Source organism: Castor canadensis, chromosome 17 (assembly GCF_047511655.1).
Source record: "Castor canadensis chromosome 17, mCasCan1.hap1v2, whole genome shotgun sequence".
NCBI lineage: Eukaryota > Metazoa > Chordata > Mammalia > Rodentia > Castoridae > Castor > Castor canadensis.
Window position 1 is genome coordinate 69,429,048 of NC_133402.1, and position 67,985 is coordinate 69,497,032.

Here is a 67,985-nt window from a genome sequence, read left to right on the forward strand (position 1 = left end):
GGTTAAACCCTGATCGTCAGAACTTCTGGGAGCAGGACACAAGTATGTGTTTGTTTTTTACAGTTATTTATGTATAAATGGTGGCAAGGTGTACATAAAATTTACCACCTCGGTCATTCTAAGTGCATTTGTGTCCTCAGTCAGCAGCATTAACACATTAATGTGCTCAGGGACCCCTCGTCTTACCAAACTGAATGCCTATGGCTCCCCCTCATCCCTGGTGACCTCTCCTCTACCTTCTGCCACTGTGACTTAGACAATGTCAGAGTCCTCATGTGAGAGGAATCGCAACCTCTGTCTAAGTGATTGGCTCATTTATTTCATTTAGTGCACTGTCCTCAAGATGTAAGAATTCCTTTCCTTTTTAGGGCTTTATAATATCCCATGGCATGGGTATGCCTCATCATTTATACCTTCATCCATTGGTTGATGCTAGGTTGCTTCTGTCTTTCGGTTTTTGGGAATGACATTCCTGGGTGTGTAAAGTGTCTTGTCAGGACCTTGGACTCAGTTCCTTTGGGTCCACATCCAGAAGGGGACCTTTGGATCTAGTTTTTTGAGGAGGCTCTGTGGTTCCCACAGAACATCTGTGTTGTTTCTTAAGCTTCCCACTGATTCCTTTGGGCAGCCAAGGCCAGTGACCCTGCAATAGGCCGATCTCCTTCAGGACAAGACAGTGTGTCCATGGCTCTCATTACCACAGCCATAGCCACACCAGGCCGAGAGGGACCCTTCCATGTGGTCTTCATTTTATTTCTACTTTGCAGTTGAAGATCTGTAGTTAAACCAGCTTTCCCTGTAAGGAGAATGCATTGGCTGACCCCTGAAGTTTTCCTCCCCAGAAATTTGTGTTCTCATAGTCTTGTTTATTCCTCGGTATTGTGGGGACCCTAGACACAAAAGACAGTGTTGGTTTTTCCAGGCCACATAGATGAGGAGAAGTGGGGAACCCAGGAGAAAGGTGGCACAGGTTTTTTGCAGGTGTTTAGCACACTGACCTCCTGTTTTTCATGACTGATGAAGACCTAGATATGCCCTCCTTTTTTTTTTTTTTTTTTGTGCTACTGGCATTTGAACTCAGGGCCTACACCTTGAATCACTCCACCAGCCCTTTTTTGAAATATGGTCTCACAAACTATTTACCCAGACTGGCTTGAACTGTGATCCTCCTGATCTCTGCCTCCTGAATGGCTAAGATTACAGGGGTGAGGACTGTAAATGTGCCTTCTTAATTAAATTACATTTATCATCAGCCTGTTCCCTATCCTGACATCTGCAAACCAGAGAGGAACTTTTATTCCTTAAAACAAATTATGATTTTCTTGTAAATACTCAACCATTTCTTCAAACTAAGAGGAAGTTTAGTGACTAAATCTATAATCAGGGACCTCACCCTTACTCCACACACACCTGTTGAGAAAGGGAGTCTCTGAGCGTGGGTAGAGAGGATGACAGGAAGAGAGACAGACAGACAGACAGAGTGAGGAAGAGAGGGAGGGAGGAGGAGGAAAGAGAGAGGAGGGAGGAGAGTGAAATAAACAGCCATTGCTTTCTGTGTTTATTTTCCCTTTGGTTGCTGTCAAGAACAATTTATTTAACCCTCTTGATTTAGATGACTTTTAGTGCTGGCCAGCAGTCTTTTTTTTCTCTTCTGTCTTCTGGTGACCTTCGCTGGCTCTTACATTTCCGTCATGCTCTTGGCGTTCTGTCAAATCCGTGGCCTGACACACAGGCCGAGAATATTCTACCTGGGATGGAGAATTACAGTTGCTAAGAATCAAGAGAGACTTCGCCAATTAGCTCCTAGCCCAACCTCATTTTCGTCTTGGGCTGCAGACGCTGATGTAGCTGGTTAGAGGCAGGGGGGCCAAGGACCAGTAGTGCGTTGGTTTTGCCGTGTGTCTTGCACACACCGCTCATTTGCACCCTCGGTGTTTATTAACATATCAGGTGAACGAATTGAAGTGAGAGTTAGCTGGGGAAAGTTAGGTGTTCCAGGAAAAGTGAAGAACACAGGAGAAGGCCCCAGACAATGAGTGTGGTGCGTTTAAAAAGGTAAAAGCTATCAAGGTCAGCAGGGTGAGTAAAGGCCTGCTAAGTGAGCGTGGGCTTCACTGTGGGGTCATGGCGAGCAGCTGGCAGGTATAGCCAGGATTCAGCATGTTTAAGAGACCTTCCTTGCACTGCCATACCACGAGTGGAAGTGGGCATAACCCAGGAGCAGAGGCCAGTTAGGAGGCCACAGTGCTGTCCTGATGAGAGAGAATGGGGGCTTGGACCAAGTTTGTTGCAGAGGGGACGGAGGGAAGTGAGCAGATTCCACTGGTGTGTTTGAGATAGACTGGCCCTGGGAAGTACTGACCAAATGGGTGCCAGACCCTGGAAGGGCCCAGAGGCAGAGGGTGGGGCCTGAGAGAGAGGCCAGAGATGGCCTGGACACGTTGCAGTGTCTTGGGACTTGGAGATAGTTGATGTGCCAGGTAGATAGATGCCTTTCGTAAGCTGAATTACAACCCCCTCCCCAATTCATGTTTGGAGCTCCGACCCTGGGACCTTTGAGTGGGACTGTGTTTGGCACAGGCACTCTGAAGAGGCGATTAAGATGACAAGAGGTCGTTAGGGTTGGCTCGGACGCCATCCAATGTTAACCTTACAGGAAGAGGAAATTTGGATACATAGGTGTAGGGATCCCTGTGCACGGAAGAAAGATCACCGAGCACACAGCAAGAAAACAGCCATCTGCAAGCCAAGGAAAGAGGCCTCAGGAGACGCAAACCTGGCTTCTAGACTGAGACTTAAGCAGCCCAGACTCTGGTACTTTCTTACAATAGCTCTGGCAAGCTAACACTGTGCCTCTTCCTCTTCTTATTAGCTCTCTGTGCAGAGCTGTCCACGAGCAGGTGGACGTGGCACCTGAGGTTGGAGTTTGAAGTCCTCTGCATACAGAAGACTAGGAGAGAATGGGCATAGCACAGGTCTGGGCGAGAAGAAAGAACAGGCTGGGACTGAGTCCTGAGAACAGCCGTCATTTCAGAGCCAGACTGGTGGGGGAGATCTGGAACCTCCAGGGAAGGGAAAATCAGGACGTCAAGGGCGGAGAGGCCAGAGGAAGCCAAGGCTGTGGAGCAAACGCTTGTCTCCCTGACCCCAGTCACCTGTTGAAGCCCTAACGTCAGTGATGGAGTGCGGAGCTGGGGCCTTCAAGGGGGAGTTAGGTGTGGCTGAGGTCAGGAGGACAGGCCCCATGGTGGGAGTAGTGTGTTTATAAGAAAAGAGATGGCAGAGCTCTCTGCCACGTGAGCACACAGGGCAAGGGGCCATCTGCAAACCTGGAAGGTTAGACACGAGCAGACCGGTGCCTCGACTCAGGACTGAGAAATAAAGGTCTTGGTTAAGCCTCCCAGTCTGTGGTACCTCATGTAGCTACCTGCACTGGCTGAGATGGCGGCCACCTTGGAGGGCTAGGGTGGGACGTGAGGAACCAGGGATGAAGACAGGCCCCCCATTCAAGAGAGGGGAGTCAGTGGGGACCAGTCCTTGAGAAGATCAGAGGTGAGTGTCCCACAGCACTGGGCAAGAGTGGACCTTGTGCACAAGGAGGTCAGATGGGGACCGCGTGCGGAGTGGGGCGGCTAGGCACTGCGATGTGGGCATACACTGTGAGGTGGGCACGAGCTGCCCGTGGCTGTGTCCTTCTGAGAGCAGGAGAGGGCGTCCCTGGGAGGAGGGCCGTGGGACATGCATGTGTGCACATACATGTACACATACATGTACAGACACATGTACACCCGCCACACAACTCACACGCTGTCACAGATTTGGGGGGTGTAGCCTGACTCGGGGGTAAAAGAAGCTGTAGAAGACCAGACCCTACTACGCACTTGATCGTTGCATGGTTGGAAATCTGATGGTTAAAATTCCTGTTTTCACACTTGAGAAATCCAGGAGCCCAGAGGTCAAGGATTTGCCCAAGCTGTGGCCTTGTGCCCTCAACCCTGCCCTCCCAGGGCTGCCCTGGATCTAGTGGATGCTGGGGGCAGACTAGTAATCCCTCCCTCAAAGCTTGTACGTGTTTAAAATTTATTTGGGTGGGGTTGAGTTGTGTGCAGGAGGGCAAAAGACCCCCTAGTCCCAAGCCCACAGTCGGTTCGGGACATTGAGAGGCCAGATGCTAAGGGGACCCAGCCTTCCAGAGAAGCAAGTCAAAGGGTCACCTCAGGGAACTCACTGCCAAGCCGGGGGTGGGGACAGGGTCTCCACGCCTTGTAGTTCACAGATTGTGACACGTCTCTGTTTGCACATGGTTGAAATTTGAAAGGAAGTTCCAAGCCCATTAGTGTGTGAGTCCAGCTCGACGTGTTTGGACAGTGCTGCTAAGCCTTGCGTCTATCCAGAAAGACATTTACGAGGTCACGTCCTGGGGGATTTCTATTGCAGTTCTGAAAGTGCCATTTTTATTATTACTATATTTTTGTTATGTTTCCATGGACATTTTAGTGCCTCTGTGATCATTTAGTGTGACTGACAAGTCCTGGGGAGTTGTCTGGCTGACTCGCCTCACCATCATCTCTGGCCATACTCAGCCTCAGTTTCCCAAAGGGTATCAAGAAATAGAGCTGACTTGCTTTGTGAATGTGGGTGATTCCTGGCTGCAATCCTGCAATGCCCCGTGCTATAAGATCCCACCACAGTAGTCACGGTCACATTTCTATGAACTACTCGTGATTTGTCCATTGAGGGGACTGGTCACGGGAAATGCTGTGATTTCGGGGATCTGTGTCTGGGAAGCTTGCTTTGCTCAGCTTAGGTTTTTCCTACTGTGTCCGTCTTGCTGCTTGCAGATCAGTGGGGTGGGGGGCGGTGAAGCAGGTGCTGGCCTACGGTGAGAGGCAAGAATGGAAAAGCCAACAAGGGGACGGCAGGAAGGGTCATGAATGCATCCTTGCTGCCTTGTGGGAGTCTGTGCTGATGGGGGCTGGAGCTCCATAGGTGCCCCCCAGTCTCTTGCCCTGACTCGCTGTTCCCTGGGTTGCCAGGCACTGGGTGCTAAAACCCAGAGAGGCCGGGGAAAGCTAGAAAGAGTTGCTCATCATACTTTAAAAAACTAAATTTTTTCTTGTAGAGTGATTTCAGATTTGCAAAACAATTGCAGGGATGGAACAGAATTCCTGTACTCCCCACAGCCAGCTCTTCCAATCATCAATATCTTTCATTCCTATGGCACCTTTGTCACAATTACTAAACCAATATTAAACACTGTTATTGTTTATTTTGAGACAGGGCCTCATTATGTAGCCCAGGCTGGCCTTGAAACTCGCAGTCTTTCTCCCTCAGCTTCCTGATTGCTGGCATTACAGGTGTGCACCTCAATGGTTGGCCCTTAATACATCATTTTTAACTGAAGTCCATACTTTATTTGGATTTCCTTCATTCTTATGTGATGTCCTTTTTCTGTTCTTGGGTCCCATCTGGCCACTGCATTACAGGCAGTCCCCATGTTTCCTGAGGCTCCTCTGGGTTGTGAGAGTGTCCCAGACTCGCCTCGGTTTTGGTGGCCTGGCAGCTTTGAGTACTACTGGTCAGGTGTCCCGCAGACTGTCCCTCAGCTGAGGTTTGTCTGCTGGGAACTGCAGAGGTAAGGTGGCTCTTGTCATGCCACGTCAAGGGTACACTCTCACCACCGTCTCCACCTCTGGTGCCGACCTCGGTCTCCTAGCTGAGGTCGTGTGTGTCAACTTTCTGCACCTCTAAGCAAATCTTCCTGCCCCCCTTCCACACGGTTCTCTTTGGAAGGAAGTCACTAGGTGTGGCTCCCATGAAGAGAGTGGGGCTGTACTGTCCTTAACGCAGACATCTAGGAAGTCATTTGGGATTCTCTACATGGGAGGTTTTGTTCTTCCTGGTTTGCCCACCCGTCCTTGTGTGTCTTCGTATGAACTCACAGTTTTCACTTTACGACTGAGCTTGCAGTCCAGTCCCTCCTTCTGTACTGTGCTGTGATTCCCTAACGACAAATGACCTGAGACACCTTTTCATACACTCATTTGCCTCTGATGATTGGGGGGACGTGAAGGGCCTGCTCAGATCCTTTGCCCCTTTTAAAATTTTGAGAGCCATCTGGGATGAGGCCAGTTTGGGATGTGTGTGGAAGGGGATGGGGAACCCCAGCCAACCCCAGCTTCCTTCAGTGGGAGCTTCTGACTCTTCCCATCCAATTCCTGACTCCAGTTCCTGTGTGGGGCAGGGCAGGGTCTGAGGCGACTGCAGACAGACAGGGTGTGGCTGGACCAGAGACATTTGCCTCAGTGTTCAACCTCTTTCTGTCCCCTTACTCCAAGTGCTTCGTGAAACACAGAAGTCACTAAAATATTTCATAACTACACTGACCATTGCCTTTTCCCACCAATTATAGTTCACTTAGCTCGCAGGGCCACTAGGCACATGAGCTTGGCAGGTCTGTGGTCACATCCTGGTTTCTCCGGTCTCTACTTCACGATTGAGGCAGGCTCGGTGGGCCGTGTGCACAGGGACCCTTCCTTTGTCTTGGGTGCAATGCTTTGCTCCTTTATAAAACAGAGCTCGAGGCTTTGGAGCCTGTGTTTATAATCACAGGAGAAAATTGGTTCAGGAAAAAGGTCACAGAGGGCTGCCAGGCGACCAGTCTGCTCTGCTAATTTCTCTGAAGCTTAGCTTTTCTGAAGATGCTCTCAAAGTTGGAGAGCCATTTTCCACGGTGATCATGCACAAATGCCAGTTTCCAGAGGAAATGCGGCTCACCGTCAGCAAATTAGCACTTGACTGACAAGCCGTCAGGTGAAGGAAGTTCTTCCCAAGCAGCCCAAGGCGGGGCCACCACTAGGGGTCAGCGATGTCCTGATAAAGGAGGTGCAGAGCTGGAGGAGAAGGGGGAGCACTGCCGGGAAAAGGCCAACTCCCTGTGGGAGCGAGAAACCCGTTCCTGTGTGGAGCTGGAGCCGGGGTGCGGGCTTGCTAAGCTGTGACAACAGGGTGTTTTTGTGTGTGTTATTTTTTCTGGCTTCAATGCTAATTTTCTGAAGAGAACCAAAAATTTTATGTCTGTCACTGTGCCTACAATTTCTCTTCTCCACAGATTTTCAGATGCCATTTGATCTTCCCCTGGCCTCCCTGACCCTGTCCGGCCATTCCTGGGGGACTGAGGGTGTCCTGTCTGCTTCCTGCGACATTTTATTCAGGCGAATCCTGGAAAGATGAAACGGGGTCAAAAAGGAGAGGAGGAAAAGGAGTAGAGGGTCCCATGCAGTGCAGCCTTAGTGAGGAAAAAGAAAGAACCAGGCGGGCTTTCCCCCCACCCAGATCAAAGAGTTCCAGCCCCTTTGAGCCCCAGGTGCCAGTGTCTGCCTTTCCAGCTTGGGGACAATGTCAGGGTCCCTCCACTAAGCACACATTGCCAGTCACCTTCTCTTTTCTCCCAAGCCTGGTTGGCCTGAGTGCTGCCACACAGGGCTGTCATCACTATCTTCCCCATGGCGCCAGCTTTGGCAAGGCCTAGGTGTCTCTCAAACCTACGCTGAACTTGGCATTCGTCTCTCCCGCCTTGCTGTTTGCAATTTAGGTATCTCCAGAAGTTTTGGGGGATCTTCCTGAAAATGTGGGTGAGGTATAATTACACAATGGCCAAACCACCATCTGCCCTCAGGTACTGACTGGCTTCTGCCTAGCATGGAATTCCAGGTGACAGTTCCAGGTGACAGTGACAGCTGGTTTGGCTGGAGGCCGTTCAGCCCCTCCATTTTTCTGAAGAGTGTAGTATCCATTCAGAGTTCCTAACCCACCAGCTGAAGCTTACTGAACAGTGAGCCCAGCAGCCTCACTGACACTCAGAAATGCAAATTAGACAGTTCTCTAAGTGACAAAAATGCAAAAGTTGAGTAACATACAGGCCGGTCGGGTGTGGGAGAGCAGGCCCCTCAGCTGCAGCTCAGCCTGAACTGAAGGCAGTATAGCAATTTCTATTAGGATGAAAAAGCTGTATTTTCCCCAATCTTACTTTGCGGTATATTCTTCAGCTGTGAAAGCCAATGGTGCTCACCGCACGGCCCGAGTGTCTGTCAGTAGGATGTATTTTGGTGTGGATGTAACATGGCATGATTATAAATCCACTTGCAATTTAAATGAGTGATATGAAGGAATGCGGTCCATGCATTGTGAGGAAGACGTCCACGATCAGTTTCATGGGATGCAAGATCGTAGCGCGTTGAAGGTAATTGAGGAAGTCCCTGTAAAAACACAAGGTTCAGACTCTGTGGAACACGCGCTGTACACAGCATGGAGGGCGGGTGGCAGGGGCCCTCGTGGACCTTCGACCTTTGGGGATCTGGCAAGACGAGGGTGTGCGCGTGTGTTTGCATGGGTGAGAGTATTACGAACCTTTTTTACAATGCATTTGAAATATCAAGTGCATATCAGTACTCTTAAAATCTCACAAAATGTAGGTGAGGAATCATGGTCCCCAAAAGCTGGAGGCCTTTGACCAAGGTCTTAACCACAACGCAGGTCTGCTGAGCCTGAGTCCTTGTGTTCGCCCTGCAGCACTGTTTTATATATATATATACAGTTTTAATGTACTGGCAAAACTGGTTCCTGCCTCCTCTTTTTGATGTCCCTCCCCTCTGACTTCCCTCTGTCCAGCAGCTGCACTAAGCTAAGCCAGACCTCCTGCGTGTCGCAGGCAGACGCTCGCTCTCCTCTCGCTGGACAAGGCTGAGTGGCAATTCCATCATTCAAAGGACCAAGGAGGTGACTGAAGAGTTGTGTTTTGTCATGGGTCAGTCCATGCGTTCCCTTGATCTGACGCATCCTCACAAGCCAGCAGGCTTCATTTCCAGTTTGACATGAAAGTTATTGTGTCCTTAGGGTTGTAGGAAATATAATCACCTGTGGCCTTCTTCTCGCACCCCAGGCTTCCCGAAGACTGCATGGAACCTTGCAGTTCAGTGTTGGCTGTGCTCAGTTTTCTTTGGTCTCAAGGTGACCTGTGACCACTTAATCCCAGGACACATTCTAGCTCATCAAATACAGCACGTTGCTTAGTCCACCCCGTTTCTTCTTTTTATTCTCGTGGAAATGTTCTTTGCCCTGACTTTCCTGACATCTATTTGGAAATACAGAACCGCAAGTGTGGGTCTGGGATAGGCAGAACAGTTAACTCTCCGGAGTCTGTGAACACCGTGTGTCACTTGGCAAAAGTGACTTTGCACAGGGAGATCATGTGCATTAAAGCACTCAAGACAGGGAGACTGTGTGCTTTTGGGGTGTCCCCATCTACTTACATGGTCTTTAAAAGCAGAAATTTCTGACTGTAGTCAGGAGGAGATGTGACTCTGAATGACGCCAGAGGTGTGACGCCGCTGGCTTCAAAAGTGGGGGAAGGGGCTCTGAACCACATTAGAAGCTGGGAGGGGAGGGAAACACCAAGGACACAGGGCTGCCGACACCTTGATCACAGCACAGTGAGGCCCACGTGGGACTTTGAGAGACAGGGTGACCCGCAGGTGCCACCGGAGGGGAGCTCTATTTTCCCCATTCTCTCAGCTTGTCCCTCGTTCCTGTGGGAGACTCTGTCACAGGAGATTTAGGACACATGCACAATCTCCTGTGTGTCACAGACCAGGTCCAGCTGTTCCCACCAACACGCCAAACAAAGAGACAAGCAATGGTGAAGGACAGAGAGAGGTTTTTCCCACGGCTTGGGGACACTGCGGAAAGAGGAAAGGCCTGTATTTCCCCATACAGACCTTTGCTTTAGGGTTAAATAAGAGGAAGAACTGGGGGTTGGGGGAGTGCGTAGTAATTAAACAGACCTGGTCACAGGTGTGTTCCATGGACACAGGTGGTCACAGGTGGCAGCCACGGGTGGGCTGACAGGTGGGGCTGTGTTACAATATGTGTCATTGCTGCCTGGCAGGTGGCCTTGTCTCCTTATCCTGTGTCTTCTTCCTGGATCTCAAGATGGCCACAGGAGAGAATGGCTCAGATACAAAATGGAGACAGGGATGTCAAGCTTTTCTCCTGTTGTTAGTTCATTTGTGGGCCTGAGTTCGGAGTCAGTGCTTCTCAGCAAAAGCAGTTTAAGCTCCCGTTACAAGTCCTCAGCTGTGTTTCCCCTGTGGTTGCCAGACGACACCAGCAGTGCCTGGGATGATGGGCTTCCCCATTCACTTCCACGGGAGGGAAGAGAAAATCTTTCCTACAACCATGAAAAAAGTGGTCCGTGAAGTCTGCCTAGGCCAAGTTGGATCAGATGTCACCTCTGGACCAGCCCTGGAAACACAGCTGTTGATGGTTTAAAGCAGACACTGGCAGGGTTTCACTAACTTTTATAAAGGGAATTTAATTCACTAGAATTTCAGATTGTCAGAACAGGTCTCCAGGGAATGAAACCAGAGTTTTGGATCCAAGGCCCAAACTCCTGAGATTCCATATGCCAGGTTCGGCCACCTGCCCTTAAACGCCAAATAAAAGAGGCCTGGTGGAGGCAAAGAAAGGAGGTTTATTACACGGCTCGGGACACACTGTGGAAGAGGCAGAGTAAGTGACAGCTCATCCTCAGCCATCTTCAGGGTACAGACACGAGCTATGGGTTTAAGTAGACAAAGAACTGGGGGCAGAGGTCAAAGGTATGCGTAAACAGCCCAGTCATAGGTGTGGTCTGGTTGGTCTCATGACTGACAGAGCCTGCAATCTTGGTCAGGCAGATGGTCTGGTCCAGTTTTGGAAGTTATTACCTGGAGGGAGTCATCTGGTTCCTGTTTGAGAGAATTCTTGGACTAATGACCTCACTGGGAGGATCGCAGCTCTAGGTGGCTCCAGTTCATTGTCAAAAAGTTATTATCAATTTTATCCTTTTTGGAATCCAAGGTGATTGTAAAGTGACTATAAAGAAAATGGCTTAGAGCAAAGACAGATACAAAATGGAGACAAAGATGCCAAGCTTTTCCTGTTTTTAGTTAACTTGTAGGCCCAAGTAGGGAGCCAGTGCTTTTCAGCAAAAGCAACTTGAGCGCCTCTTACAGGAAGACATCACTTAACAAGCTGTGTGGCTTTGGGGAGGGGGCGGAATAAGAGCCATGAACCTCAGAGAAGGAGGCAGCCATGAGCAGCCAGGTAGCAGTGGTGAGGGGGCCCCGTGGACGCGTGGATGCCCGCTCGAGGACATTCCTAACAGCTTGGAGGCGGGCCCTGGGAGGAGGCTTACTGAAGGAGGCCCTTAGAGAACAGCAGTGGGTGTGTGCTGTGCAGTGGGGTCCCCAAGAACCACAGCGTGCCCAGCTGCAAACGTGTCATACAGGCTGGCCTTCCTGAATTTTGGTAGACATTAACCAAATATTTGGTGTATATATATATATATATATATATATATGCATATAGTGAGAGAGAGAACAAACTTGTATTAGTGAGTCTGTCCAAGGGACTACAGGAGGCGGGAGAGGGAAAGAAAACATTAGAGAATGAGAAATATTGAAATAATCCATCTATCCACGAATATAATAAATGCACTTACTGTGAACTGTTGAGTGTTAGGGAGCGTGGTGGTGGAGAATGAGTAAGTAATGGGGGAGGGGTTATTTGATAAAAGCACGATGAATACAGGCCTGAAGGACCAAGGCGAAACCCCCTTGGACTATCAATATACACTTTTAAGAAGATGAAGGACAGGAGGGAAAAACAGGTCTTCTGCAGAGGTGGGTGCCAGAGGGCATAAGGAAAGGGTGAGTGAGGATGAATATGGTGGATATATTTTGCATTATATATGAAAACAGAAGAATGAAATTACTCTACGAAGGGGGGAAGAGGGAGAATGATGAAGGGGTAAATCTAACTAAGATCTACTGTAAGCCCAGGTGCAGATATCACTATGTATTCCCCTGCACCGCTTTGATACGCTAATGAAATCATAAAAATTTTGGGTTTTTCCCTCCCTTCTTATCCTTTCATCGTCTACCATAGAAAGATGTGCTGTAAGCATTTTTCTGGTTACGGGACAGTAGAAGGGGAACGTGAGGTAGTTCAAAGGCAACGGTGCTTTGCAACAGGAAAGGAATGGGGAGGTTTGGTTGTGTGGGGACACTTGTTTGTGTTCGTGAAAGTGTGACGTTGCTTTGTCTACATTGGGGTATAGGGCATAAGCACACGCATATAGGTGCCACCTTGCCAAGGGTGACTTTGAAATGTGTCAGACTGGTCAGGCCAAGAGCCACTGCCAGGCTTCCCTGTCCCATGGATTTCTGGTTAGGGTGCCCCACAAGGGAGAGTCTGGGTGTTGGAAGCTGGGGTGAAGCAGTGCCTTTCATAGTCCACTCAGGTTGTCACCTCAATGGTTTGTCACCTCACCTACCTGCTGGCCCAGCCTCTAACTGGAACACAGAGCCCCACGAAGGCTGCCCAGCGCCTCCCACACTGCATGTCTCCCATTCCTGGAAAAAAGCCGGACTTAACACTTCTGCTTTTTTGACAGAACCCTGACTAATACAAAGTTATTAAGATAAGTAAAATCAATATGGTTTTTAAGCAATTTACAATAACGCAGTGCGGTTTGTAGCTACCGGTATGAATTGTTTCACTGGCTGTTGGCTCAGTGTTCGTCCCATAACTGGAGTGTGCTGTTCTGTCCTGAAAAATAATTACAACAGAATGTAGCATTATAATCCAAAGTGACTTCGTTGTCTGGGACATTACAACTGAACTCTTTCAATTTATTTAATTAAGGAGAAAAGCAAGTACAACTTGAAAATAATTGACCCAAAAACTAGCATGTAATTTTATTATTTGTTAATAGCAGATAAAAAATTAAACATCTCATAAGATGAAATCAGATTTCACTCTAATTAAAATAAATGTCTCACGACCTACGATAAGCTCTTTAGGACCTACACTGAGCTTGACGGGGCAAGATCTATAGGTCAATTCCACTGTGTCTGGAAACCCTGATCAACTGATCTGGAAAACCTCGTAGTACATTTACAAGACAGGGTCACCGTCTCACTGCTTTGCTGTTCCAGTTGCCTTTCTTTCTAGCTTACAGCAAGTTCTAGGCTGTGTATTGAGAGTGGCAGAAAAGATTTGCTTGTATGTAAACACTTGGGAAAAAGTTATTTTCAGCATTCAGAATTACTAGTTGATGCTCTTTGCTTTGCTCTTATGAAATTCTCCCCTGGATGACTCGTCTTTTCAAAATAAACAGGCTGTAAGGAAATTGAGAAGAGACAGAAACAAAGAGTTCCCAGAGAAACAAAGGCAAAGAGTGTCAAATGACAAAGTGACTGTCTAGTTTCATCCAAAACGTCCTGGGGAAGCGAGAGGGGACCTGGGCTTGCAGTGGGAAGTGGGTGGGAGAGACTGGTTACCCACAGATGAGTCCCCCGATTCCTGGCAGAGGAGGGACCATGGCCTCAAAGTGTCAATGACAACTAGAGGACGCCTACAAGTGAGAGTGATGTGGAGACAAATCGGCCACCTCTGGAAAATGGCTAAACACAAATAAGAAAAAGTAGTGGGTATGACAACCACTGTGCTGAGATGTAAAACTGACAAAAACTCAGTTCAGCAGCTCCGTTGACCACACTATGGGGGAACTGAAAGTCTCTTACACTGGGGGGATCACAATGGGAGGCCTCTTTGGAGACCCTCATTAAAACTATTTTTATTAGCAGGTATTACTGTACAAAGGGAGGAGTTTCACTGTGATACTTCTGTACATATACACAGCGTGCTCTGGTCCTGTTATGGAGCAGATCTGACAAAGATCTAGCAATATAACACATGTGTCCCCATCACCTGGCCAGGCATGGTGTAGAATGGAGCCTGGGGATCCAGAGGGCAGGAGGGAGAGGAAGTGCAGCCCCCAGCAGCCCAGCAAGGGAGGGGCTTCCTGTGACGGGGACACAGCACGGCTGGGGGAGGGGTCCTGCAGATGCTGTGGGGTCATGGGGTCCACAACCCAGCCTTCTTCCAGTCCACCCCTTCCCAGCGTCAAGGCATTTGGTCTCTGCCTGCAGCCTGGGGCTCCAGGGGCTTTGGGATGGTCTTGGAGGTGGAAAGTTTGTCAAACAGGCTGCTCAGTCATGGTCAGAGGCAGAAACCCTGGCGTCCGGGGCAACACCGGAGGGAACAGAGTCTTTGCGGTTCTTCGATCTTTGAACTTTTGAGCCTCACTTGCAAGTTCACAGGTCTTCAGCATCTTGGCAACTGCACATGATCCCACACAACAATTTATACTCACAGCCTCGTTACAGCAACATTCTTAAAAATGCTTTTCTGGTTGTAAAAATAATGCATGTTCATTGTTTTAAAAAATACCCTGCTCCCACCAGGCACCTGTGGCTCACGCCTATAATCCTAGCTACTTAGGAGGCAGAGATCAGGAGGATTGGCGTTCAGGGCCAGCCTGGGCAAAAAGTTTGAGAGACCCTACGTTGAAAATATCCACACACAAAAAAAGGGCTGGTGGAGTGGCTCAAGTGGTAGAGCGCCTGCCTAGCAAGCGTGAAGTCCTGAGTTCAAAGCCCCGTGCTGACAAAAAAACCAAAAAAGCCATTTCCCAAATGAGCAACAATAACACCAAAACTTGGAGGTTTTGTGAATAAAGATAAAATAACCCTACTACTCACAAGAGGCACTACGATGTTTTCAAGCACAGGTGTCTGTGGTAGGTTGGGCAGAGTCTGTGTTGACAGTTTTGCTTTTGCCTTTGTCACTAAATTTTAGATTTGACACATTTTTCCTTTGATTTCTAACGGTTAAGAGTGCTAATCAATTAAGGTTATTAAATATTAGGAAAGGCACTGTGCTAGGCTTGGGGCATGTTTATATGTGTGTAGGTGTAAATTTGTGATTACATTTTGCATTTGTTCCCAAAATTGAACAGGCAGTAGATATTATTTCTGCCATCTTGGACTTGCTAATCCAGTGGAAGAAATAATACGTGTCCATAATTAAACTTCAAAATGGCAACAGTGCATGAAAGTCATGAATTCCTCAGAGACTGTTTTTTTTTGTGTGTGTGTGTGTATGGTACAAGGCTTGAACTCAGGGCTTACACTTGAGGCACTCCACCAGTTCTTTTTTTGTGATGGGTTTTTCAAGATAGGGGCTCATGAACTATTTCCCCAGGCTGGCTTCGAACCACAATCCTCCTGACCTCTGCGTCCTGAGTAGCTGGGATTACAGGCGTGAGCCACCAGCACCAGGCTCAATTTCTTCTGCTTTTCAAATGCAGAAATTGCTGGAAAGTTTGGTATGCTCACAACCAAGGCAGGTTGGAATGAATGCGCTTGTCTTATTTTTGTTGTTGCCCAGCTCTGAAAGGTCACACTGCCAGCATTCTGCTTTGTCACAGGCACTTAGAGTCCTGCACAGCAAGGCCACCTGTCTCTGGAAGGCTGGAGGGTGAGGAATACATGAGATGTTCAAAGAGAGGAGGTTTTGATCCTCCCTCCTTGGTATGCCATGGGAAAGCACTGATTGAGGATAATTAGGGCTGAGCAGTACAGGGTCGTGCACACGACTCAGCAGGGGACTGCCTTGCTAAGGAGTGATGTCAACCAGCCTCCAATAGCCCAGGGACTTAGCTGTGACTTCCCGTGTGACTCAGATTTTCAGAGATTGGAAGTGAACCTACAATGGGTGATGGGCCTTCTTCATAGGTCGCGTGTCTCCTGGTGTGCTTCATATGATTTTCTTCTTCATCATTACCATTAAAACGTGTAAGTCAAAGATGACTGGAGCAGTTGGGTACATTTTCGTCAAATGCTCCAAAAGTAAGCCGGCTTCTTCTTGCTGTCATCCGTCATGGCTCCATCTTCTTAGTTTATAACACCGTCCTCTACTGGGCTGAGCTCCGATCGGTCTCTTTTCTTGAGCATCCTGCACAGGGATTTAGGCTGTGCCTGGTGAGACATTTGCTGGAGACCTGCAGCTAGCAATGTGGGAGCCAAAGACTTCAAGGTCTGGGCTGCCGTGGACCCGGTGAAGAGCTGGGGTTTCTCTCCCCATACAGCCAGGGCTTTGGGTCAGGTCCTTACTGTGTACCCACAGCTGTGCTACTAGCCACCAGTGGCAGAGGGGCTCTTTGAGGTCCTGTTTACAACCCCACAAAACTTAATTACACTCCGTCTTTCTTGCTTCACTATCCAGCATCTTCCAGCATATTCTTGGATCATTCCTAGTTGATCCAAGTCCAGCCCTGTCTCTGTGTTCAGCCCCCTTCTGCTCCATTTCACCGTCCCAGGTCCTTGTTTGTTTCAGATGGCTTTGAGGTCCCTTCTGGGTGCTGCACAGGTCCCAGGTCTTGCACTCTGGATCAAAGTTCTTGAGAATGATCGCTGGTATCTACCATCTGGTCACAGAACTCCTTCAGAGACAGGTGACTCCAAGAGTTTCCAAACCTAGCCTTGTCCCAGCTCCTCACCCCAAAATATGGGGACAGCTAGAGGCTGTCTCTGTACCTCCACTCTAACCAGGGACTATAGTTATTTATGATCTATCATTTAATCACAACGGGACAGACACTTTTGGACACAAAGAGGTAGAGACAGAAGACTGAAGGGTTTCAATGGCAAACACAATGTCTCAAGAATTCCCAGACCCTACTAACCCCATTTTTAATCCCTATGTGCAAAGTAGGCTCTTCAGTTGTGTGAAGGGGCTAAGCCTTGAAGGCTGGATTTGCTCCCTTGGTGACCAGGGGACACCTATGCATTGCAGCCAAGGCCCTGCAGACCTGACTGGCTTCCCGATGCTTTACCTCTGTGCAGGGAACGTTCATAATTCTGGTGAATTTCTTAGGAGCACTGCCTGTGGAGAAACCACACCAACTCTTGGTTCATGTTGATTTTATTGCACTTTACTTGGGAAGAAAGCTTTCCCATTTTGCAGCAAGGTTGCACAGATGTTATTTATTCCCCTTCAGTACAGAGAGGTTGGCATTTCGAGGAAAGCGTGCAGACCTTGCTTGGTGCTCTTTATTTAAGGAAAGGAAAAACGATGACATGGCAGGGGCTGGGCAGTCCAGCTCCAGGGGGCTCTTCCTGGGTAGTCCACCAGGGCAGTGCTGTGCTCCAGCCCTCTGCCCACACACCTGGGTCTTCTAACAGGTGCCAACAAACGGGCAGAGTCCTGGTACTAATGCAGATTGAAGACAAGTCAGGTTTCCCAGAAGAGCCTTAGCGGATTCCTTGGGAGGGACCTTCATAGCTCAGCCCTGCTATTCTTGGTCATATGACTAAGGGGATTTTTTCTTAGCAAGACAGGAAGTGGGGACTTAGGCTGCAGAAGAGTGAGCGTGGCACAACGGTAGATGCTCCCCGTCGTCAGGGGGTAGTGATTCGTCCCCATCAGGCGGAGTTGTGAATTGCCATCAACAGGCCGCTGATCTGTTTGTAAGACTTGGTCCACCCTGTTTTCACCACTTAGAATTCATGTCTAGAATTCACAGGAAATATTCTTCTAACGGGTGTGTCGTGTGGGATGGTTTGTGTGTCTTTGTGCAAAGTTCCTGAGATTCATTTGAAGAGAAGGCCTGACCCCTCGGATCCGTGTGTCCCCAAGCTGCCAGGTTGAGCTGTCTAACACAGAGGTCTTCCTGACCACATCATCACCCTGCATAAAAACCCTTCAGGAGTCCCCTTACCTTCAGGATGGCATCCAACTCTGATCTGGTCGTAGACCGTTCTGCCAGCCTCATCTCCGGGAACTCTTCACCTGACCCCTGGGTGCCAGTCATACTGAACTATTTTCCTTTTGAAAGCATGTTTTATGCCACTTATAAAGCTCTGTGACAGGCTATTTTTTGTTGTTCTTTTGGGCTTTTTTGGCTGTCCTGGGGTTTGAACTCAGGTCCACATGTTTGACAGGTAGGCGCTCCACCCCTTGAGCCACACCACCAGCCTGTTTTTGCTTTTTCAAATAGAGTTTTTCATTTATGCCCAGTCCTGCGATCCTATTTATGCTTCCTGGGTAAGTAGGATAAGTGTGTATTCCCAGGCCCAGATTATTGGCTGAGATGGGGTCTCGAGAACCGTTTGCCTGAGTTGGCCTTGAACTATGATCCTCCTGATCTCTGCCTCCCAAGTAGCTGGGATTACAGGTGTGAATCACTACACTCCACCTGCACCAAGGCTTTTATACAAGCTATTAATGTTAAGAGTGGCTAAGCAATCCCCCTAAGTTTACATAGCTGATAGGCGGTAAAAGTATTAGCTTGGATTTGAACCTGTGGAGTATGACTGCACAACTCTTCCATAACCACCCAGTTCCACTGCCTTCTGAGCCGACAGCACCATGTTCTCTCTCCTGGCTGTCTTTGAACACACTGTTTCCTCTTCACACCTCGCTAACTCCTGTTCTTGTTTAGATTCAGTATAGCTTTGCCTCTTCCTGGAAGCCCTCCCTGACCACCCCATTCCCATAGTACCTGTAGTTAATTCTGTCTTACAGCCTGTCACATTCCAGTGTATGTGTAGTCATTTTATGGCCTGTCTCCTCCCTAGGCTAACAGTTCCTTGTGGGTAGGGACTGAACCCTTTATCTCCATGTCTCTACTCTGTGCCTGGGACTTAGGAAGTCCCCGGTTAAACAGTCAATAAGATATTTCTCGAATAGCCAATGGATGCGTGCGGTGCACTTTTCCCCACCTAGCAGTGGGTGGATGCTATCTGGTGCAGGATATCAGTACCCGAGAGAGAGGGCCTTGGTCCCTTCTGCCTCTGTCCCCCACCACCCTGACCGTGTGGTCCTAGAAGGACCATCACCACAATGTCATTCTCACTCAAGCCAGTGGGAAGGAGGAGGGAACAAGACAGCACCCGTCCTTTCCCTTTAGGGACCCAACCTGGTCTTCGCACGGGCCGTCGGTTAGAACCTGGTGACCTGGCTGGACCCTGCGGCACAGGAGCCTGGGACGTGCGTTCTGGGGGGTCATGTGTCCAGACAAAAATTATTTCTATTTCTATATGTCTTAGTCCATTCGCTCTGCCATGACAAAGTACCCGAGACTGGGTAATTTACAGACAATAGACTATGCTTCCGTTCTGGAAGCCAGGAAGTCAAGATCAAGCGAGGTGGACGCTGGCCTTAGCGTCACCGGTGGCTCTGAGGAGTGCCCACAGCTGGTGCAAAGTGTGGCAGGGCAGGCAGAGCCCACGCCAGTTTCCTCCCGCCTTGTTGTGAGGCACTGGTCCAGTCACGAGGAGTCTTCACCGTGGTCTGTCTTGGCGGGTGTCTGTGCCACGTGAAATAAGATGCACACGTGCAGAGTCCAGCATTTACCTTAGGAAAGTGACTTCACACATTCCAAAGCCTTACGCTAGGATTTAGTGCTGGGCACTCCGTCACCCTCTGCTGGGGAGTGAGTCTGTTTGGTGGGACGCTGGGGAAGTGGCCGCTGGGGGGCTTCCTGAGGGAGGAGGCGTCTGGTGGTGACGCCAGCCGAGGTGACTCTCAGGACATCTTCGCGTCTCAACTGAAGGGAGAGAAAGGAGAGCGTTTCAGAGTCAGGTTCTCCTTGGTGGGGAACTCCTGAGGGCCAGGAGAGCGAGGAATGAGGGGGATTAGGGACCTGCTGGCCCCAGGGAGAAGTGGCAGGAAGGACAAGTCCAGCTAGGGTGACATCGCCAGACTCTGTAACAGCCAGCATGCCTTGGGGTTAGGGGTCATTGTTTTTAGTATGTGTACTTTGTATATTTTTTGTTACTAAAGGAACAGGTAACTCGTATATATGGTAGTGGATGCATGAAACATGGCTATTTAGCCATGAGTATCAAATGGCTAAAACTGGTGTTTTACTGTATCTTCAAGTGTTACATTTGTGATGTTTAATTTCTTTCAGAACCATGTGTTTTTTAAAGCGACGTCACACTTAACACCAGAAGTCCTCCGCAGGGTTCGCTGTCCTTTGTGATCCAGCCTCGGCCTTGTTCCCTCTGCTCGGCCTCTCGATCGCGTCCCTCCAACACCGAGGTCGCCTCGCTCCTCTGGACCCCTCAAGCTCGTTCCGCAGCACAGCCTTTGCACTGCCATTCCCTTCCAGGCACGCTCTTCCCCACAGATCCGAGGGTCCCTTCTCCTCTTGGCAGGGCTGGCCAACCTGAGAGGAGCAGGGTCACCCCTCATACCTGCTGAGGGTCAGGTGAGCCTCCCGGGTCAGCACTGGTTTCTTAACCAGAATTTAAGAGCGAACCCAGTCAGCAGCAGCGGGTCCTTGACGGGTCCGCTCGTCACAGACCTCTCACTCGAGTGCTGTTTAATCTGGTCCTTTTCCACGAGTGCTTAATGAGGCTGAGTTGGTGTTTTTGTGTAGAGATTGGTGTGGACTTCACCCATCATGAATCTCTTGTTTTTTGAGCATCCTTCCTGAAGCCCTGAGGTTTGGAATTTGATGTCACCTCCTGCAATGGGTCCCAATGTTTGCTCCCCTCTCCTCAAACCCCCAGGTCAGACTCAGCCTTCTTAATATCACAGAATTCTCTCTTCACAATCCTCAGCCGTCTGCTAATTTCTCCTCCACTTGCCTTATTCTGTGGCCTTTGTGTGTGGCATGTGTGGCTCCCTCTAGAGAAACCTCCACCCTGCTCATTTCCTGTGTTCAGGTCCAGCATTGTTGTGATGACACCGTCTGGGCACAGCCACACCAGTCTCAAGCAGGTGCCATCTGCAGCGCCAGCCTGGTGCCTGTGCCTTGGACCTGTTGCCGTCCATCCCGGGGCTTCCCTGTTGAGGTGAGGCTTCCTGGCTGTGGAGCCCACTTGGTGCTCAGACACACAGGAGTGCAGGGCAGGCAACACCCCCAGAGAGGCTCTGCGTCCGGGAGTCCGGAGTCAGGGGCTGGTCTTTCTCCCTTTCTCTCAGGGTGAGTCATCCTGAGGCCCAGCTCAGGTGCCACCCACCTTTGCACTTCCTCCTTGGCCCTCCCTCCTTCCTCCTCTGCTTCCTGTGCCTGGCTCCTGCCCCGGGAGAGGAGGCAGCTCCGGATTCATGGCAGACCGGCATAGGTTTTGACTTCATGATGGTCCACAGCTGCTTCCCATTCCGTGGAAACTGCCCTTTTTCCCTTCCCTCTTTCCATCCTTCATTCCTTGTCTTTGTACTTGCTGGGGAAACTGAGTCACCCAGAAGCCCAGTCCAGTACATAGGCAGCACCAGACTCCATTCTCAGACCCCCAACATGAATTTCCTTTGCTGTTTAAAGCTTGCAGTGTTTCAGTGGGAATCCCTTTATTTACTAAGCATTTAGACCAGCGGTTGTGATCAATACCTGGTTGTTTCCTTTGAGGATCTCGGTTATAAATTAAGATACACATTTGCTTTCATTTCAAAATTGACAGTTTTATATCAGAAGACTGCCCAGGGATTTTGTTTTTTTTTGAGACAAAGAAACAGTAAGTTATTCTGTAATCAGCCTCACCCCTTGAGTGGTGTTTGGAAGGTGGTCATGTCACTGAGTCACCCACTCTTCTGAGCTCAGGGAGCCCCAGTGTGGACACCGCCCCCTTCTGGCCACTCCTGCCACCACCATGGTTCCCTTGTCTTCTGGGATTTTGGCCAAAGACCCTGTCAACACACATGGTGAGGAGATGCAATTTAATCAAATAAGCTATTTAATGACCACACGTTAACTCAGTGCTTATGACCTGCCAGGCACCGCAGTCAGTGCTGAGATTTACCGAGAGCAACATGGAGAAATTCCCACCCTGGTGGGGCTCAGCCAGGAGGGGCAGACACTTAGGTTCTGCTCAAGGAGACCAAACGGCCCTGTCATCTTTCAGAAAGGCTCCAACACTCTGTGAACAGGCCATGGGCTCTAGAAAGTGCAGTGGGGGCCAGGGGATGGCAGGACCATGCTGGGCTTTGAGGTTTCTCCTCCCACAGCCCCGAGGGCACTCAGAGGGGCTGTTTGGAAACCCCACCTGTGTCAGGCACCCGGGTGGAAGGGCCCCAAGCAGGGCATGGCCCCAGTGCAGAGCACACAGGTAGCAGCAGAGGGAAGGGGAGCTCTGTGGGGGAAACAAAGCTCCTGGCTGAGTCCGGATTTGTCATTTAGCAGACAGTTAAGCCTGGCAGCTGTTTTGCCTTCTCTGAATCTATTTCCTAGCCTGGAACACAGGCCATCAAATCTGCTGTCAGGACCTTGCCATGCTCACGGTGGCCGATACACAAGAGAGCAAGGCACCATCCAGATGTGTCCTCAGTGTTATTTTGATTATGAGACTCTAAAAACATAGCATCACGGGTGACCAGTTTGGAAATTCGTCATGTTCTTTTTAGGATCCATTCTCTGTCTGGCTATGTGAACAGTATTCCCCTTACATGGAGGATGTTTTCAGTAGGTTCGGAAGGGGTCACTGAAGAAGCAGGTGAGGTAAAGGGTGGCAGTAAGGACTTCTGCTCAAGTCTTAGTCTTCTCTGTCACGGCCGAGGGCTCTTAGGAGTTGACCGAACATTGTTGTGGTGCCTCCCTGGTCCTGGGTGCTGGAAGGAAGGGAGGACAGGCTCCCTGGGTGTCATGGGGTAAGACAGGAGAGCAGATGTCAGAGGCTCAGGTGCAGATGCACTGGGGGATCCATGGCCTTTTTGAAAGTCTGAGCCTCTGCTCCGTTTTGTGGCTTTGCAAAGAAAAGCTGCTTCCTGCGGTTCTGAGTGCACACACAGGCACACCTTGTTGCAACTTAACAGTAAAGTCAATCTTTGGTGACTGGTGACACAATTCTGTCATTTCATAGGCAGCCTTTGTTGGGTCACAGCCAGAATATTTATTAAAGCCCAACACCACCAAATTTAAGACAAGGCACTTATGTGTATGAACTGATCACTTCAGAAATGTAGTGATTCAAAATCTTTACAAGGCTGGACAAAGTGGTGCCCACCTGTGATCCCAGCTACATGGAGGTATAGATAGGAGGATCCCAGTCCAAGGCCACCCCAGCAAACGTGCTGGACTCCATTCCAAATATAAACGAAAGCAGGACTGGTGGTGCAGCTCAAGTGGCAGAGCAACTGCCTAGCAAGAGTGAGGCTCTCAGTTCAAACTCCAGCACAGCCAAAAAAGAACAAAATCTCTACAGCTGGAGAGGTGGAAGTGGGGAGGAAAGAGAGAGAGCAGTTGGCAAAGTATGGTCCTTAGCCGATATTAGGCTGGGCTGTGGCTCCCAAGCACAAGGCCCTGAGTTCAAACCCCACTACCGCCCAAAAAACCAACCAAACAAAACCCTAAAACTTGTCGTTATAAACGAACATGAGGACATGTTATCTATACTCGCCAACAGGACATCTTTAAAGTGCGTGGACCAAATTTTAACTATTCTTTTATTCAAGGCAGTTTTTTTTTTTTAAATTTCAATTAAATTTGCTTTTTTCTGAGTTTTAACAACCTTGAACTAAAGTTTGGGTCACTTTTCCTTTCATTTTGGATTATTTTCTGTGTCTGAAGGAGCATAAAGTACTGAAACTCTTGCTGCACTCCTGGTAGTTCTCGGAAATGGGTTGGGGCTGTAGTTATTCAAAGGTGAGAAAGATGAAGGGCAGGAAGGAGTCATTTTCTCATAGAAAATGAGAAGCAGGCTCACTACAAGAAGTCAGCTTTTCTGACCAAGCAAATGTTGCACCGATCATTCGTTCTGCTCTCTTCCTTCACAGCCCAGGGCTGGGTGGCCTGCCCCTCACCAGGCTGTCCTGAGAAAGTCTGGAACCCTTGTTTGTCCCTCTCTTGTCCACCCACCTGCTGGCATCGCCTCTGCTTTATTTCCCTGGTCTTTCAATCAAAGGAGACCAGTGTTAGCTTAGGTCACCAAATGACTCCTTTGGGTTGGCACCAAGGGACTGACCAACTTTGTTTCTGAGACCAAAGATGATTCGCACAGCAGTTTGTGAAAAGAAGGAGAGAGAAATGGAAAAATGGAGGCATTTATGTAGTGGTGGTGGGCTCTGTGCAGACTGTGACTGTGAAGAGCTTTCTGAGGAGTCCCTGGGAGAAGAGCTGGGGGAGAGAGGAGAGACGAGAGAAAGGGGGAGCAGGGGGAGAGAGAGAGAAAGAGAGAGAGAGGGGGAGAGGATAGAAAGGGGAGAGAGGAGGGAAGAGAGAGAGCAGAAGAGAAGAGGGAGGAGAGAGAGAGAAAGGGGAGAGAAAGAGAGGAGAAAGGAGAGAGGAGAGAGAGAGGAGAGAGAGAGAAGAGGAGGAGAAGGACGAGGAGGAGGAGGAGAAGAAGAAGAAGAAGAAGAGGAGGAGGAGGAGGATGAGGAGGAGGGGGATGAGGAGGAGGAGGAAGAAAAGCAAATGATGAGAAAGAAACCAACCCAGTTGTGGCCCCACCGGTAGCATAACTGTTGTTCACACAAATGTCCAGTCTCCTTTGATGTTACTGGAAGGGCGCCACCTGATGGGGTGACCTACCATAACTTTTGTGCTATTATGATACATCCTTTGGGTTTTGTCCAGTTTCTGGTTTGAAGCTCTCTCCCGAGGTCAGGCCATGGAAGCTCTAACTCACCTTCCCCACCTGCCTCTGTCTTGGAGTTGGCCATAAAGAATCTATGTGATCTACCTTTTCATGACAGCTTCTGCATCCTACAGGGGTCCTCGAAGGAAGGAATGCTGCACTGAGGCCTTGTCGGGGTTCCCCACCTCATCTATCAGCAACATTCCTATGCAGTGATGTGTCCCCGAAAACCTGAAAGGCCAGGGTTTGGAGAGGCTCCCCACAGCTGAACATGTTGAGGTTGCTGGAGGGTGGTGTGCCCAGAGAGGGCTTGGGTGTCCTGTCTTCCTCCTGTGCCTCATCCTGGGCGACTTTCTTCTGTATTCTGCCTAATGTCCTTAATAGTAAACCAGTAAACGAAGGTAAACATTCCCCTGAGTTCTGTGAGAGGCTCTAGCAAGTTAATTAAGCCCAAGGAGGGGCCATAGGACCCTGATTCCCAGCCTGCTGGTCAGGATCACACGAAGGACCATATGAAGGACCATCTGGGGCTGTGGCTGGCATCATAGGTGAGGACCCATGCTGGAAAGCGCTTAGCCTGTGGGATCAGAACTAAAGAGGGTTGGAGGACACCCAATGGGTGTCCACTGACATAGGGGTGATTGCTTCCAAGCTGCTGGGGACAGAGCCCCACACATTTGACATCAGAAGGCTTGCGTTGGTTGTGGCCAGAACATAGAGGAAAAGCAAGACACTGGGTCTCTGTTTTCCTGACACACACCTATTTCCTTGGATCTGCTAAATTCTTTCATCCTGTCACTTGCTCCAGCTGCCTGAATCTGAGGTCGCAGGGCAAAGCCACCAGGTCATAGCAAGGCGTAAGGCATTTTCCATTTGCCAGGGAAAATCTCGGTCTACGGAAGAGATCTCACACTGACTTTTAGTTGTACATACTAATCACTGGAGAGCTGCAGACAGCTTCCAGCAGGGATTACGGTTGTGCACACAACTGTCTGTCTTTTTATTACTCTGAAATGCAGGCTCTGGGGTGCAGCATGTCGGATATAATTCTGCACCGATTCTTGACTTGGAGAGCACTTGTCATGTGCACAATTTTGTGCACACCTGTCCCCATCCTCTCTACTGGTCTCAAGCGAGGTCTGTGAACTACGGGGAGGGGCTGTTTTATTTTCTGCAACGACAATTGACTTCACTCACCAGCTCATTGGTACCCCTCCTTCTTCCCTGTGGTTTTAAATTGCTTAGTTAGTGAATCTGTCTTGCTTTTAAGTGGCTGTCAAGCGGGTTGCCGACCTGCCACTCTTGTTCTGCCCATGAGGGCTCCCCCATCTTTCTGCCTGGTCAAGTCTGATTAGTTCTTGAACAATGCTGTCGTGTCTGGCTGATGCTGAGCGGTAACCTGCGTGCTCCCAGTGGTACAGGGCATGCCCGGTCCAAGCATCAAGGGAAGGAAGGAGAAAGAGGCTGTGACCTTTGATGTCCTCTGGGAGAGCAGGGACCAGCTGAATGCTTCCCATGGTGGGCGTTCCCATCTCCTGCAGAGTGCAAGAGCTGATTAGAGGTGAGGGACTTGGGTGAGTGACTTGGCCAAACGCCACTCTGTTTTAGGGAAGTGTGTTTGTGGTGTTGGGTGGAGGGGATCATGGTGACATGTCCACCACCTCCTACCCCTTCATGACAGCCTTGAGACAGACATGGGCACAGTCTCACCACACGCTGATTAGAGGAAGAGTGTTTTTGTCCCTGCAAACCTGTTGGGTCCTTATATTTACCGTACGGTCCCTTTTAAACCAATGGTGTCATTGCCTCTTATAAATAACTTCTTATAAATAGCCTCTTATAAATAACCTTATTCAAGCAGTTTTGACCATTCGAGGTCCAAAAATAAATAAGTTTCAAAAAAGAAAAAAAAAACAAAAGGAATTTTGAAAACATGATTTTAAATTCTGCTGCTCGGGGTTGGGGGGTGGAGAGGCTCTTGGTCAGTCCTGCATCGTCAGCTCTGTTCAAATCTGTGGAATCAGCTGTTTCTCTGACCTTAAGTGTGTGAAAACATTCCTTCCAAAAAAGCAAATGGTGCCCCAAAGCAAGGCGGAAGTGAATGCGCTTGACGGAAGGGATAAAGTGGGAATTTGAGGGTTGTTGCAAGGCAGAAGTTGGGCAGGGTGGTGGGAAAACCAGTCAAGCACCTGCAGGGAGGCACTGAGCTCTGGGCAACCTGAACACTTAGGCTTTTTCTCCATGGTGCCTCCTTGGATCCAGATGCCTGCAGAGACCCAGGGTCTGCTGTACTTTTAAACAGCTTTTATCAAGGTACAAGCTACATTAGTCTGCCAGTGTAAAGTGTGTTATTTAATGTTTTTCATGGATTACCACCATCTCCACAGTCTAATTTTTTACAAACTTGCATCACCCCCTGAAGAAACATGACCTCATAGCACCAACTCCTCACTTCTCCCTCGCCGTCCCGCTCCTTCCTCCAGCCCGAGGCAGTCACTCATCTACTTCTGTCTCTTCAGTCTGGCCAGTTCTAGTAATATTACCTATAAACTTTCATCATAGATTCTATGGTCTTTCACTTGGTGTAATTTTAAAAGTTCGTGTATACTACAGTCAACCATGATGAAATCGTCCGTGATGTGTGCTGTTCCTCTTTACTGCTGAATAATATTCCATTGTATGGCTATACCATACTTTGTTTATCTGTTCATCGGTTGATGAACAGTTGCTCAGCTTTCTGGCTATTACAAATAATGCTGATACCACCGTGTATGTGCAAGTTTTCATGTGGACATGTGTTTTTGCTTCTCCTGGGTACATATCTAGGAGTAAAATTTCTGGGTGATATGGAAAATTTATCTGAACATTTCAAAGAACTAAAAAGCTGTCTCCTAAAATCCGCACGGTCTTAATTTCCACCAGCAGCATTTAAGAGTTCCAATTTCCCTACATCCTCACCAACACGTGTCCTTTTGATGATAGCCATCCTGGTGGATGTGAAGTGACAGTTCACATGGTTTAGATTTGCACTTCCCCAATGATGAAAGCAGCTGGTCCCCAGTTAGCCTTGGCCAACCCAGCTTCTCCCTGGTCTTCTTGCTGGCAGTTCTCAGAGAAACTGGAGGATGTTCGAGGTAGGGAGGCACTGCCTGGGACAGCCTGGCTCAGGGCCTCTCTCTCCTGGAAACAGGCTGTCCTTCAATGCGTCAGCCCAGCAAGTCACACTCACCTGAAGGATAAACACAGGCAGGCTGACTTTGGGGTCCCCCAGCTGTGGTGAAAGTGGGGCACCCACAGCCGAGGCTCTGTCCACCCTAGACTGCTTTCTGAGCCGCGAGGGACCAGCTCTCAGTGGACACCAGCGTCTTTTGTCCTTGCTGCCTGTCTGTGGGTAATAAATCTGCTTCCTGTAACTTGTCACACGTGACTGACTGTGTCTTCTTACCAGGCTTGGAAAGGTGGTAAAACCTCAGGTCAGGATGCGGTGGGAGGAAGGGATTGAACGCCACCCATTCCTGGTGCTTGGCTCAGTGCTGTTCAGCTCGGCTGCGTTCAGGGAGTTCTCCTTTGGGATTAGCAATTAGTGAACCTGTTTTACAGCAATGGTGATGAAATCTTTTCGTGTGCTTATTTAGTCACTCGTCTATCTTCCTTGGGGAATGCCTCTTTAAGTCATTTGCATATTTCAAACTTGGGTTGTCTTTGTTGTTGAGTTGTTAAGCTCTTCATACATACTGTGAACACAAGTCTCCTCTCAGATTCACGATGACAAGATTTTCTCTGAGTCAGTAGGCTGTCATTTATTGCTATCTCCTTTAAAGTACAGAAGTTTTTAATTTTGGTAAAGTCCAACCTATCAATCTTCTCTTTTATTGCTTGTGCTTTTGTTACTGTAGCTAGGAATCATCACCTCACCCCAAATAGCAAGGACTTTTTGCTCATTTTTCCTCTTAGCATTTTATAGCTTCATAACATTTAAGTCTATGGTCCATTTGAGTTAAATGTTGCGTATGGTGTGAGGAAGGGGTCTAACTTCATCCCTGTCCATGTGGACATCCAGTGTCCCATGGTCACTGGTTCAAAAGAGAGTTCTTTCACCAGCCGAATGATCTTAGCCTCTTTCTTGAAACTCAACTGACTATACATTTTCTGAACCCACAATTCCATTGGTCTGTATGTCTATCCTCAAATGCCACATTTCAGAAAAAATTTAAACTATATACCTGTAGAAAAAAATCATAATCTCTGAGTTTATATTTTTTATGCATTTTTGCAAAGTGAGCATGATTGTGTGGTCCTCCCGACACAACTGGGAGGGCTACACACTTACCCTCTCCTAGTCACCACTCCAAAGGTGACCACTGTCTTGACCTTTGTCAGCACAGGTTACCTTTGTCTTTTTTGGGGACCATACGGTGTTTACCATTTCCTGTTTAGCGCCTCTCCTCAGTGTTACGATTACGAGATCCACCCGTGTTGAGGCATTCATTGTCACTTATGTATACTTAAAGCTGCCTTTGAGTGAGCACAAATATGCATTTCAGCCAGGAATATGTACCTAAAAGTGGAATAGCTGGGTCACAGAGTGTACACGCCCAGTTTTAGTGGATACTGTTTATCAGTTTTCCAAAGTGGTTGTACAAATTTACATTGATCAAAGAGCATCTGTTTATTTATTTATTTTTATTGTTTTATTATCCATATGTGCATACAAGGCTTGGGTCATTTCTCCCCCCGCCCCCACCCCCTCCCTTACCATCCACTCCACCCCCTCCCTCTCCCCCCCACCCCCTCAATACCCAGCAGAAACTATTTTTTCTAATTTTGTTGTAGAGAGAGTATAAGCAATAATAGGAAGGAATAAGGGTTTTTGCTGGTTGAGATAAGGATAGCTATACAGGGCATTGACTCACATTGATTTCCTGTGCGTGTGTGTTACCTTCTAGGTTAATTCTTTTTGATCTCACCTTTTCTCTAGTTCCTGGTCCCCTTTTCCTATTGGCCTCAGTTGCTTTAAGGTATCTGCTTTAGTTTCTCTGCGTTAAGGACAACAAGTGCTAGCTAGTTTTTTAGGTGTCTTACCTATCCTCACCCCTCGCTTGTGTGCTCTCACTTTATCATGTGCTCAAAGTCCAATCCCCTTGTTGTGTTTGCCCTTGATCCAGACCCATCTAGAAGTGCGTCCCCTGAGATGGGCATTTCTGTCCTTGCCTTACTCTGATTCACTTTCCTTTCTGCTGCTGTGGTCCGGACTTCATGTGGCCAGCTCCTGGTCATTCCCTCACTGTGGCCCTGACTTCTCCGGAGGCGTCTCCTCCCTAGAAAAGATTCTGCTCAGCCCTCAGGGCATCAGGCTGAGTGTTTGACATCTTAATTTGAACACGGTGCCGTCACAACGCAGGAAAACCCACTTTATTTCTCCTGGCCCCCCTCCGTCCTGAGGGAGACCTGACTTCCGACAGCCTGCAGCACTGGGCCCCAGGGTGAGCTCGTTCCTTCCTTGTCCCCACTCCTGTCACCTCTCCTTCTCCCCGAGTGACAGGGAATCCAGCCCTCAGGACGGGGGATGAGTTTCAGAGGACTCAACTCTGGCTTTTCTTCTCTGTCTCCTTGCCAGGCTCCTACGCTCCACTTGACTACGATTGCACAACTCCTCTTCTTGGGGTTATCCGTGGTTTTATCCCAGGCCATCCTGTGACTCACGACCTGTGGTGTTTGTGTGTCCAACTGCCCCCCTCTCCAAATTTCCAGATCCTTGTCTACCAACCACCGTCCATCTCCACCTAAATGTTTTATATCTGAGACCTGAACTTGTGATCTGCTCTGTGTAAATCTGGAGTCCTTTGGCATCACTCCTGACTTGTCCTCCCTTCTTCCCCAGCCCTTTCTCTTCCTCCCAGCTGCCCATGCCAGTCTCCCTTAACCGCCATCACTCTGCTCAGACCACTGTGACAGCTGCCCAGCCAGTCTTCCCTTGCACCCTCCCGGGGCCAATCTGTTTCCACCCTGAGGCACGTGTTCAGAGTGCAAAACCTACCAGACCTCCTCAAATCTTTTTGCCATTCTTCTGCCCCAGTCTGGAGTGCCTCCCAGTGGCCCTGGCCTGCCCTCGGCCATTCTCCCCCACTGTCCAGCCACTCTGCACTGCAGCCCCCTCACCCACCACAGGGCTTCACAGTGCTTCTCCTCCTTCAGTCACCTAGTGACCTCCACTCCATCTTCCTGCCTCAGCTTTGCTGTCTCCTCCTCATTTTCCTGACCTTCCAGTCCTGTATTATAAGACTGACACACCAAAAATACCTTCTTTTGAACACTTACTTTCGTTTTCAAGTTTGTATTCATGAATCAAAAAGCTCTCCTCAGAAGAGCCCCAGTCCTGGGAGAGAAGGGATGGGTGTGTCTGATTTTGTTCAGTGAGTTTGTCCAGTGCCCAGCACAGTGCCTGGTACACAGAGGATGTTAAAAATAGTGAAGGAGTGAGGAGTGAGTGAGTGAATGAGTGAACGAGTGAGTGGACAAATGGAGTGAGTTTCTAAGGCTCTGACAAGCAATGACCACAGTTAATGGTATATGCCCACGTTCGTTACTCCCGTGCAGGTGCAGTCAGGTGCAGGTGTGACCAGAGGTCACACTTGATCTACATGGTGCCAGGGCCCTCAGCTGTTTCTGCAGGGTGGGATACAGGGAGCCTCTGCCTGGCCCTGGCCTGGTCCTGCCTGGCCTGCAACACAGGTGAGCATGTATTTGAAAACATGCCCCAAGCCGATTCTCCAAGAACAAGCATTCACTTTGAGAATTCCAGTGCAAATTGATATTTAGGAAAGGAAAATATTTACCAACTCCTCAAGGACCCATTCCCACAATGACCCACTCCGTTTTAAGCCACTATTCAGAAAAATTAAAATCTCCTTCTTCACACCGTCCATCTCCACCTGCTTTAAGTGTGAGAAGCTGAAAGGACAATGGAAGTCATTTTTCTCAAAGCATAGAAGGTCCAAAGGTGAATGGTATCTCCATCTTAAAAAATAAATCCAAGCATTCCTGGGTGCTCTGTTTATAAGCTAAAATAAAAACTCATTTCCAGTGAACATTGTCATACAAAGCAATTAATACTCTACAGATCACAGTTGTTATTCCTCTGTGTGTAAAGCACAGCTTTCCTGCATTGTTTTACTTATTTATAGACTTGTTCCAGGAATAATTTAACGACATACAAAACATAGCAAACTAACAGAAATTATAAACAAATTAAAAATTCAAAGGAGAAGTAAGGGTAGGCTGATTCTTAAATGCCTTTGTGAGGCCAGGCAAACGCTGCTGGCCATTTACCCAGTGGTCACTCTGCTCCTCCTACAGGACCTTGATTTTGTTCCAATACAAGGTCCTGTGTCCTAGAGGATGAAGGGAGTCACAGACCCCTGACTGGACAGTTCTTGTCGGAAAGGAATGTCCTTATTGTCTGAGACTTTCAGTGAGCTCTCTCACTTAGGGTAATTTCTAATCTGGCTTTCAATTAGTCAACACCAAAACAGTTGTTTAGTAAAAAACACTCAGTGATCCCCCCCACCTCGGGAAATCACAGTATGGCAAAAACTGAGACCAAACAGTACCAGGGTCTGTGGGGATCCATGCATTCATTTGTCTGATGTTTTAAAAATCCCCACAATGAAAACAGCGATGTTACAAATTCCATGATCAGCGATCCTAGCCAAACTGGCTTCCTGTTTTGACATAATTCATCATTCACCTTGAAGTTTCATTCTCTATGTGTTCCTTAACTTATCACATTATTCTTGAGCCAAAGGAAAGAGCATCAAATAAATTAATGTGGACAATGAGTCAGAAAAGTCATTCCTTAGAAACTGACCTTTGTTTTCCACATTCAAAGCCTAAGTCTGTGAATTGGCTCAGTTGGGTGGGCAGGAAAAATGTCTAGATGGTTTCCGTGTGCACCTCTTAGAAAGAATGCGTGTCCGCCCTGTGTATATCTTCAGAAAATTTAACAGAACAGAGAAAAACCACATTCTTAATAAAACTGTTTTCCTCTTAGATACTAATGAGAAGAGATTTTATTTTCATGTATAATCATATTTTCCGTCTCAGCGTATGTTTATAAATGTTATTTATACCTAGTTGATAAAAAAAAAAAAAAAAGCAACAAACACAGCACTGACAGAAAGAATGTCTCCTCCTGCCTGCTGGCCTTGGCTGCTGGAAACCCCACGTCAACCACCATGACTGCCAGCCTGCCCAGGGCAGCCCCACTGCAAGCCTGAGGAAGCCCACTTCCTGCTGTCATGACAAGAGGGACGTGCTCATCTGAGCAGGTGAAATGCCTCCTGGGTGAGGAATGAGGCCATGGCAGGAAGTATTGAGAAGGCTGGAGCTCTTGCCATGGCTAATCTGATCATGTATTACCAATGACTTCATCCCCAGATGGAAGCCAGCCGCCTGCTCCCAGGTCCCTGCAGAGATCATACCAAGACAAGACTGATTTGGAAACAGCACGCAGAGGAGAGACTTTGGTTCTCTTTTTAATGAAACGAAGGAACCAGTCAGCGTAAGTGACTACAGAGGCAGCGCCACGCAGATCCTGCATAAGGACTATGGTTCTGCACAACGCTAATGACAACTGCAGTGGGGAACAGGAAAAGAAAAGGCTGTTAGAAGTGTTTTTCAGTGGGGATCATGAAAGAGTAACACACACAACAAAAGGCCTTCTCCTGCACTGGGTCTTTGCATCCCAGCCATTCTGACACTGCAGACTCATTCCCAGTTCTCACTTAGAAAAAGGGAATGTCCCCATGCCAGTTGATGGTGGCATCTTTCCACTTGGTTCTGATTGCCATTTCCACTGGGGTGCACCGTCTCCCTGGTCCACGTTTATCCTCATGGCGGTCCCTTTCCCAGTGATGGGAGTGAGTATCTGAGGAGGAACAGCAGCACTGACACCTAAGTCTGGTACCAAGTTCCCAAGGAAACCAGCACACAGGGGAAGAGGGCAGGTGGGCAGGAGCTGGGCCCAGCAAGCTGTGGTCCTAGAACCAGCAAGTAGAGGGAGATTTGCAGATGGCATTTTGAAACACCCCAGGAAAAATAAGTTAGTGTTCCCCTAGCTTGCTGTGTCCTGGGAGGTAGATATTGATGTCATTTAATGCACCTTCCAGCACCATGGTGTGACACGTGTGACTGGGCACATAGGATGCCGTCAGGAAAGACAGACGAAGGGAAAGCTCAGCACTTCTCAAAGCTTGAGGGGTTTTGAGTGGAGTCTGTAGTATGCTAGTGGGAGAATCAGAACTGGGTTCAAGACCTAGGCTTGTCTCCTTGAACCAGGGGACCTCTGAGAAGGAGCTTAACATCACTGATTCAGTTCGCAGTTGCTGGGTGAGAACCTCACTTTCCTCTGTGAGATGAGATGTCATAGTCCTGTGTACCTCACAGGACTAGTGAGAGTTTAGTGGGTTGGCGTATGAAAGGTTTTCAGCACAGAACCTGGAACAGAGTGTGTGGCAGGCTTGTGAGCTGATAAGAAAAAATGTTATGCTTTCTTCAAAGAAGAAAGTCAAAGTAGAAACGAGATTTTTGGGAACATATTTGTCAATGCTACCCTAAATTAAATGTTCTAATATGTTTGTCTTAATTAAAGAAAAAGAATTAGAAGTCGCACAGATAGAACAGTCACTGAGATACTTTTCCTAATGTACTGATAAGGAGGGGAGCTACTGAATGCTCAGCTTTGATGTGAAATGCAAAGAGTCAGACGCCAACCAGGCTCCATAAATGGAGCCACGCCACTGGATACAGACTCTCCGTCTGTCCATTTTTAATGCTTTCAAAGTGGCCAGCCTTCAAAGACGTGTTAAGGGTAGTCCTTCTTTCCTCATGAATTTGGAAACTGTCGTTGTCATTGAGATGGAAAGGCCCGGTGATGGTCTGCTCCTTCCATTGGACCCCTAAAGTTTTGCTGAGACTCTGCCCTAGTCATCTGAGACCCTGGACTTCCTAGTGTCCAGCTCAGCATCTAGCACATAGTAGGCCTTGAAAATGCTCTTTGAACTAATTTGAACAGAAATACACTCTCAGTTTGGTTCTTTATGTCCCTGCATGATCACCTGGTGTTTGGTGGTGGGATAGAATTGGCCAGGGAGAGTCTAGCTATTGCCCAGTGGGGCTCTCTTTCTCCTCTTTGTTTTCGCCTGTCTTTCTTGGGACCTTGACTACCTCTTGCTTTGGATGGAGAATGCTTTTTGGAAATCTGACTCTTCACCCTTTGTTATTTCTCTTCCCTAAAAGTTGTTTGTTTCTCTGTGTTATTTCTATCTCCTCTGCTTCTTTTTAAAGCAGGCTTAGAATTCCCACTTGACAATGCCTGGGTTTAGTCCCATGGGCTTCATTTTTGCAACAGAGCCTAAGCATTTTCTGCAGAAACAGCATGAATATCCATAGGCCCGTGAACCACAGCCAGGCCTCTGAGTGCACTAAAGCACACACCCTTGGAATCTGCAATGCTCACCTACTGTAAGACACACAGGCTTTTTCTGCGAGGGCTGGCCACTGTAAAAGTGCAGATCAAAGAGACGCTCCACTTTCCAGTCTGACGAGAGCTGTCTGTTTGTGCAAAAGAGGACGCTGTAATTTCCACTGGTGTTGCACAGCCAAATGGGGTATCTGGGGGTCTTCAGCATGCTGCCTGCCTGGAAGGGAAGGGGTACAGGTGAATGCGAGGACATTGCACACTGAGGCAGAGTGGACCAATGCCCTGATGAGAATGCTTCGTGGCGGCGTCAGGATGCATGGCTGTAAGATCCGAGGCCAAGGCTTCCTCCTGGGTGAGTCTGTGTTGATGCATGGTGTGTACAGTAGTGATGCTGTGGTCTTTCTTATTGGCGTCTATATTAAAAGAATAAAACACTTGGTGGCCTCATGGAAGGGGTGGAGAATTCTCAGTTTGGTTTTAAGGAGAGGTAAAGAGTAAATAAACTGAAATGTCAGTATAGCAATAAGAGAATGCTCACTGGGTCATTGACTACCGCATTTTAGCTCATTCCCCAGATAGGGCAATGTTTCATATGGCAGGTGGTCAGACTTCTGGCAGCACTATAGTAAAGAGATAGTTCAAATATAGAAAAAAGCTCTGGAAAATGAGGGATTTTCCACACCAACACAGGTATCTGCAGGTCAACATGGAGACTGGTAGAGTGTACTGGCTCAACATGGCAGCACAATACTGTTTACGTCAACCAGCTCGCTAGCTGGTTTTATTTTCCAGGCAACTATTGATTCAGCCTTGAGTTCTCATAGCCAGTGAATAGACTCACAAGGTCACCACTCTGGAGGACAAAGCACAGTGGTTCAGCACACAGCATGCAGAAAATTTCCATAAATAGTACCTATCATTTTATTCTAAAAAGCAGGGAAGTACATATTTATTTTAAATAAATTACATCAAAATTCTTTAAAACGGCTTTTTGGAAAGTGTTAAGAACAATTTTTTTTTGGCCAGATGTGGCAGGTGGAGCACACCTCTAATCTCAGTGCCCAGGAGGCTGAGGCAGGAGGATTGGAGTTCGAGGCCAGCCTATATAGAGAGACCTATCTCAAAAAATAAAACAACAAAAAAACTAAACAAAACAAAACAGGAACATATTTTTCTGCTTAAAGAGATACACACAACCTACACAACCTACAGAGAAAACCCCCACGATTCCCCTATGGTATAGAGGAAAGCTGGCTCTCAGGCCTTTTCTTTCTTCCTTCCTTCCATGAAAGGACCCAACACTGTCATCTCATTTCTTCTCAGTTCTCAGAGTTGTATTGTTCAATAACAAATTCTGTTTTATGGAAAACTCAGCTTTGAAAAATTATCACATTTTGTAACCCAAGTCTTAAAGGCAAATGACTTGACATTTTGACTCTCAATATTCATTCCTCTTCATCTTCTTCTGTTCAAATTCTTCAGTTGTGGACAAATTAGAGCTGTGTCTCGTCTTTAGCTCCCATAGAAAAATTATATTACTGTGACGAAATGACTTGGGCTTTAGTTGGTAGTGCCACAGAGAAGGCACGTGTAGCAGCCCAGCCAGGAGTGGCCACACTGGGTGTTCATTAGCCCTTCTAGGCTGGGGATAAGACAGCACCTCACAAGTCACAGCGGGGCAAATCTGCCCCCTTTGAAATGAAACGGGATGTATTTAAGTTAAAGATCCCCATTCCCAAGTTCCAACTAAGATTGTGAACATTCGTAAGTTACAAAGTGAGCGCTTTCTTCCCCAGGCTCTCTTGGGATGGCACCTCTCACTGTACTAAGATTATATGTACCCAAAATACACTATGCAGACATGCAGTTTGTAAGCCTTGGCTGAACTCATCATGAGTGTGAGGGCTGTTTGTAATAAAATGTCATTCCACTTGGACTTGAGATCAATGAAAGCCCTGGTAGATCATATCTGACTGGAAATAGATTATTCCTGTATAAAATATTGTCTCACAGAGTATCTGTAAAGCAGGCAAAATCTACCTGGCACTCAGATGCGTTCTCTCTGCCAGGTGCTGACTCCACACTGTTGGTACTTTCTGTGACAGCTGACTTTCCCGAATGCAAAGCTACTCAAGGTTTTGTTCCAATAGGAGGAAAATGAAGGACGCAAAAATACAACCACCTCCGACCCCTACAGCCACCAGACATGTCTCACGCTGAGCAGGCAGAGTGGCTCCTGCCTCAAGAGACTTCGGGCAGAGAGGTGTCACGCGTGACTGTGTGGCACGTTGGATATTAGCTCTAAGACAGGAGCTGTAAGAATACGTCCAGAACACACTTGGTTTGAAACCAGTCCTGGGAAACTAAGGCAAAGCTCTTCAGATCGAATTCCGTCAGATAACACCCCCCACCGCACACATTTCCTGGCACACCACATAGCAGTTTGATGGAATTTTCCATTTTAAGCCTTTGTGTTGCTTTCATAGAGACGCAGTTTACCAGCTTCCTTCCAAAAGCAGAATTCTAAATATGTCTCATTGGTGAGGTGCCACCAATTCTGAGTTTGCACATGTTGCCATGGTAAGAAGGAAATTAGATTTCGATACAGTGTTGCTATAAATAAGATCCCTTTCTCCTTAGGTTCACTTTGTGCAATCAACCCTGTCTGTTCAGTTTTGCATGCAGCAAGCACGCCTTCCATCCTTTCATCTGGTGTGAAACTGTAAGGACAGAAAGACGGATGGACCGATTCTGCACACCAGGGGCAAGCATGGAGCCCGCCTGGAACTGTGCTTGGGCATGCCTTGTGTCATGAGTGGATATTGCAAGTCTCAGGTCCCTGGCTGGTAATCTGGACCCAGAAGGGTGTTGGAGACACTGAGATTTCTTCGCTGAGTCTTGGCGACAGTTCCCATGCAGCACTGTTAATGACCTGGTTCTCCTCCCTGCCACCTGGAACACAGGCACCGAAACTTCTCTCGCAGGTAAGTCGTAAAGACAAAGTTGATGACGCTGGCTTGTAGGCTGTGACCTCAGTCATAGCGCAGCAGAGAGAGGCCGGGCCACTTCGTTTAAGTGTGGATTTCTTCTGATCACACTCTCCAAAGAGTCTGTTCTCAGTGGCAGCTGTGAAGATTATGTGACCTTCCCGAGGCTTTCCAGATGGTGTTAGACTCAAACCGCATTGTGTTCTCACTTAGGTGTTGGACCCTCGAACTCAAGCCCGTACCTCCAAATCAAAGAGTAACGGGGGTCCACAGCAGTGAGGGTAGCTGGCTGTATCCTGCAGGGTTGGCCAGGTCGGTGGGCTTGAGGGGCTCCCCACATCAGCTAGGGAGAACTCCATCGTGGTTGTTTCTTTCTTTTTTAAAATCTCACCCACTGGGCTGTGACATTGGGACTGAAAGATGTGTGTCTTTGCAATCGCTGCAATTTTGTCACAGAGTAAGAAAGTAAGACATAAGGGTGACAGGAGCGTGGCAGGCTAGGTTTCTCCTCGCATAGAATCTAGCTGTAAGGCAGCAGGTAGGTTTCCTTTTGCATGCAGAAACTTTCTTTTCTTTTTGGACAGGGTCTTGCTATGTAGCCCAGGCTGGCTGAACTTGATCATTACGGAGCCCATGCTGGGCTTGAATTTGTGATCTTCCTGCCTCACCCTCCCGGAGTGCTGGCCAACGTCCATGAGTCCTGTAGGGAATCACCACGCCTTTGAGCAGAAAGGAAGGGGAGTGGCCGTAGAGGGTCCCCAGCCCCATGGTTCTGAAACACAACCTATTCTTTCTCAAGCAAATATGAAGGCGTTTCATTTCTACCTAAGGTACTGTGAAAACAGACCTCTAGGTCCACGCAGTCAGATCGGCGAGGAATTCTGGCACACCCCGACGGACATGATCTGTACCCACGATCCTACCATTCACAGCCAGCGCAAACTCACAACTGCTTGAACTTGACAGACATCGATCGAGCCTATTGAGCCTATCAGCATGCATTCCAAAACCTCGCCAGCCAGGCACCGGTGGCTCACGCCTGTAGTCCTAGCTTCTCAGGAGGCAGAGGTCAGGAGGATCAAGGTTCAAAGCCAGCTGCGTGAATAGTTCGCAAAGCCCTATCTCGAAAAAACCCATCACACACACACACAAAAGGGGGCTGGTGGAGTGGCTCAAGGTGCAGGCCCTGAGTTTAAATCCCCGTACCGCAAAATAAATAAATAAAATAAAACTTAGTCATGACCTGTCACCACCTAAATGTGAGAGTCCACCATCAATACACCTACAAAAAGACACTCTAGATTATATAAGACAGACCTACATCTGTAAGCAATTATGAAGATGCTGATGATAGATTTATGGGCTTATAATGTATTAGAAAGATGATTCTGACTGGCAGCACGGCAGAGGACAGACTAAGCTTCGAGTGTAGACAGAATTGGGAACACAACCTTGGCTCTGGCCCTTCCCTAGCCTGTGGCTTTGAGCATCTTTCTACACTGCTCTCTGTCTGGCCTTTCTCATCTCTGAAATGAATGGCAAAGCACCAGACTGGATATAAAGTAAGAGTGATAAAAAATAAGTAAGTAAATAAAGTATCAGTGATTACGACTTTGAGAGGAGGTGAGGACCGGGTGGAATAAGCTGTCATTGCAGGTGACTAATAGAAAGTCCAGCACAGTAGGTGCCCAGCACACCGGCTGTTGGCACTACAACAAATAAAAATAAATAAATGAAGTGTATACTTTGGTTACCATCTGCAGGGATGTGAGAAGCACACACGTTGTATGAGAACAAAATTATTTCAATACCTATGAGTTAAGGACTGCTTTTATCCCTAGATACTGAGCTGCTTTGGAAGGAATAAAAACTGCTTTCAGGTAAAGTCAACTTTATGTGTTTAACATATTCATATACCTCAGGAGTTTAAGAAAACTGTCTGTCTATAGTTGTTCTTTCATATATTTTTTTCTGAAACCAATTCCAAGTGCAGGACAGAGACACCAGACTCTGAATACCCTCAGGGTTTCAAGCCATTAGTGTACAATTGCAGGCACTTTTCACGGAGGGCACAATTCACAGGCGTCCTGGGGCGAGAACACGGTGTCCAGATAAGAAAGATGAAAAGCCACATTAGTCACTCTCCCCAAAGTGGGACGCAGTGTAGATTTTCCTTCTGTGCAGATTTTCAAGCTACCCCAGGCATTTTCTATCCGCTGCCCCACTTCCAGTGGGTGATGAAGCCTTTAGAGGTGGTCCTGTGGTCTGCTGCCTCGCGCCCTTCTGGTCAGGAAAGCTCTTACGTGTTATCTTGTGCTGTGGCCTCTTGACTGGCTTTAAGGTCCCAACAAGCATTTCTTTATTATTGGAGGATAGGATATTTTAGGCTCTTCAGGTGATTTTCTTTAGAGCGTGGTTTACCAACTCTGTTGGTCTGAGCTGACTTGTGTGGAAAGAAATGCCAAGCAGAAAAAATACCATCTTGGTTCTCTGCAAATTTTTGTTTCTCTGGAATGTGCTTTCTTGTTCACTCTCTCTCATTGGTGGCATGTTCTCTAAAATAATCCCTTTTCTTAGAGCAACTGAGTAGCTGTTTTGCAAATATTTGTTCAATCTTACCTTAAGATAAAACCGGAATCTTGTTCCAAAAGCTTTACAAATTATAAAGGAACAAAAAGCTGTCAACCTTTCTGATACAGATTGGAAGAAGATAAACTCCTTCTTCCAATTGAAATTGCTTTCTTAACTCGGCACACAGTGCATTTAAGCAGCTGAACTTAGAGATTTCGTTTTCCTCTTTCTCTATTGTAGTGATTCTCAGAGATAATTTTGTCCCCAGGGACATTTGCAAAAGTATGGAGACATTTTTGGTCGTTACATCATGCATGTAGGGGATCGGCAGGCATCTAGTAGGTAGTCAGGGATGCTCCCACTGGCCTACAATGCACAGGACAACCCCCTCCCCCACAAGAAGGAATAATCCAGTCTGAAATTTTAGCAGCACCGCGGCTGGAAGCCCAGCTGTAGAGAAGAGGTTTTTAACCCCCCTCCCCTCCACTGTGTGTTACATCACCTGTGGTCTTTAAAGTCTTCAGATGGCCAGGAACTCCCCACACCAAAGAAGACAGTCTCGGGCTGCTGGAATGACTCAAGCAGTAAGAGTGCCTGCCTAGCAAGTGTGCGTCCCTGAGTTCAAACCCCAGTGCTGCACCTTCCCCACCCACCAAAAAAATGCTTGGTTGCATTACAAATTTAGGTGGGCGCCAGTGGCTCACACCTGTAATCCTAGCTATGCAGGAAGCAGAAATCAGGAGAATTACAGTTCAAAGCCAGCCCAGGCAAGTGGTCCATGAGACCCTATCTTGAGAAAACCCATCATGAAAAAGGGCTGGTGGAGTGGTCCACGGTGTAAACCTTGAGTTCAAACCCCAGTACTGAAAAAGAAAAACAAAACAGTCTCCGGGGAAGGCTTTTTGCTTGCATTGGTGGGGCCCAGTGCAAAATGAAAGAGCAGGCTCTGATTAAAAATTTATTGACAACGTGGTCCTGTGTGATACACAAGTCCCCCACTCACGGAGCTGCCTCTGTTCCTCGGGTGACCCAGGTGAGCTCAGTGTGAGGCAGGCTGGCAGCACTGCTTCCCACCATGTGTCCTCTCTGTCTTTCTAGAGCAACCAGGTCCAGCTCCTCTTTGTATCAGGACACAGCGCTCTGAATGCATCTAGCTGAGTAACACACTGTAAAGTTCTTCCTGTTACTGTCTGTTACAAAGCCAGATGTGTGCACACGACACTTGAGCCTTCCAATATGAAGCAAATAAACTGGGTATTTCCATTTCCATCTAGACGAGAGAGAGGGAGGGAGAGAAAGAGAGAGAGAGAGGAGAGAGAGAGAGAAACGGGGGGTGAGGGGGAGGTATGTAGAGGAAGAAGAGGCTCGGAAGATTTGAATTGCCTTACTGTAGAGACTTTAAACAACGTCAAGATAGTGACATCATTCTGGTCTGTAGTACAGAATCAGAGCTCGCTCACCTGTGAGAGTCGGTCACCCTCAGAGGGGTCCTTACCCCACTGCAAATAGCCAATGTCACTGCGGGTCAGGACTCCACGTAGTATGTCCTGAGACTTCCCCTTCTCACAGCCGTTGAAGACGTTTGGACTTGCTCTTCCAATCAAAATCAGGTTCAGGACTGCCTACAGGGTGTGTTTTACAAATATGTACAGTTTAGGTAGCAATGAAATAGAGACCTACTTATTTACTTTAAAAATATTTTTAAATGACCATTGTCACTTAAAAGGATGAAATCATTCAGATGTAATTCTGGATGCACACGCACACATATATTATATATTATACATATCATGTCTTAAACGTTGGTACAACTAAGAAGTGTATGGACCTTTTACATTGAGCCTTACCCTAGACCAGCCCACCATCTTATTTCTCTCTGCATTTCTTTTTTTTTTTTTTCCTTTTTCTTTTATTATTCATATGTGCATACAAGGCTTGGTTCATTTCTCCCCCCTGCCCCCACCCCCTCCCTTACCACCCAATCCCCCCCCTCCCTCTCCCCCCCACCCCCTCAATACCCAGCAGAAACTATTTTGCCCTTATTTCTAATTTTGTTGTAGAGAGAGTATAAGCAATAATAGGAAGGAACAAGGGTTTTTGCTGGTTGAGATAAGGATAGCTATACAGGGCATTGACTCACATTGATTTCCTGTGCGTGGGTGTTACCTTCTAGGTTAATTCTTTTTGATCTCACCTTTTCTCTAGTACCTGTTCCCCTTTTTCTATTGGCCTCAGTTGCTTTAAGGTATCTGCTTTAGTTTCTCTGCGTTAAGGGCAACAAATGCTAGCTAGTTTTTTAGGTGTCTTACCTATCCTCACCCCTCCCTTGTGTGCTCTCGCTTTTATCATGTGCTCAAAGTCCAATCCCCTTGTTGTGTTTGCCCTTGATCTAATGTCCACATATGAGGGAGAACATACAATTTTTGGTATTTTGGGCCAGGCTAACCTCACTCAGAGTGATGTTCTCCAATTCCATCCATTTACCAGCGAATGATAACATTTCGTTCTTCTTCATGGCTGCATAAAATTCCATTGTGTATAGATACCACATTTTCTTAATCCATTCGTCAGTGGTGGGGCATCTTGGCTGTTTCCATAACTTGGCTATTGTGAATAGTGCCGCAATAAACATGGGTGTGCAGGTGCCTCTGGAGTCACCTGTGTCACAGTCTTTTGGGTATATCCCCAAGAGTGGGATTGCTGGATCAAATGGTAGATCGATGTCTAGCTTTTTAAGTAGCCTCCAAATTTTTTCCAGAGTGGTTGTACTAGTTTACATTCCCACCAACAGTGTAAGAGGGTTCCTTTTTCCCCCGCATCCTCGCCAATACCTGTTATTGGTGGTGTTGCTGATGATGGCTATTCTAACAGGGGTGAGGTGGAATCTTAGTGTGGTTTTAATTTGCATTTCCTTTATTGCTAGAGATGGTGAGCATTTTTTCAAGTGTTTTTTGGCCATTTGAATTTCTGTTGTGATAAGCAGGAGCTAAGTGTGTTGTTTTTACAGTGCTTTTCCCTCAGATTCTAGGGATTGCTGGCGCATCTTATTGAGATAGTTCTTAAAGATAGTAGGCTAAGCTAGGGCATGCTGCCGTGAAAATGGGAAAGTAGGTTCTGCTAACGGCTCAAAGTAGCATCTCCATCTTTCAGAGAGAACCTGATCAGTCTTTGCTGAAGGACAAATGTGCTGACTTGAAAAACAAACCTAACTCAGGTTCTGCAATAGGAAAGCTGTCTTCCCACTCACCTGTCTGCACAGGAAGCCTCCAGCATTTGGTTGCAACAGATGTGTGGTGGTGACATCCAGGTCCTTCTGAAGCCTGTGGAATGGCAGAAGCCATCAGTATGGGTCAGAGACAACAAGTGTGCTGGGCAAGGCAGCAGGGATGTGGGCTCATCTGGCCACTGTCCCTTACACATGCCTTGCCTGTTTCCACGTCACACAGGGAAATCCTCTGGGACAGGGGAACCGGAGGTGATGGGCAGCTGTGTACAAGGATGGAGAAGTGGGCGATAGTGGTGATGGAGAAGGGAAAAAGCCCAGATACTTCAGACGCTCTGTGTGCTCTGAGTGGGTGCTAGATCACAGAGAAGCCATTGTCCTGTTGGACAGGGATGCTTGGCTCAGGCTGGTGACACATGACCACACCAGAGAGTGCTGGCTCAAGGCAGCGTTGAACAGACTCTAAATGGAAAACACCAGGATGGCTGTGAGCCCATTTCTTGGCTTCAGAAGGGCAGGGATCAGAGGTTGGGGTCCTACCCTTGACTATGGAAGGTCCCCGTAGAAAATGGGGCAGGTGCTGAGTACTGACATCAGAGCAGGATGTGTTCTTGAAGGGATCAGTTCACAGGATGGGAGGTCATGCCCTTGTGTGAATGAAACCGAAAGACTTGGATCAAGATTACTGTGTGTTGGTGTCAGATATAACTCAGGGCAGGGTATCCCAAAGCATGTCATGATTTTAGGAGCTATAGGTAAAAGCAATTTAAAAATTTTAAGAGTAGCCAGGTATGGTGACGCACACCTGTAATCCCAGCTACTTGGGAGGCTGAGGCAGAAGGACCATGAGTTTGAACAGTCCAGACAACTTAGTGAAATCCTGTCTCAAAAAGTTTTCAAAAAGTTTAAGGGCTGGGGATGTAGCTCAGTGGTAGGGTACTTGCTTAGCATGCCTGAGGTCCTGGGTTCTGTTTCCAGTGTAGAAAAAAAGAAATTTGATAGCGAGGTATTTATTTTAATCCATTTTATCTTCAGCACAGCAAGTGACTTAAATAATTTGCTTATTGATTCATACAAATTGGTAGAAAATTAATGCTTAGGAACAATGCGTGTTGATTTAAAAAATTGTTAAACAAATAATAACATGGACTATACAATATGATAAGTGGTTGTAAAACGCAAGCTTCAGAAACACTGCTTCAGGGCCTGTAAGTCTCTCACGGGAGCTCTAGTCTCCTCTGACTCTTCAGAGGCTGGCCTTTCTTTCAGGGCCCAGAAGAAAGCCCACTTCTTCCAATGACCCTCTCTGAATACCTCTCTGCCAGACCCTTCCTCCTCTGGAGTCCCCTTCATTTAGCAGGTGAGGTTTCACCTTACATGTCTTTCCAAGTATAGAGCTTGTCTTTCCCAGACTGGGACCTGCAGGAGGTCAGGTCATAGCCTCTCCTATTTGTACCTCCCACAGTGCCAAGAACAGGGCTTCACGTCTCAGAGAGACAAAATAAATATTTGAGGACGTGTTTTATTAGAGATTTAAATAAAATTTATTTGCTTGACTAATTTGACATCAAACCAACTACAGACAAGATACTCCTGTCAGCAGAGGAGTATCCACCAGAGAAAACATCATATGGTTCCAGCACAGTCATGAAAATATTCTCCAACCCAAGAGTTCATGGTTGATCTTAATGCCAAAGGAAATGCCTGCACAGACACATGTAGAACTCACCTCTCAAGTGTTCTGGAGAAGACCAGACTGTAAAGAAACAGGATGACACCATGACTTCCTTCCCCTTTGAACTGTTGGAAAAACAGAAGCAGAGCACTTTTGCCTAAGAGCAATGCAGACACATGTCTGTGGGTGTGAATTCAAGGACTTACAGCCTGGGAGGAGCCCTCCCCCTGACAGCTGTTGAAGAGTGGAGCTCTCCCCGTCTCCCTCAGTCTTCTTCTTCACTGGCCATTCCATCCTTCGTCCTGGTTTCTAGCTGGCCAAGGGCACCATCATGTCTCTTGGTCTTCAACTTTTCTTTCTTTCCTAAACTCTACCGCACAATTCATTTCAAGCCAGGGCTACGATGCAGTGTGCCTTTCCTGCTGAGACTGTCAGTGCTGCCCTGGGCCAGCTCCCCTGCCCTGCCTCCCTTCGCTGGGTTTGTCCTTTCTCCTTGCCCTATTAAACTCACAGGGAAGACAGGCCTTATAGAACAGCCTCAGAGTTACACAGGCCTGTGTTCAAAACAGTTCCACTCTTTACTTCTGCTTGCTAGCTTGAGCTCCTGTCTCCTTTAGTTTCATCAGCAATCACAGGTACAATAGCCATTTCCTGGGTGTGTTGCAAAGGCTAAATGAAATAACTAATGTAGAGTACCTCTGTTGGTTGTTGGAACTTTCTAGATCCACAAGATCGGTGTCTGTCTCTCTTTAAAGTCCTTGTCCCCTATCTCTTTTCTCGGTCAGAGCTCTGTTCTGTTTGGAACTTTCTGAAGGTGATCAGTGACCTCTGGGATCACATCCAAACTGCCAAACCAGCATCTCATTGGCCAGCTTGTCCTTAGTTTTACTCAGGATTCCACTTGCTGCAAAGCGACTCCTCCCTTTGAAAGCATCACATCAGGGAGAGTCTGCTAAATGCATTTACATGCTTTTCCCTTGGTGGACAACTAGTCTACTCTACGATCTATGACCTGCCAGGGGGCAGAAGCCTTGGCAGAAGCACAAATCTGTGGCCCAGGGCCACAGGAATTCAAAGGAGTGCTGTGCAGGATGTGAGAGAAATGGCTGACCATGGCTGGAGGAAAACTGCAAGTGCTTGTGTGTTAGTTTCCTGTTGTTGCTGTGACGATGTCACAGACTAAACCCTGGCTTAAAATAACACCGATTTATTATCTAACAGTTCTGGAAGTTACAAGTCCAGCCTGGGTCTCGGTCGCTAAAATTGAAGTGACATCCAGCCTTTTATCCTTTGGGAGGCTCTTAGGGGCAAGTCTGTTTCTTGGCTTTTCCAAGTTATAGAAGCCACCCTCGTCCCTTGGCTCGTGGCCCATCTCCTAGCCTTTTCTCTCTCACATCTTTCTCTACCTTTTCTGCCTTCCTCTTTCCCTTGGAAGGAAGCCTACTGTTAGGTCTGTCTGTATAACTCAGAATCATCACTTCATCTCAAGGTCTTTAATCATGTCTGCGAAGTCCCTTTAACCATGTAGGTAACCTATTCACGGGTGTCTGGGATTAGGAAGTGAGCACTACTCAGCCTGCCACAAGTAATCTAGTAGGAACAACTAATTAGGACAGGAAGAACATAGGCTCAGTGTGGCCAGGCTTTCTGAGAAAGGTCAAAAGCCCAGCCTTTTATGTGGAATTTCCCGATTGTTTCGCTATTCACTGATTCAAAAGCTGTGAAACGTAACCCTGTGTGGGCGAAGGCTGTCATAGGGCTACTGCTATAAATTACCAGAAATTTGAATGCTTAAAACAGCAGGAATTTCTCCTCCTGCAGTTCGAGTTTCAGTGTAGGACAGGCTCTCTCTGAGGCTCTCTCTGAGGCCCTCTCTCTTCATCTTCCTAGCTTCTGGTGGCTGATAAACAAGTCACTCGCATCTCTGCCCTAGTCATTACCTGGTGTTTTCCATGGGCGTCTGTATCCAAGTTTTCCAGCCACTGATTATGCTCATCCTACTCCAGGATGACCTCCTCCGAAATTGCACCTGCAAAGACCCTATTTTCAAATAAGGTCACGCTCTATGGGGCAGGGGCTTCAGCATATCTTTTTTGAGGGTACACAATTTGACTGATACATACAGGCGTCCTGCCCACATGTAGCCAGACCTCAGACCTCTAGCTTGAGATCACTGCCCAAATAGAACGGGATAGGGGCATTTTGAGAGCGCGTGGGTTTGGTTAAGGGGTGGTGGTCACAACATGCAGCCCAGCTGGGGGAGGCACTTGAGAGGAATCTTTATCCATCCAGTCCCCTTCACTCAGGAAGCAGTGCCAGCCCCTCTGAGTGAGACTGAGGTCATGGTCAGCTGGACACAGGTGTCTCTCAAGCCAAGCCCACCGGCAGTGCGGAGTCCTCTTCTGCTCAGGGCCTTCATTACCTTTTCCAGCTCAACTCCGTCTTTGGGTAAGCAGTGTATGGCTTCAGCTCTGATCCTCTGGCCTCAACCAAGACCATGGAGTGAGTGTGTGAGAGCTCATCCAGGCTTTCTGCCTCTGTACCCTTAGGAAGATTGGAGCGGTGAGTCTGTGAATTGTACTTCTCCTTTCTGTGCACTCTATCCCGGGTGGCTTCCTGGTTGAACTGCTAAGCTTCTGATTCTTTAGGAAATCAGCTTTCATTTTTCTCTATACAGATGAACTTTTAAAAAGCATCTTCCATTTTCCACCATTGTTGTTCAACACTTCGTCCCCTCCTGCCCTGGGACAGGGAGGATCAGCACAGAGGTGGACACTGTGTGGAAGGTGCTGCTAGAAGGGGTGAGAGGGGACCTCCTTTTTAAAAGCCAGAAGTCATTTACTTGAAGTCAGAATGAATGGTCTTTTGGGCAGCTGAAATGAAGGCCATGCTTTTCTACCATTTTGTTTTTTATCCATTAGAGAAGGCAAGGATGCTTTGAAATTTTCTCTTCCACAAAAGAAATCCTGCTACAGGCCCTCAAAGCCTCATTCTTTGAGGTTGATTAGCCAAGGAAGGGAGAACCTGTTAGTGGGTCTCTGTGATCTTGCCTCTTTCTAGGTTGTGGGGAGGGAGAGGCAGGCTTCTCTTTCTCTCACTCTGCTCTTTCTTACCCCCCAAAATGACCTGGTTTTCTTAACCAGCCTCATTAGAAATATACTTTATAAAGGAAAGAAGATCCTTGTAAGGTAAGTTCAACATGAAGGCATTATGTCAACATTTAAACACTTACACAGTGTAAATGATCATAGATGAATTTCTCAGTGGCCTCTTTTTCTTGAAATTCAAACAGCTGGAGCTGTAAATCAGGAATAGCAGATAAAAATGAAAAGGAAGATGAAAGGTACCTCTAAGAGATATCAACTCGCTGTGATTATCTCAAGGGAGTTTTTGTTTCACTGCAAAATCGCATTGCTGAAGACTGACATATCACCCTACACAAGACCACGTAAAGCAAACGGGGTAAAACTGGTGGCTACAACTCACTTCCCTTCCTCAGCTTTAAATGAGAATGATGTCTCAGGCAGTGAAACCATGGGCGGAGTCCCTCATGGGTCAAATTTAGCTATTTTAAAGAGGGTGGAGATAGAAATGAAGTTTCTGGTGATTTCAGATGTGGGATATTCTTTTCTTCTTCTTTCTTTGTCTCCCTTCCTCCCTCCCTCCCTCCCTTCCTTCCTTCTGTCCTTCCTGCTCTGGGAATCAGACTGGGGGCCTCGCACATGCCAGCCAAGTGTTCTACCACTGAACAATATCCCCAGCCAGAGGTGGGATGCTTTTTATTATGATGAATTCTGGGAGAAGAAGTTCACACCGGGTTTCTCCATTTTGGCTGTTTGGATCAAGGACAGCCTTGATACTTTGGAAGGTGCCCTGGGCATGTCACCACCCATGGGGCTGTACACCCACAGCCAAGCACACCCTCAGGCTTCATTCTCCTGTGTTCCAGAGTGTGCACTTACCCTCTCAGCAAGACCATCCAAGGAATAGTCAGGAGTGGGGGCAATGTAAGTGTCCTCAGTGACAAGACAGACGGTGGCCTTCTGAGCTTCTCCTGCGGCCCACAGGATGCCAGCCAATGCCCCGGCCAGGGCCTGCTCCTGGTGTCGCCGGCTCAGTTCACACAAACTGCAATGCAAGGCAGGAGAGGCCACCAATGCAATGAACGGTCACTGGCCGAGGGCCACCTCCAGTTCTATGTCCCCTTCTGAAGACAAGGGTGTCTATTTGGTTCCTTCCTTAGCCTGCAATGTGAGACATCTCTGGAGGGTCCAGACCCCTCTGCTGTGAGTGCAACTGGAGTCCTCTTGGCAGATCTGATTTCTGTGCACTGTCATCCCAGCGAGCGCCAGCTCTGCTCTGTCCTGAACTCCAGCAGGGCACAAGCAGAACTCTTTAGCCCACGAACACAGGCATTTTTCAAGCTCAACCCCAAATATCCTGGCACTTTTATCTCCCAGACGTTCATTTTGTAAATCCTCTTCCCAGATGGACCTCATTCCCACGCCTCTCCCTCACTCTGTCACCCCCACACCACTCCCTCACTGTCACCTCCATGCCTCTCCCATATTCCCCTGTGCCTCTAGTTTCCTTCTCACCTAATCTCATTCTATGTGTCACCCGAGGTCCACTCCAGGCCCCCACACTCACCCATCACTCACCGTGTCCCCACCTGGAACACTTCCCACAGGTGGCCTCATTTAGTCCACACAGTGCTCTGATGTGTATGCTACGATCACTATCAACTATGGTTTTTTTCTTTCTCTTTTTTTCTTTGCTGCACTGGAACAAAGAAAGAGCTTGACCACTGAGCTCACCCTAGACCTTATCACTGCCATCGTAGAAATGAGCAAATGAGTCACACAGAGGTTAAAGTCATTTGCCCTGGACGTTCATCTTTAAAATGAGACAGGAGTGATTTGAACACAGTTCACTGGTCCCGAGTCCCTGCCTGTAGCCATTACACTGACCTGAGTGCCCTGAGCCCATGAACCTTCTGGAAAATGGGGTCTTACAAGCAGACCCTCACCCTGCTTATCTTCTAAATATTTAACGTTGTCACTTGTGGTCTTCATAAATAAACACACAACAGAGGTTGTTAGTGAGCTCAGCAATGGTTTCTATAATCCCGGAGCTGTCAGGTGAGGCAGAAGCCCTCACCAAACTCCACCACAAGGTAGAGCAGGAAGAAGGCAACGGGGCTGGTAGAGCAGCCATTGGGTGGGGGGAAGAGGGGGACTGTGACGGGGGGGTATTGACTGTAATGGGAGGAGGGGGCACTGTAAAGGGAAGGGCTCAGGATGGGGAGGGAGGATTGTGACAAGGAAGGCTCAGGATGGCTTCGTAGATCAGGTCTCCAAGAGCAGTGACACGCTCACCTTTATTTATTTATTCAGTATTCACCACAGCCAAGTGCTGTGCTGAGTGCTTTATGCCAGGTGCTGTGCTGAGTGCTTCATGTTATGTAGCAGATGTGTGCGAGCGTTCCATCCCTTTTGCTCAGGTGGTGGGTACAGCCTGGCTGCCTCAGGTCCTAGTGCTTGTGGCTCCCACTTTTCGACTCTGTCCCAAGGATTGGAACCACCTTGTGAGAAGTGACCAGGAGTGATGCCCCACTGATGGCTGCAGTGGGAGGCCCTGCCTTCCCATTTGGTAGTGAGGTGGCTGTCATCGCTGGGAGCCCCGTTCTTCCTCAGTGGCTTCCTCTCTCTCACAGGGTCTCTCCCTTCATCAACCCCTTGTATCCAGAACTCCTGCCGTGCCTCTGCCTGCAGGGAACCCAGCAATCCCGATCTTCGTTAGCTCCTGTTGTGGGTGGTGACTTGCCCTGCCTGAGGGCAGATAGACACCTTTTACTGGCTTCTGTTTCTTCTAATATCTCACGGAGGACTCTGCTCAGGCTAGGGGTTTGTTAAGTTCTATGAATAAAGTGAATTTGAATAACTTTGAGCTGATTTTTAAAAAATAGGCACTAACTAGACATCATCAGCCTAGCTAACAATGACTCCTTCATTTACCGGGGTTTTCATCACCCCCTTTGTTCTCCCTAGAATTGTTAAGTTAGGGCTTCCCATCAAATATGGGCAGTGAGGCCATCTGGGACCCGGTGTTTCATTTTACCTGGCAGCTGGTCTGCAGCAGAGCATAAAACCTGTCAACCCTATACCTGCAGGCGAACCCTGAGATGCCTCCAGCCTCCCCATGATGCAATCCAGCCTCCTCCTGTCTAGGAGGCAGCCTGGAGTTTTCAGTTGTGCTTAGTTAAGGTCTTGTGAAATGGGCCACTCTTAAGTGCTAATCACAGTCCTCTTACCTACGGAAGCTCCTGTCTTTTTCCTTCCTGGTGAACAGCAAATATTTGATGATGGATCCTTGTACGGCCATTTGGATGCTCCTGGCACCTCCCTGAAGTGGGGAGGAGGAATAGCGAGGCGTGAGGCTGGGGCTGGCAGACTTTGTAGCGGAACCACTGGGACCAATGTTACAGGAGAATCGTTGGAAATGGATGGAGTTGAGTGTTCTTTTCCCTCCTGGCATTCCTTGGGGCTTAACAAAGGGACACCACCTTCCTGTGCCACCCATCCCTGTGGGCTGTGGCAGGATGCCACAGTCAGGCTACAAACTAGAATTCAGAGAGTTGTGTGTTGCAGCGGGGTGGGGACAAGGAGTTGGGGACTTTCTTATGACCTGGACAAATGTAGTGATTTTAAACTCTTACCATCTGAGGTCAATTTTAAATGATGTATGCATTTTTTACATATGATTATAACAAAATATGCATTCATACAGATGTAGACAGGAAGAAAAAACCCAGGTAAAGAAGTCGGGATTAGGAATTTAAAAACATCACAAACTGGCTGTTACCGTTTCCATTTCCAAAGTGAAAGCCAGGGCAGAGAGAGGACCGTGGAACTTGAAGTGGGCCTTTTTCCAGTCGTAGCTGAAGTCGTGGGCAGTGTTTCCAAAGAGACTCTGTCGCAGCTTCTGAAAGAAGAGGGGCAAGTGACTAAACCTGAGACACTTCTTCCTCCTCCTACCCTCTTGCTGAAATCGGGAAGGTGCGCCTTGGTCCCGGCTCACACCTAGAGTTACTTATTACTCTAGTCTTCAGTCTGAATTGTATTAAGCCCTGGGCAACACATTCACACCAGATCCACGGAGGGAAGTTTATCCCGAAGTCTCTGTCTGTCTAATTTTTGCTCCTTGTGTCTCACCTTCTTCTGCTGGCCACGTCCACCTCGTACCCCACTGGGTGCTGCTGCTATGTCCCTATGCCTCTCGCCCCTACTCCATGGCTGTGATCTTGGCCTCTCCACGTGTGGGTTTTTCTCTCTTGATCCGAGAAAAAGGAAGCAGATGAACCCCATGTTTCTAGCCCAATTGCAGTAGTGATCGCAATGATATTAAACAACAGATCTTGTCCTACAGTCTTCAGGGTATTCTGCAGCACACTAAGATCTAAGAAGCTCTTTGAAAACTTCCCAGAAAATCGAGAACAAGTCTTTATGAACCAAACTCATGGGGGAAAGAGAGAATCTGTTCATAATAAAAAACTTAATCAGGCCAAGAGCCAGTGGCTCATGTTTGTAATCCCAGCTACTCAGGAGGTGGAGATCAGGAGGATCGTGGTTCGAAGCCAGCGCTGGGCAAATAGTTTGCAAGACCCTATCTTGAAAACACCCATCACTCAAAAGGGCCAGTAGAGTGGTTCAAGTAGGCCTTGAGTTCAAGCCCCAGTATTGCAAAACAAAACAAAACAAAAAACTTAATCACTTGGCACATGCTGAGAACTACCTGGGATAGAGATAAAGTCCAACCCCAAATCAATGGCAGGAAAGAACACGGGAAGTTCACAGGACAGTAAAAGCACCATGGAAGAGAGGGCAGAGAGAGAAAGAGGAGAGAGAAGAGCTGGCATTGACCTTGGTGGCGAGTGGCTTGATTTCCTGTGCACCGGGCCCGGGGCCAGTACCCTGCATTCCCTATACTAATTTACTTCAGTGAGGTTGGTACTGTGAGCTCCCTCTTTACCCAGAGAAGAGAACTGAAGGCAGAGAGCGTGAGGTATTTGCTTCAAGTGACATAGCTTGCAGAAAAAGCAGGGATTGCACCCATTCTTCTTTTTTTTTTTTTTTCATTTTTCTTTTATTATTCATATGTGCATACAAGGCTTGGTTCATTTCTCCCCCCTGCCCCCACCCCCTCCCTTACCACCCACTCCACCCCCTCCCGCTCCCCCCCTCAATACCCAGCAGAAACTATTTTGCCCTTATCTCTAATTTTCTTGTAGAGAGAGTATAAGCAATAATAGGAAGGAACAAGGGGTTTTGCTGGTTGAGATAAGGATAGCTATACAGGGCATTGACTCACATTAATTTCCTGTGCGTGGGTGTTACCTTCTAGGTTAATTCTTTTTGATCTCACCTTTTCTCTAGTTCCTGGTCCCCTTTTCCTATTGGCCTCAGTTGCTTTAAGGTATCTGCTTTAGTTTCTGCATTAAGGGCAACAAATGCTAGCTAGTGCACCCATTCTTCTAACACTGCCCTGACTTTGCTCCTGTACCTGCCATCTTTGTGCTTCCTGTAATTTGTGTGTGCCAGTCACTACTTAATGTCCTCATTATATTAGACAACTCTCTTATTTAGAAAGCCTTTATTTAAAAGGGTTACTTTGTACCATGTCCTCAGACAGAAGTCAACATCACTTGCCATCCAGGATAATCAGATGGAATATACTAGAAGCCCTTGCCTGGGAGGGCTCTTCCATGCCCTGCTCTTTGTTACCATTAAAAAGGGAGGTGGGAAGTATCAAAAACGTGCTGGCCACATGCTGTCCTTTACAGTCTCCGTGGAGAGGGACAACTTCCTCATAGGATGATCTGCCATTTGTGTCTTTTTGACACAACCCTAACTCGCCCGTGTCCATCTTCAGTCCACAGCAGACACACGACAGCCTGTTTCCTGTAGCAGTGGAAAGCCTGACAGAAAGGAAGACCTGCAGACGCACGCATGTCAGTGCCCAGGGTAGACTGGGGTGAGCGGTGTGACTGGTGGTCAGGGATAGCAAACAGCATGGACGCTGAGAATAGAAAGTACCTGTGGCCTGATCCAAGAGGGCTTTGAATATCGTACCCAGGCATTTGGAGCCAACGAAGAGTGTGAACAAATGGAGGCCAGAGCCCAGTTGGTTCAGAGTGGTGACATTCCTTCTCAGTTGATCTCAGAGCAGGTCCTGGAGACCAGGCCCTGATGGGCTCTCCACAGGAGAAGCATGCATCTGGAATGTTCCTCTCCCTGGTGGCCCAGGCCCTGGTTTCATGGCTAGAGTTTATGTCCTTTACAGCTTGGTTCCCACCCTCAAAAGAAAAGGGCTGTCTCTACAAGAGAAATAGATGTAAGTATGTTTTGTGCGACCAAGGCCCAGGGATGCACTTGAAGAAAAAACATCTGTCTGGGTGGGTTTCAGAGCAGGAGCATGTCAAGGAGAGGCAGCCATCAGGTCCAGAGGCTGCTCTTAGAAGACATAAGACCGGCCACTTGCTGTGGCCAAAGAAAACAGTCCAGAAGAAGCCTTGAAAATTAGTGGGAAGTTTTTCCCTGACAGAGGTCGAAAAGCCCAGAAGAAAGACTTCCAACTCAGGGGCCGTCAAACCCTAGCTCTGTTCCTTACTGACCACAGGAACTTGGCCATTGTTGAACCAACCTTTCTCATTTGCTTATTCGGAAATGGGGATAGCCTTTCCTAACCCAGTCATGGCTCTTACTGAAGGAGTGTAGAGAGAGATCTGGGAAGAAGATGTGCCCACCCTCGGCAAACACTGCTGGGTCCAGATGCTGCACGGGAGGAAGTCCCAGCACACAGGGATAAAGACCAGACACTGCAGGAACAAGGGAGGAAAAGCCGTTTATAATCCTGAACGATTAAGACTGTTGAGAATAAGAAGGCTTAGGGTTCAAACCCAACTGGAAAGTGCCACTTGCTACCTTGGACTTGCCACTTCACCCTCCAGCTGCACCTCTGAGGAACTCAGTCAGAGAGGGTTGCTGGCCCCACTGGTCAGTGTGACTGAGATGATCTTCTTATCTGTATAACTTCCATATCAAATATGATTTATGCTGAGATTAACCTGATACATATTCAACAACATACATGTGCTGTGTTGGAATGACGACAGTGATTAGCACTGGTTGACACAATCAACCACAGTTCAGTTTTTATCTTTTCCCTTTGCCACTTTCTAGTATTTGTAACAATTTCCTCTGTCTCCTCCCTCTGTTCTACATCGTTGTTGTCACTGTGACACTGCTAATCGATGACAGTGATTATCATTCACACTCATTCAAAGATAGTCCCAAGTCATTCTTCTCAACAGGTTTGGTTTGCTTTACCCAACCGTCTTGTCCTTGGTCCCTGGGCTTAGAGCTGCCCGTGACCACTGTTCCCCTCCAGTCTTCTTCCTCCTTGAGGTAGAATAGTTCTGATTGAATTTCCTAAATCTCTTCCTACCTTATAAATTACTGGTCCGTCACAGAACTTGAGATTTTAGATGTACTGAGTCCTAAGAAGACATTTCTATTCTGGACAATCTAGTGTCAGTCTTTTGGCTCTGTTGTGTTCACCACTGATATCTCAGCGTCCGGGCAAGGTTCATAATAAGCATTTTATAATTTCATTTTATAGTTAAAAGCCTCGAAGCCCAGAGCAGTTAAGTGGTACACCCAAGGTCAATGGCAGTGCAGGACCCTTTCAACTTGAACCTGCCGGGACCCCCCAGGAAGGACATGACCTTCCCAGGTCAGTGTAACTGAGGAATAACTATTAGCATGGGCTATTTACAGAGAGGGCTGGGTATAAGGTCACCTAACTGGGGTAGTTCAGGGTCTCGTGTAGCAACATGGGGAGTCAACATGACCTTTAGACCTGAAGAGACAGGGACTCAGCCAGGAAGGAGAAAGCCCGAGGAAGAGGACCTCCAGGAGAGGAGCAGGACTCAGCTAGCCATAGCAACCTGGCTTCCTTCCTTGACCTCTGCTAGTCTCCTTTCAGGACTCCCCATTGCTCAAACTCAGCAGGAGGCAAGAGGAGGAGGTCACCCTGTTAATGGAGACCCTACAAGTCAGCCTCCTGGGCACAGATGGGGGAGTGCATAGAAGGTGCCACCCACCTGGACTTGAGATGCCTCCAGGGGAAAGTCCAGGGGCAGTGAATTAATTAATTCATGTGACTGAGGCCCATCCATGAGCTAGACCTCAGGAGGGGGGCACCAGGCTCTCTGTTACCCTCAATTACAGCTTATTTTGGTCTCTTAATGTAGTGTTTTTATTAGGACACTACTGGGTGCTGTAGCCCCAAAAGGTGTGTTTATTGGTTGCTAATGAAAGAAGCCATGAGAACGCATCCCAGCATGGTCTGAGAGAAGGTCCTGGAAGGGGAAGAGGATGGGGAGCTATAGCTGAAGGGTGGAAGGCCATTGGACAGGGGTGGTGGAGGAGCCCAGAGGTTAAAACTGGAATTTTGGACACAAAAGCCCAAACTCCTGGGATTCCAAATGCCAGGTTCTGCCATTCAGTCGTAAATGCCAAATAAAGAGATGAGGCGAAGGCAGAGGAAAGAGATTTACTACACGGCTTGGGACGTGCTATGGGCAGAGTAAGCACTTAATCCACGTTTAGCCATCTTCTTACGGACATGAGTTATAGGTTTAACTAGACAAAGAACTGGTGGCGGGGGACAAAAGGAATCATAGCTAAATAGTCCCAGACTCAGGTGGTGGTCTGGTTGCTCATTATCTCAGTCTTTATTTTGGGAGAGGTTCTGGGAAAGATTCCAGAGTTGTTAGCCGGTGGTCCATCCTGAGGAGGGTCTACTGTTGCGGGTAGTTTCTGTCCCTTGTCATGAAGATGTTAGGATCATTCCTGTCTTTCCTTGATTCAAGGTGTTTGCAAAGTGACTGAATGGCTCAGAGCAAAGACAGATACAACATGGAGGAGAGCTGCCATGCTTTTCTCCTGCTCTTAGTTAACTCATAGGCTTGAGTAAGGAGTCCATGCTTTTTAGCAAAAGCGGCTTAAGCACTTCTTACAAGGTGACACACCTTCCCTACACCCTCACCAAGCGCAGCAGCCTGGGCCGGAGCTCACCCCACCACACATGCTGGAAGATGTCAAGTTGGGGGCAAGAGAGAGGGCAGCAGAAGGCGAGAACCAGGAGATGTGAGGAAAGTGCATACCCAGCCCCACTCTGAGCGGATTGCCAGCACAGAGTAGCATGTGTCTGTGTCAGGAAACACAGTGAGGGGACGGAGAGCAGCACAGCCACAGGGAAAGGACTTCTCCAGGGGGCATTAGGGCTCAGCAGCTTTGGGAATTTGCTGGGCTGCTGTCCTGCCTAAACGCTGCGTAGACTTGATCCAAATGCCCCCTGGATCAGGCATACTCAGAATCCCAAGGCTGGAGTCGCGTGAGGTCCCAGGGTGTGTTTAATGGACACTGTTGCTAGTTAAAGGACACACTCTCATCTGACCACATAATAGGACGAAATCCAAATTCATTTTTAAAAGAAAAATCAATTACTTTTACTTCTGGGACTTCCTGCACAGGTGGACCCTGCTGTCTGGGGCTTCAGGAGTCTGGATCTTTTGTCTTCCAGCTTTGTCCCACGGGAGAACATTGCCTTGCAAAAGTCCCTGGGGAGGCCCTGGTTGCTTCTGTTTAGTTTGTTGATAAACAGATGGTCAGAACCACACTCTCCTGCCTCTCTGTTATAGGAAGGACCTTGCAAACATCTGTTTTTTTCTATTTTTTTTAAAATGTGCACATGTCTAAAAATAGGACACTTGCATGGTTCAAAATCCAGACTACAAATTGTGTGCTGTGGCAAGACTGCCACCCGTCCATCCACTCCTACCTGCTCCCCCACCCTCCTCAGAGCTAACTGTCAGATTGAGGAAGAGAATGAAAAGTGCCTCAGAGTTTGGCGGAAAAGTCTACCATCACCAGTGTCCTTGAAAATACCACAAATAAGTCATTTTAATTATATTATCCTTTTACCAGTAACAGTGTCTGTAGTTTTATCTTCAACAATATTCTCACACAACAGCAGATAAGATTCCCCAGCCTCGTTGTTTCGGGAAGATTACGTTTCTTTTCATGTTTAATTGACAAGTTTTACTTACCACTGCCACCGCCAGGGAGATAGGAAAGCCGCCCAATTTTGAAGAGATGATAGAGGGTTTGGGAACAGAACAAAGGCTACTGGATAGCAATTGTCCTCGTCCTCTGGGCCGAGGCATTCCTGGTCCATCTTCCATTTCATCAACAGATATGTGGCTGCCATCATGATCCTGTGTAAATGCCACCCCAAAACACAAAGCAAACAGAGTTAGTGATGACCTTGCTTTAAATCTTCTCTCTCTCTCTCTCTTCCTGAAATCCCAGTGTTCAAAAAATGTCTCACTTTAAAAGATGTCTAAAAATTGCGATAATAGCAATAAAAGAGGTGGAAAAAATCCCAGTGTCTGTGTCAAAGGGGTTTCTCGAAAGTTTTACGAGACTTGGAGAGGTGAGGCGTAACCATGGAAACGTAAATAATGCTATCAAGGCCTTGACTTGAAATTGTGCTTAGAGAAGAACATAAATGTCACTGTCTCTTGCTTTGAGGTGACATTTTATAAACGTTGACTGATTGATTCTCCAGTCTGTGCGAGGAATTTCTCGTTTTGTTATTAACAAGCCAATAGACGACACAGGTGAACTCTTTTCAGTTCTCTACACTCCCCTTCCCTATAAGTGAGTAATAATTTTCTTCTTGAAGTCTCTTTTTTTACATTTCTTGACTGATTCTTCTGGCATTTCAGTATAAGTTACCATCAGCAGTTCTTCCGCTTTAGTTAACTTCTGTACTAATGTCACAAAACAAATTCCCCGGGGAGCTGGGACGTGAAGGGCACTGCCTCCTTAGCTCTTCTGTATTCCTGGAGGCAACGATGCTTCTTATCTCCCAGACACAGCCTCGGAGTCACAGGCTGCAGATCGGATAACACGCATTTTGCAAATCAAATGGAAAATCTGGACTTTCGTGTCAGGGGGTTCCTCCCACCCTGGGGAAGGCATAAGTTGACATTTCTTTACTTTTTCCTTTCAAAGATTGTTTTATCTTTCGAACGTTCTATCCTGCCAGTGGGCACTATCTTCATTTAATGCACCCAGGCTAGGCAAGATAGAACCATTATTTCCCCGATTCTAATTTAGACTACAGTTAAGAGGGTTTTCGCATGAATCAGGCTTTTGATCACATTTACTTGGGGCAAGATGCGTTAGCATTGTAGTTCAAATATTAATAATTCAATTGCTTGCTCATATATACCAGTGTCAGGAAATTCACCTTAATATTTTGTGCTGTGCTAGCTCTGAGATTGGTGTACTACCTAAAATGCAAAGTCTGTTACCTTCCAAACTTTTTAGGTTACATGAGGTACAAACACCTGTCATCTTATATTGTATAAGAGATTTAAAAATATCTTTTTAATACCCGAATTCAATCATCTCTCCCTTATTTGAAAATGGTAAAGGAAAACAATTTTTTCAGAAGCCAATAAAGATGATAGCTATGTTCAAAACGAGTTTTCTCCAGGGACACCAAATGGAGCACTCGTGGTTTTTCACAAGTGTAGGAACTTTAGATTCTAATACTACTTTTTTCCCCCCTAAAATAATAACCACATGGTGCTCTTAATGATGAAAAGTAGCTCTCAAAAGTAGGAAGATAAATTAGTGGAGAAAGAAAGCGGGAGAAGGAGCCTTCCGAGGGCTAATTTCACGTTTTCAGCGTGAAGTGCTGGTGCCTGTGTGACATGTATCTGAATAAAGGCAGATTATGTTGTTAATGTGACTATTTGAGGAAGAAACCAGAGGGGGGCACACTGGCCTTGAGCAAATAATTACCTGGGGAGTCGTGTTATTATTTCCTAACCTACAAATGAAAGAGAAAACATCACGTAAACAACTCACTCCGATCACGCCTCACGCCCGCACACCTTCCCAAACCCCGACCGCACCTGGGAAGTCCCTGTGGACACAGAGTCACTCGGGAAGCATTTTGAATGTAAATCTAGAACGCAGGTTCTCCTATAGCAAGTATAAAAGTTGATTACTCGAACATCTACAATCCCTGTTTCTGAGAAACGAGAAGATGAGTTTCTTACCCAGGAAAACTGAAGATCTCCCTCCATTTGTCAAGGAACAAGAGTTTCCTAGTTATTTCCTCACAGTCCAGCTCTTGGGGGCTTTGTACATGGCTGGAGCCCTCCGTATCCATTTGCACGCAGTGAGGAATTGAAGGAGGAAGGAGTTCAGAAAGGAGAAAGGGCTGGCGGTGACGGGCAAGGTGGCCGGACCGACTGAAGGGCGCCAGTCCTGCTGCACACAATTGCTGCCCTCGGCTCTTTGAAAGGCCCTGCTATCTGATCATGATTAAACTTTCAGTACTGTATTCTTGTCCACCGTATAGGCGCCATGAATGTTTAATCCAAGGCACAGATTTATAAACAAAAGCTTTCATTACCTGTCTGCATCAAAGCACCAGGATCACGTAATTGATGAGGGAGCTCGTGGTGGTGGCTGTGATGACTCCTTACTCTGGAATTTCTCCTGAGAAGTGTTGGGGAACAGAAGCACGTTTGCCAAAGGCAGCGAGTGCCACCCTGCTCACGCCACCAACTTTATCAACTGCCGTTGGGTAATATGTAGCTAAGTAAGACAGGGCCAACGGGTGTTTGCTATAGAGTTTAGAACCCAAAAATCTTGCACAGTTGAAGAGGGTCTGGTCTGATTTGTTCCAGGGAGACAGCTCAACAGTGGATCTCTTCCCACTGACTGAGTGAATCATAGCTGCAATAATAAAGAATATTGATGATTGTAATGGTGAACTTTGCTTGTCAGCTTGGCGAGGCTGTTGTACCCACGTAGGGCCCTACCTAAACACCCTGTAGACATTGCTGTGTAGGTATTTGGCTTTCAGGTGTGGTCAACATCTAAATGAGTAGAGGCTGAGTAGAGCACACTAGATGCTTAGGTCTCATCTAGTCAGTTGATGACCTCAAGGGAAAAGACTGAAGTCACCTGAGGAAGAGGAAATTCCGCCCTCAGATAGCCCTTGCCCTCAAGTCCACAGCATCAGCCCTTCCTTGAGGCTCCAGCTTGTGGGTCTGCCCTGCAGATTGATGCTCTTCAACCCCACCGAATCCTGTGAGCCAACTCGAGTGTACATGTGTGCATGTGTGCGTACATGCGTGTATCCATATCTCTGCATCTATAATTATAGCACCTATTAGCTTTCTCTATCTCTATCCTACTGGTTCTGTTTCTGTGAAAAACCCTGACTAATAATGCAATAGCATTTGTCAAAAACTTCTGACACTGTTGAATATCAAATTTGGACCTCTTCGGTGGGAGGTCATCTTTATCAACATGTCTGATCTTGAGTTATATAAAAGCCTAGGAATGCTAAGAGGTCAAGGCAAAGAGGCCACATGGATTTATTGTGACCAGGTGGTCACAATATTATATTATAATATTATATATATATATATAATTTTATAATATAATATATTATATTATATTATTATAATATTTATAATATTATAAAGACTCTAAAATATAGCAAAGCACTGAATAAACCTGAAGTGAATTTGGGTGTCCACAATCTGCCTACAATCAGTTTCTTAGGCTAGTTTTTAGGGTAGCTCAACCATCTCATAGTCTCAGAGCCCATATATGTCTACCAGGTTAGTATTTTTGTTGTAAACATAAGAGGCATAGATAAGTCCTTTCTTATTTCCTTCTTACCATAAATCCTCCTTGTTCTAAAAATAAAGGGCAGTACTGTTTTCATAGCTTTAATGATGGCATCCATATTTGTATTTATTAGGCACCCCCAGTACAGAAAAAAAAGATAAGAAATTACATGACCCTTGCTTTCAAATAATGATGAGAAAAGGTCTGGAATTTCCTATTTAGAAAGTCATATTAAAAAAATAAACTTTAGATCTGCCGTTTAAATTATTTAACAATCCAAAACCAGGAAAGGGGAGCAGCTAAAAAAAAAACCCCTATTTTTCTTAGGAATCCTTATTAAATCTGCAGGTTTTTGGCTATGCTTGTGTCCTAATTTACCCAGAAATCTGTAAAGATAGCAGCATAAATCCCAGTGACCAGACAAGTTACCAATAAACCACTCTGTTGGGTTAAAAAATGGATTTTGAATATTCCCTACATCCAGGCTTTTAGAGACACCAAGGAGAGTGAGCTTTGGTTCTTGCTCTCGCACACACAGAGAAATGCTGTGAGGACAGTGATTTGGGGGGCACAGAGCACAGAGGACAGAGCAGGTGGTTAAGAGTGGGGCCTCTGCATCCGAACTGCTCAGCTCTGAATCCTAGCTTTACCTACTATTAGCTGTGTGGCCCTGGACAGGTCATTTAATCTCCACATACATCAGTTTACTGGTTTCTGGAGTGTCCCAAGAGTTAGGAATGCCACTCAACCATCTCCAGAGGACACTGCCATGCTCGGGCATTTTGTCGCATGATTTAGAGTGTGGGACCTGGGTGTGAAAAGTAGAGTGGACAGGCGAATCCCGGACCAGGCCTGCAGGCTGGGGCGGTGGAAGAGGCAGAACTGCTGCCCACCCGAGGCATTGGTTTTCTTTGCTGATGACTTAAGAAATGACACCATGAGAAAAGCTCGCCTGTATTCCAGCGCTGGAAGGTTAGGGTGTGACAATTTAATGGTGCGAGGGTCTCTCCCAGCACTCAGTGCCCGATTTATCACCAATGGTTTGCTGGAGTCAGTGTAGAGTCAGGTTTAAAACTGGGGCTGCCAGCATTTTGACTAGCTTGTGGAATTATCCCCAATCTTTCTTCTTGCACCTGTTATGGGATACCCGTGAACAGAACTGTGGAAGCAGAATTTTAGAGACTTTTGATTGAAAAACAACAAAATCTTGTTAGTATTTAATTAACCCTTCCTGTGGAGATGGAAATTTTCTGAGCGTACTCCTTCCTGAAGGAATTCTGTCATTCCTGAGAAACCAGAAGACGGCTGATCATTTTCCTTTTGTTCTCTGGAGGAGGAGGAAAAGACTCAGGGTCAGCCCTGCCCCTCCACATTACGGGGTGACCTTGAGGAGTTGTTTAGTCTTGATCTTCATCCCCACAGGGCTCTGACGTCTTTCATACAATCACAATGATGAGTTATCTAAAACGCCTAACCTCTGCTCAGGGTTTGCTCACCTTTTTCATGCTAGAATTCTTCTGTAAAAGGTTTCTTTTTTGTGCCTTTATGTATTCCAGGGCTGGCAGCATACGTCAGAGTGGAAAGTCCTGAAGTGAAGAGACAGGCTTTGGTCTCCACTCTGTCCCTCAGTCACTGGCTCATGATCACCTAATCACCACAGTGGGCCAGCCATTATCAGGAAGTGTGCTCTATAGGAAATATATATCTGGTCTTTGTCCCTGCCTCCTAAAACCTGTGGATGTTCCCAGATGGGGAAGGTGACAGGCCACCTTTCTCTATGAGGTGGCTCTCAGTAGACTCCTAGGTGGCCTCAGGACTGAAGGTTGGTCACCAGGAAGACCAAGCCTTGATCAGAGATTTGGAACTTTTAGCTGTACCCTGCAGCTTCTGGGGAGAGAAGAGGGGCTGGAGGCTGAATTAATAACCAATAACCAATCACTCAATCAATAATGCCTATCTAGCCAGGTGTGGCTCACACCTGGAGTCCAGAGGTTTGCAATTCAAGGCTGGCCCAAGCAGAAGAAGTAGCTGGGAATAATAGGGGTGCCTGTCATCCCAAGCTACATGGGAGGCTGAGATCGGGAGGATGATGGTTCCAGGCCAGTTTAGGCAAAAAAGTTCGTAGGACACCATCTTAACAGAAAAAAGCTGAGCCCCGTGACACATGGCTATCATCACAGCCACTGCAGGAAGTGTAAAAAGGATAGTATCCAGGATGTCCGGGGCAAAAAGCAAGACCCTATCTCCAAAATAACCAGCAAAACAGGCTGTAGGCATAGTTGCGCAGGAGAGCGCCTGCCTAGCAAGCATGAAGCCCTGAGTTCAAACTCCAGCACCACCAAATAAATAATAATAGCAATAACAATAGTGCCTGTGTAACAAAACCCCTGAACAGCAGGGGTCAGGAACTTCTCAGTTGTCAAGCAGCCACACACCAGGAACATGGCGCCCTCAGTTTCACTGGGGGCAGAGGCTCCTGCACGCGGGGAGGGGTCCAGACTTCACGCTTGGGTACCTCCTCGTCGGATTATTTACTTGTGTCCTTTAGACTACGGCGGTAAACTTGAGTAATGGGGCTTTGGGCATTATGTGATCTATCAAACTGTCAAATTATCAGGGGACCGTGGGGACCCCTGATTTATTGCCAGTAGGTCAGAAGTGCAGTGACCCACTACAGATGCTCCTCAGCTTGTAATGGGGTTGCTTCCCAGGAAGAGGGTCATAAATTGAAAATGCCAAAAGTTAGCCATGCCCCGGGGTGGAGGTGTAGCTCAGGGGCAGAACACCTGTGTGGCATGTGTGAGGCCTTGGGTTCCATCCCCAGCACCGTGAGAAAAATTGCACTTAATACAGATAACCTACCAAACGTCATCGCTTAGCCAAGCCTGCCTTAAATGTGCTCAGGATCCATTACCCTACAGCTGAGCAGAGTCCGAGGACAAACCTGTTTGTAAGTGCCGACGGTCTCGTGTAACTTGCTGACTACTGCACTGAAAGCGATGAAGAGTGGCAGTGTAAGTGCACCACCCTTCATAGGTTCTAAGGTTGTAAGGAGAACCACTGTGGGGGGGGGCCGTGTGTACTGGCAACTGAGTCTGAACTGGGCCGTCCCGGGACACTGAGCCCTTCACCCTGTGACCTCTACCTCCACCTCAGGTAGGTAATGTCAGCCTTGAGTGGGATTTCAGGACTTATAGCTGGGGTTGGAGAGCTGCTGGTGTGGGAAGCCTTCCCTCTGGTGTCAGAAGTCAGATCCTGACAGTCACTTACAGCTCCTGGAGCCTTGACCATCTTGGGGTGGGGGAAGAGGGGACTCCTTGCCTCTCTTTTGTGTTACTGAACTTTTTCTGGAGAACTTGGCAGCTTTAAATAGCACCCAGCTGCTACGTCATGGAGAGTCTGGACACAGTTCAGTGGGTGTCCTGCTCAGGGTCTCATGGGCTGCAGTGGAGACTTGGGAGTTTTTTCCTACACTTGAATGGTGGTTGGCAGAACTCATTTCCTTGTGATGGTAGAACTTGTTTCTTGAGGATTTTGGCCTGAAGTCTGTCACCCTGGGGAAGCCTGTGGAGCATCAAGAACTCACCTGAGGTCAGGTGAGATAGTTCATGCAAGTGATCCCAACTACTCAAGAGGCAGAGATGGGGAAGATTGTGGTTTGAGGCTAGCTGGGGCAAAAAGTTAGTGAAACCCCGTCTCCACCAATAAGCTACACATGGTGACACACATCTATAATCCCAGCTACAGTGGAGGACACAAGTAAGCGTAGCATGGTTCAAGGCCAGCACCAGGCAAAAACATGAAACCCTACCTAAAAAGTAACTAAAATAAAAAAGGGCTGGGGATGTGGTCAAATGGTAGAGCACCTGCCTTGCAAGTGCGAGGCCCTAAGTTCAAACCCCAGTACTAAAAGAAACAATTCACTTGACAGCTGGGCAAGGTGACACATGCCTATAATCCCAGCAGCACAGAGGAGGTTGAGCCAGGAAGATTGCAAGTTCAAGGCCATCCTGGGCTACATGGCAAGACCCTGTCTCAAAAACCCAAAGCAGGGAAAACAAAACACAGTCTACTAGACTAGTCCATATAGGATGGTCTCACTTTTTTTTTTTTTTAGTTTGGATATTTTTTTTTATTATTCATATGTGCATACAAGGCTTGGGTCATTTCTCCCCTCTGCCCCCACCCCCTCCCTTACCACCCACTCCGCACCCCCCCTCTCCCCTCCACCCCTTCAATACCCAGCAGAAACTATTTTGCCCTTATCTCTAATTTTGTTGTAGAGAGAGTATAAGCAATAATAGGAAGGAACAAGGGGTTTTGCTGGTTGAGATAAGGATAGCTATACAGGGCATTGACTCACATTGATTTCCTGTGCGTGTGTGTTACCTTCTAGGTTAATTCTTTTTGATCTAACCTTTTCTCTAGTCCCTGGTCCCCTTTTCCAATTGGCCTTGTTGCTTTAAGGTATCTGCTTTAGTTTCTCTGCGTTAAGGGCAACAAATGCTATCTAGTTTTTTAGGTGTCTTACCTATCCTCACCCCTCCCTTGTGTGCTCTCGCTTTTATCATGTGCTCATAGTCCAATCCCCTTGTTGTGTTTGCCCTTGATCTAATGTCCACATATGAGGGAGAACATACGATTTTTGGTCTTTTGAGCCAGGCTAACCTCACTCAGAATGATGTTCTCCGATTCCATCCATTTACCAGCGAATGATAACATTTCGTTCTTCTTCATGGCTGCATAAAATTCCATTGTGTATAGATACCACATTTTCTTAATCCATTCGTCAGTGGTGGGGCATCTTGGCTGTTTCTATAACTTGGCTATTGTGAATAGTGCCGCAATAAACATGGATGTGCAGGTGCCTCTGGAGTAACCTGTGTCACAGTCTTTTGGGTAGATCCCCAAGAGTGGGATTGCTGGATCAAATGGTGGATCGATGTCTAGCTTTTTAAGTAGCCTCCAAATTTTTTTCCAGAGTGGTTGTACTAGTTTACATTCCCACCAGCAGTGTAAGAGGGTTCCTTTTTCCCCGCATCCTCGCCAACACCTGTTGTTGGTGGTGTTGCTGATGATGGCTGTTCTAACAGGGGTGAGGTGGAATCTTAGTGTGGTTTTAATTTGCATTCCCTTTATTGCTAGAGATGGTGAGCATTTTTTCAAGTGTTTTTTGGCCATTTGAATTTCTTCTTTTGAGAAAGTTCTGTTTAGTTCACGTGCCCATTTCTTTCTTGGTTCATTAGCTTTGGGAGAATTTAGTTTTTTAAGTTCCTTATATATTCTGGTTATCAGTCCTTTGTCGATGTATAGCTGGCAAATATTTTCTCCCACTCTGTGGGTGTTCTCTTCAGTTTAGAGACCATTTCTTTTGATGAACAGAAGCTTTTTAGTTTTATGAGGTCCCATTTATCTATGCTATCTCTTAGTTGCTGTGCTGCTGGGGTTTCGTTGAGAAAGTTCTTCCCTATACCTACTAATTCCAGAGTATTTCCTACTCTTTCCTGTATCAACTTTAGAGTTTGGGGTCTGATATTAAGATCCTTGATCCATTTTGAGTTAATACTAGTATAGGGTGATATACATGGATCTAGTTTCAGTTTTTTGCAGACTGCTAACCAGTTTTCCCAGCAGTTTTTGTTGAAGAGGCTGCTATTTCTCCATCGTATATTTTTAGCTCCTTTGTCAAAGATAAGTTGCTCATAGTTGTGTGGCTTCATATCTGGATCCTCTATTCTGTTCCACTGGTCTTCATGTCTGTTTTTGTGCCAGTACCATGCTGTTTTTAT

General features: G+C 47.3%; 1 protein-coding gene across 1 annotated transcript; it reads right to left on the minus strand.

Annotated features, from left to right (window-relative positions):
• Positions 1-32,920: 32,920 nt before the first annotated feature.
• Mindy4b (MINDY family member 4B) lies at positions 32,921-60,718 on the minus strand. Its single transcript, XM_074059302.1, has 12 exons — positions 60,606-60,718; positions 60,346-60,373; positions 58,578-58,745; positions 52,268-52,387; positions 51,717-51,808; positions 49,366-49,531; positions 48,636-48,701; positions 45,458-45,528; positions 43,753-43,825; positions 41,966-42,127; positions 34,984-35,164; positions 32,921-33,393 (listed from the first exon to the last, which is right to left on the minus strand). Exons 1-12 carry the CDS (start codon positions 60,716-60,718, stop codon positions 33,251-33,253), a joined length of 1,383 nt encoding a protein of 460 aa, XP_073915403.1. The 3' UTR covers positions 32,921-33,250.
• Positions 60,719-67,985: the final 7,267 nt, after the last annotated feature.

Coding starts and splice junctions, on each gene's coding strand:
- Mindy4b (XM_074059302.1), bottom strand. CDS start 60,718: ATGGATACGGAGGGCTCCAGCCATGTACAAAGCCCCCAAGAGCTGGAC. Junction 60,374..60,605: donor GAGATCTTCAGTTTTCCTGG/GTAAGAAACTCA, acceptor TTTCATTTGTAG/GTTAGGAAATAATAACACGA. Junction 43,826..45,457: donor TTCTCCAGAACACTTGAGAG/GTGAGTTCTACA, acceptor GCCATTCCACAG/GCTTCAGAAGGACCTGGATG.